The 72089-nt window shown below is 36.8% G+C and overlaps 1 protein-coding gene across 1 annotated transcript; it reads right to left on the bottom strand.

Moving 5' to 3' along the window:
- Positions 1–29062: 29062 nt before the first annotated feature.
- LOC139139507 (bacterial leucyl aminopeptidase-like) lies at positions 29063–69765 on the bottom strand. The gene is made up of 4 exons (XM_070708419.1): positions 69694–69765; positions 33216–33459; positions 31531–31703; positions 29063–29341 (listed from the first exon to the last, which is right to left on the bottom strand). Exons 1-4 carry the CDS (start codon positions 69763–69765, stop codon positions 29063–29065), a joined length of 768 nt encoding a protein of 255 aa, XP_070564520.1.
- Between the last annotated feature and the right edge of the window lie 2324 nt (positions 69766–72089).

Below are 72089 nucleotides of genomic sequence, written 5' to 3'. Positions count from 1 at the left end.
TGATTTAACAATATTGAAAGTAACTACGCATTTTTATTTCAGCCAATTCCTAATTTGGCTATTTAATAAACTTTCCTAATTAGGATTATATATCTTAATTGTCTTGACCAAAATTGACGAAACCTGCTATGTACATGAATGATAGCGTGATACGACATTATTGAAAGTCATTTAACTAACTTTCCAAGTGGGGATATAAGACTGGAAGGACTTTTAAAAAGTATATGAAGCTTGCTATGTATAAGGATGAGACAATTAAATTGTATAGGTGAAAGATATTTTGCATTTCGTGTCAGCTAACTTATAATTTGTATATCTAATGAGCTTTCACATTTTGGAATATATAGCTTGAAGGACTTTACCAAAGGCAGTTACACTTGCTATATAAACTGGTGATACAATGACGGCAGTCAAGACATTAGCATTTTTATTTTAGCTACTTACAATTTATATACTTTAATGACTTTTGGAATTAATATGTGGTGAATATTGTTCATGATCTTGGTCATAACTGTTACACTTTCAATGAAGTAGCAAATATGTGGCAAAAGTTTAAATTCACAGACAAAAGCAATATATACTGAAACACGTGAGCATTTTCAGTTCATATCTGGTTAATAGTAAGGGTATGTCATAGAAGCTGCAAAGTTAATTCCAAAGCTGCTGGAAATTGGTATAGAGAAACTTTAAGCGATGTTTTACCAAAAATGAGAAAAAAAACTCAAGAAGTTTGCATAAGCAAATATCATCTCAATTCGAACAAAACTGAATGACGTTATCCCTGGAAACATAAAGACCAAATGTGATGCTATTTGACAAATGATTTCAGAGAAGATATTCGAAAAATTGAGACAAGAAATGGAAAAAATCCTCAAAAATGAAAAATTGTAGATTTCATCACAATTTGGATAAATCTCAACCAGGTGACCCTAGGAACATGTACATCAAATATCAAAGCTTTCTAGCTGATTGGTAAGAGAAATATCTTTACGAACCAGATGCGAACTGAATGTGCTCACATGGTTTACAACACGTTCATTACACAGCAGTACGCTTCACAGAAAATTACATCTAGGTTATTATCCTCATCAAAATTTATGATGATCGCACCTGTCACAGCCCTTATCGCTTCTATTCTGGTATCATAAACAAATAAGTCATACTTCCCCTTGGTTCTTACTTACTACATTTGAAAACAAATGAGCCGTGTTTTATACCCTGATGAAAACACTCATTGGAGTGTTGAATGCTGAAAGGGTGAGTTTTTTGGTTCATTGTCAGGTATTAGACCTATCTTTTGTTAGATTGCAAATAATGGTTAAACTGACTAATACAGACAATGTAACTGCAAAACTGTTTCCCCTGTTGAAGTACCTTTTTGCGCCCAATTATTTGTATGTGCTGATACTCAGAACGGTGTGTTTTAGATGCAGATCAAACCAAAGTAACTTCAGCTGTGATTTTGCAGTTGAATCCATCTATGAGAATTATATACGTTCTGTCAGTGCTGTCGTAGTATATTATGCAGGGAATGTCGGGAACTGCAAGGGCTCTGTTTGCTGCACTAGCCACTACATATAGTAACTCTTCTACGTTGCGGGGAAGATATAGGGTAGGAATTTTCCTGCATCTAGTTTCAACTGAAATCAAAAGGAGTGGCACTATTGCTTGCCATGGTTGCCGTCATGCTGGCTGAGTGTACATCTTTCAGCTCACCAAGGTTTGCTGGCAGATATTCATGCTACTGTACTTCAGCTGTGTTTAAGACGAACTATTTTCAGTCTGATTATATCATAATATGTAATCCTTTCTATTGTTGCCGCTAATCTTTGTGCCTTGATTACTTTTTACGTCGTAAGCTGCTCCAAGTCCAAAATCGCTTTCCACCTTTATATATTTTTACGCGTGTGTTTACGGTTGATATTTCGTATTTACATGTCTGTCCGAATGCATGAATAACATTCAAATGGTAGGTCTCTCAGATCATTTGTCAAATTATGAGTCTGGGTATATTATAAATCAGTCATTACCCTCTTCTACCACCCGTTCCTTGTTTCAAATCAGCATTCATATCATTTGGTCAATATCAGACACTGATTGTCATTTCGTCTTTGTTTTATACCAATTCATATTTCGAACCCTCAAAAATCCATAAAAAGTATATATAAGCAGATACCCTTTGTATTGCTTAATTATGTCTGTACCATATCTCAATATTTTTCGACAGGGCCGACGTGGAAGTTACTGAGATGTAGTTTTTGTGGTGGCTAAACCTGGCTGGTTGTTGGTTTAGGTTGACATAATGATGAAGTTATCACGTTAATATTTTGTCATAAATGATGAATTAGCGACGTGTTTATAATCTGTTATGCACGTATTTGTCAGAAGGAGTTCGACATTACATTGAAATACACAAAAAAGTCGGGCAACACTCGACTGAGCAGTAGTTAAAACATCTATGTAGTAACAGTGTGTCAAAGTCAAAACAGTTTTGTTTAGGTTAATTCACAGTACATCAAAGAATGTTCTATGTACATATGAATGCCATTTATGACTTAGCTTTACTTCTTTTGTTCCGCCTATAATATACAAATTACGGTTCAATGCTCGCTGGTACTTGGGTGTCAAGTGTATCATTTTGTGTGAATTAAATTGGTACACACATAAGAACCATGCGAACCTCTCGGTTTCAAATTCCAAGTAAACTTTATTGACACTTTTTACCATATGAGCTCTTTTCTGACTATGTTATCACCGTTTCTTTTCATATGACTATTTGGGTGCATAAAGCTGAGCAGGCTATCACCTTACAAAGTAGAAATAACGTAACAATATTTCAAATGGTCTAGTATTGTGTTGAATCCGCCGAATATAATGTGAAAGGCGAAGAGAAAGGAGATACTATAAAATATCTAACTCAAAAACATTGCTATTGAAAAAGAAGTCAAAGAATACAAATGCTTTCCTGGTTATTTTTGAAGAGTTAATATCGATAAAGCTAGGCAGGCTATACCACCTGAGAAAGTGGTAATACCAAGCCTGTGTCTCAAATGGTCTAGTATTTCATAAAATGCATCCACCTAGTATAATGTGCAAGACGAAGAATATAAGAGCAGATAAAAATCGATCGACATCCTCATATTATTGATACAAATTCTGATTCGCTGACAAAACAGTATAATATCTAGTACTGATACTATTAAACAGGCATAATAAAGCTTATAGGCATAGAAGCTACAGGAAAGTAGATGATCGAAACGTATAGACCAATCACGTAGCAAAGGTTGTCACCATTCGATGTGCCGTAATTACTGTGAAATTCGTCAATGATGAAAACCATGATGGCGACCATTACTAAATACGGTAATCCACTGTGTGGTTGGATGGTGGAGGCTACACCTGAAAGAATTGAATTACGATAACAATAATTAGTTTCATTTAAAAAAATAAAAGATTAAAGTTTAACCATTAAGATATTTCCATTATAGGGATCACTTCATTTTGATTGGCCTTCTTTGTGGCTACGGTGAATTTTATGTCAGATATTGTTCCGTAGAAGCTTAAACATAATGATGTTTGACTGAAAGTAAAGCTAGATTATTTACCCGACGCTAAAATCAGACGCTAATGGTACCATAAAGGTCTCATTGTGATGCAATGTGTGCGACTAATAGGTGAAACATAAATGAAAGAATTTCGAGATTTTACACTTCTGGTCATCTATGTATAAATTTAACCCATTTGATGCAGTAAACATTCTGTCTGTACAATAATAAAACTGACCCTATAATAGTTAAATTTTCCCTGCCAATGAATGATCGGGCATTAAACAAGGTATAGAGTGGACTTTTGAGAGCCTATGATTTCAGAGCCCTCCGAGATCAGATATTAGAGGGGCTTTGAGACAGATTCCCTCCGAGCTCAAAGCAGGCATCCTCAAAACCGCTGATATAAATCCCATTTCCATACAAGTTAATGTGGCTGACACTAAAATGATTGATTTCAATTAACCGAGAGGGGCGATAGTACAGATCTTACATGGAAAACATGATCGTATCTTTTACAGGGGCTTTCGTTTTCATCGTCAGTGAGTGCTGTGTTGGTACTGCTGAAATTACGTAGATAAAACAAATTCAATCAAAAATCACTTAAAAAACAAACATCAAGTACTCGTCTATTTGGTTTTGAGCTAAAAATATCACACTTATGTCTATACATATCAGGTATATGTGTCTGTCTGTGTGTCTTTCTTTTGGCGGGATATCTCAAGATCACTTCATCGAAATAGGATCAAATTAATATATATATATATATATATATATATATATATATTATATATATATATATATATATATATAATATATATTATTTATATATATATATATATATTTTTTGGAAATGGTAAGAACCGCGTACTTTTTGATTGATATGGCTGACAGAAAGAATACTACTTTGCATAATAATTTGCTAAAAATTCGGATATTTTTAGACTAACAGTACTACATCGTATATATCTTGTAACAGATTTTCATCAAAGAATCATCCGGCAGATATTAAATCAATAGAAGTAACATGACGATGGCACTGTACATTGACACATTTAATACAGTTTTTCTAATTACACATAAATAAATGGATTGGCTTGACGAACGCTGACGAACCTTCAAACAGAATTTCCGACTCCATTAGCTGCAATAATTGTAGCCATGGTTGGCAGTGGCGCTCGGGTTTCTGTCGTGCGGCTCGCGCCTTACTCCAATCAAGCAAGACAGAAGCCCAATCCCCACGGCCATCAAAGGCTACAATTATTGCAGCTACGACTTCATCAACTTGGCTAAATCAAAACATCAACAAATATGAAAGTATAACATTTCATGAACGTCTATTACATATTGGGCTTAATGATCATTTTATGTCTCACATGCTACCTCGGGTTTTCTTGGTGTCAATCAACAGAGTGGGGCTATAGTACAGAGCTTACATGGATAACATGATCGTACATTTTAAGGGGGCTTTCGTTTTCATCGTTGCTACTACTGAAATTACATGGATGAAACAGATTCAATTTAAACACATAAAAATAAACATGAATCGTAATAGTGTACTCGAGTGTTTAGATTTGAGCTAAAATAGCATACCTATGTCTATACGTATATAGGTATGTGCGTCTGTCTCTGTATCTTTCTTTTGGGGAATATCTCAAGATCACCTCATCGAATTTCGATCAAATCTAGTACATACATTTTGTTGAATGGCAAGAATCGCGTTCTTTTTGGTTGTTATGGTTTACATAATGTTTACTACTTTGCACAATTATTTGCTAAGAAATCAGACATTTTTCAGAATTACTCTATTATATCGTATATATCTTGTAAGAGATTTTCATCAAGGAATCATCTGGCAGATTTCAAAATCAAATAGAAGTTACATGACGATGACACTTTTCATTGACACCTTTAATGCAGTTTTCTAAGTACAGATAAATGCATTGATTGGCTTGACCGACGCTGACGAACCTTGCAATGAATATTGAAGATACTTGCTTACTGCCTGAACGGAGGGTACCAAATTTGCATATTTTATCGTGTTGGTGAGCCTCGTTTTCGCTACCTCGCTGAGTGTGGAAGTGTGTGTGTGAGTGAGACCAGCGTACGATCTCAAACAGAAACTTATCCTTCTTTTAACTATACCGATTTTGATTGTAAATAAACCATTTATTAAGATTTTTCAAAGTATTTGACTAGAGAGTGGAAAATTTTTTTACGATGGCACAATTTCCGTGCCAAGGCGGACGATCGAACGGCGTATTGGAATCCAACTTTTGCCGAAAAACCTAACTTAGAGGGTCTTGTAGAGCTTGAGCCAAACTAAAACTGAAATTCAGAAATTGTTCCTTATAGTATCGATAGTAAGTGGTCCAAATTTCAGGGCCGTACGATATATTGCATGTATTTGCGGCATGATTAAGTGACGCCGTGTAGAGACCGGTGTGCGTATTGAATTGAGGCGTAGGTGTCCAAGCTGATGAGTACAGTAAACGGACAACGCAAGTATAATATATGGAACAAATAGCTGTGTTTTACGCTGTTGTTCATGGGTTTCCATCACGTGTACAGAAATAAGACACGCTACACTCAGTGTGACAATTTCGGACGACCTCAGTTTTCGGACATTTAATGACATGCTGTTCGTTGTACTTACTTCGCTCTGTATTGATCGCGTTTTACAAGTCATAGTACTGCATATTAAGTCAGGTGACGCTGCTGTCCCATTTTGGATAGATTTTTTTCGGTAGAAGCTATTTCGGACGCTACAAACTTGGTGAAGTTAGCCACACCGTACGATACAAGGCGTCGAAAGCAACACACAGAGACAATCCATATCCGATATGTAAGCGCCATACACGTCGAAATATAGTTGCGTCGTCCATGGATTAAACGTAACTAATTTATCACGAAATATTTACATACAGTTTTCTAAACACACCTAAATTGAAAATCGATCGGGGTTTGAAGTTTCAAAATATCAATATTTGGCCACTACAATCATATTCCAAATACGACGTCCGATTACTGCGATAGCTATGGAAAGCCGTTGGGGACCCCTCGGCGAAAATGATCAACGATACTACACAAAATTGGCAACAGATGACACAAAAAATACAATAAAAGACATACACAATCTCATAACAGAAATGTACAACGAAAAACACATTGACCATCACACATATGAATATCTGAATCCAGTCAATAGAAAAATAAGAACACCACTTTGGTACCTTCTACCGAAAATACACAAAGTGCCGCCACCAGGAGCTATATTCGTAGGACGGCCAATCATACAAGTAGATGCTCCAGTCCAACATTTCACATATCAGCGTTCATTGACCATTTTTCAAGAAACAACCAACATACATCAAAGACACAACGGACTTTATACGGAAAATCGAGACAATCAAAGTTCCGGCCAATGCGACACTAGTAACACTGGATGTAAATTCAATGTACACGAATACACCACATGATGAGGCAATTGAATCAGTCGGCAGAGCATTAAATCAGGAAACATCATCAAACAATTACATAATCAAGCAACCAAATACGAAACACATGATCGCTCTGCTAGAAATAATCTTAAAAAACAACACCTTCGAATTCAACGATGAATCTTACCGGTAAATCTTGAGGTGTTCAATGGGTTCGCCATCTTCGCCAGAAGTGGTGGACATCACATTCCACGATACAGAAATGAGAATAATACAGAAACACAAACAACAAATATCGACCTGGCTTAGGTTCGGGAACGATGTTTTTCTGATTTTCATCGGAACACAACACGAACTCAATGAATTCATATCAATTATAAACAAAATGCATCCCACTTTCAAATTTTCGTCTCAAGAAATCACATACTTAGACCTGACTATCAACAAAAGTCGTCGATTCAACAAAGAGAATATTCTCGACATCAAGACACACACAAAGCAAACAGATACATTCAAATTCTTACAAAGAAACTCATGCCATCCGGCAGCAACATTCAATGGTTTGATCAAAGGTGAAAAATTACGATACATCAGAACATGTAACAACGAACCCGATTTACACAGAAAAAAAAAGTCACACAATTTAGTGAAAAATTACAAGACCGACAATATAAAAAAAATGAAATAGAACGCATTATCAGAGAGACAGATCATAAAAACAGAAAAAGACTGCTTGAACAACAAAAAGAAAAAATAACGCCACCAACAATACAATAGTCTTCATAACAACATACAGCCCGTACATAGAAACGACAAAAATCAAGCAAGCCCTGACAGAAAACTGGCGTGAACATGAAGAACATGAAAAGACGAAACACTAAAAAAACTGTTCCAAAACAAACCAATAATCGCATATAGAAGGAACAGAAATATAGGCGACACACTTATAAGCGCCAGACTTCACAAAAACTACAATAGCTCAAACTCAGGTTCACAAGAACCTATACAAACACAACGAGATCAAAGAGTAGATATTTTAGCTTCCTTATTTGAACAACAAACTCAAGTGGAACAACATATTACAAAATAAAAACAATCAACCATTCAACACGTCTCACCGAACAAAAATGAATTTTAAGCGACTGATGAAGAAAACTCTGTTTTCGAAACGTAGCGCCAAAGGATCGTAGTGTCACAGTAGTCTCTCCGCTCCAACTCGGATTGACACAAGACACGTAGATTACGGGTACGTCTCGCCATGGCTAAACAACAATTTACATAAAACAGCCAAACATGATATACACTTATATTATACACAATATCATACATAAAACGCAAACAACCCAAATATGAACGATGTGTGGAGTTGCTTTCCCTTTATTACCTAAGCAACAATTTACATAAAACAGCCAAATATGATATACACTTATATTATACACAATATCATACATAAAACGCAAACAACCCAAATATGAACGATGTGTGGAGTTGCTTTCCCTTTACTACCTACAAAAGACGATAAAATTTCGCGATGGCAGTTCAATGCGGAATCGTTATCATAGAGTTTCTGCGTCCTTATGTTGATTATGAGCAGCTAGAGATTTCGCGTCCGCACGAGCTTTTGTTTTTTCCGCACTCGCGGTTAGGCATTCGCCGCCAGCGTTATCATTCGACATCTCATTAAGTGCCTCATAGATTTGTTACCACTGCGGCCAGTTTTCATCCAAGGTCAAGTTATATAGTGTTAGCAATGTTGACGCTGACTGATATTTTGTGGTCGCAACATAATGTGGTTGAGTTGTTGTTGTCGCACTTGAAGTTGACGGCGCCGCTAAAGTTACGTTGTTGCCAGGTGGTATTTTTTTGTATATTTCGACGGAAAACTTTTTGTTTTCTACCTATGTATTTTCAATGGGGAAAGAGTTTTGGCCGAGGGGTCCCCAACGGCTTTCCATAATAAACACAATAAAGTTTCGAAAGGTATGTAATAACATTTTGTTGTGCTTGTCATTTATGAAACGGCTTTGGGCGAAATTCACCATCCTGTCCGAAAACTGTCACACTGAGTGTAGCACTTTGTTTAGAACGCTAACACAAGCACAACACATACACACACACGTACTCAGTACGTCCAAAGTGAGGCCGCCATGATGGAAACGTCGATTCATGAGTCAAGTTTAAATGTCTGTAAGTTTGTATCCAGACCTTGAGCCAAACTGAAATTACGTCTGAACATTTCTAAAACCACGAAAAATCGATTGCAGGACTTCTTTTGGGCGTAAATATCATTGCATGTATTTGCGGCATCGCTAAACTTGGGCCTACAGTCGATCCCCAAAAACCCATCATATCGTTAAAATGACAGTTTCACAGCATAGAAATTCTAACAAAATTACATGCGAATACTTTCCAACAGTATCATTCAATATCACCACAAAGTAGATACGATTGACCAACGATGACGGTAAAATTCAGTGATGAAAATCTCCGTGAAAAATTACTAACGGTCAGTCTGCGACTAGAGGGCGCTGTCTGAATTCAAACGTAATCCTCATAAATATATGCTAATTAGGTACCCTCCGTTCAGGCTACTTAGGATTTTTAAATAAGCTCATAACTAATTTGCATGTGTAACAAACTTTCCCAATTTATATGTGAGGATTGACTGACCAATGTTGACGACAGTTTCTGTCTACATTAAACATACTTAGATCTTATTTAGATCTTTGATATAAAATGCATGAAAGTCGCTTAGCATTTTTACATTAGCCAATACTGATTTGCATATTAACTAATTTTCCCTCTTTGGCACATTAAAATTGAAATGACCCAACCAAAACTACTATGTATATTGATGAGACTGTGACATAGTAGTAGTGACAGACACTTAAGTTTGCATAATAATCGCAATCATACCAATCCATAATCCAATGACAGTAGGTCAGAATTCGCAACACAATAGTTGTAAACATAGACACAAAACAGCACAGAACAGACAGTAAATAGACGCTACACAAACAAAGTCATAATTATGAAGAAAGATATATGGACCTCTGGCCAGAAGACCAAGAAGTGATGTCAGGTGTTTCGAAAATAGTAAGCGCATCCTGCCCCACATGTGGCACCCGCCATGTATCAATCTATAAGTCAGATAGTGGTCACTAACTAAGACCCAATGTCACCGATGCCATCAGCGATCATTTGTCGAAGAGAGATATTGTATTTATCTACCAACTATACCTGCCAAAAAAGCGTTTGAATGTAGAGACAAGTCTTGCTCTGGTGTAACCTTGATTTAATAGTTTGTAAGAGAGATGGCCATGTCTCTCTACAAAATCATCATATGAACTGCATGCATCTTCACATAAGTTAAATCCAGATGTGCATATTTCCCACTTTGGGAACTTTAACTAAAAGCACAAGACAAAGTTGATAAAACTTGCCAGGTATATTGACATGACAATGATATAATAGAAGTGAAAGACATTTGACATTTTGGTAAGCTGGTTACTAATTTGCATATTTAATGAACTTTCCCAATTACTGATATTTAACTGGAAGGACGACCAAAGTTGATGGAAGTGCTAGCGATTAGACAATTGTCCAGATATTTATTTGTAATTAGAAAACTGCATTAAAAGTGTCAATGAAAAGAATTTTATTTGAGAAGATTTGTAATGTGCATATTTGGTGAGCTTTCACAATCTGGCATATGAAAGTTGAAGGACTTGACCAAAGCCAATAAAACTTGCCATATAAAATGATAATACAATGATATGACTGGGTGAAAGAAGTTTAGCATTTCGGCTTATTTCTAATTTGTATATTAAGCGAAAATACAATTAAAGGTATACACGCTGAATATTGCTCGTAATGTTGACTACAACATTTGTAATTAGTTGCAAACTTGTAGTAAATATGATATTTTGTGTTAATTTACACTCTGCTTCTTAGAACATATACTGAACATGGGGGCCTTTTCATATGTAGTTATTTACAGCGCTTCCACATTTGTTGCTTTCCAACCACTACTTGAATCACCAAGCACAACGGCTCTTGGAAGATCATTTGGCCTCGTCATCGTATGATAGAAAATCATAGCTGCGTAGCGAACCAGGGGCTCTTAAAGAGTCTTAAAATGAGTAAGTCTTGAGGAACAAAGTAGGTTAAGGTTGTTAGATAACACAGCTTGTCAAAAATATGCTAATTTCTTTTCCGAGTGCTGAAGACCTACTTCCTTGCTTTACAGGACATTTCGACATCAAGCTACTTAAGCTTATGGAAAGCGCAGAAATATGCTTTTTGCAGCTCAGACGGGCATGCAAGATGCCAGGTGTCTCTCGATACTTACCTACAGGGCAATCTGTCGCACTGTTATCGCCCAGTTCAATCAACATGTTTGCCGCCGCTCTGGTTGTTCTCGCGAGAAACATCAAATTCTCGTCGGTGATCATGCTGTTGTCGTCACATGATTCGTGAAAACAGTTTACCATGGGAATGCGAAAGTTTGCTGGCAAAACGAAGTAATTGTAAATTAATTTCATAATTAATTAGTAAATTCTTGATGAGATTCGAACTCATAAAGGTATGTGTTCTACTCTCCAGAGATTATATCACATTCAAATAAACATTTCTTCGACAAGTCGATGACAGGAGAAATTTGAAGGAATATCGAAACACTCCATTGACATAGATTATGTAAATCCAAATTAAAATAGTGCCATTCCTACTCAGCTATCACAAAGACGAAGGGTATAAACATCTGCCTTTAACAGCTGTAAATTACGCGTACATGATGGCAAGTTTCTCCAACTCATTTTGTTTATCTTGAATATCGAGACTTACCCGTGTCCGTAATGAAAAGAGCCTCAAGGTATGGCGATTCTTTCTGCCAAAAGCGAATGTGAGCACTGGCAGCAAAATAACCATAGTCCGTCATATCTTCCTGCGTCGGAACACCTACGATGAATTAATTTATTCATTAATCGACAGTGGTTCAAAGAATGCGTTAAAATCGTATATATTTTTAATCTCCAGTTGAGCATGTCCTATAGTCATCGTTACTGCATACTAAAATCAATTCTGTCGAAACAAGTCATTGAGAAAATGAAACCAAAGTAATTAAAATGTACATGTAGGATGTTCTTATCCGTATTAAATGGGTCAGTTGTCGCTCAGAGAATCAATGAATTAACGAATGGGCAAACTGCAGGTTTATAAAAGAAACAAACAAGCCTGCCATCAGTTACTCAATAAGTAACGCGCACAATCTCTTGAGATTGGGCCAACTCGCTAATAAGCGAGCCAATGGTTACTCCGTTCAGTCTGCCGTCGATCAATCAATCAATCGGTCAGTCAACTAACCAGCACCTTGCAATTTCTGGTGGTAAGTTATCGGTATTCTTTCTGATGAACTACGGAAACGAAAAGATAAACATTACCGTCGACCGGGAGCTCAAACACTTCGGTGTAGGTGTCCGCAACCTTAACTTCCGAGAGATGAGAAGTAAATTTCGCAGAAAATTCAGCATCATTACGTCTGCCGATTACTGTGACAAAATCACCTCGATAGTTTCGATTGATAAGGTGTCCCTTAACTTCAGGGAAATACTAAAAAATAATAATCATCATCATCATCATCATCATCATAGTGGTGGTTGTGGTGGTGTTGGAATGATGTTGATGACGATGACGACGATAGTTGTAGCGATGATGCTTGTAATGATAATTCTGACGATGCTGCAGCTACTGCTGCTTATTATTGTTATTGTTGTTGTTTTTGTTGTTGTTGACGTTGTTGTTGTTATTGTTATTAGAAAGACCGCTAGTATTATTGATATTATCATCTTCATCTTCACCAAGTAATTATTGTTATTGTCATTATATTCATTGAAATCTAAATTGTAGAACACGGTATAATTTGTATCAGAACTCATAGCAAAACTTAAAAAAAATCATGCGATAAAAATAAGCAAAACTAGATACATATACAATTTCATACATTTGAGAATAAGAAAGATTGATACATCTTGAATTGCACGGAGAATGACATTAGGGTAAAGGAAATCTACAAACTTAGAGAAGTGCTATAGTTTAATGCGGTGAAAACTGCGTAAAGGATTTTGAATTATGCCTGCGATTATTCAAATACAGAGGTTTAGTATGACTTACTGTGAGAAGATCGTCGGATAACTTTGGGTGTTGATGAGGTTGTTGTAATTCATAATTGTGTCCATTATCAAAGCTCCCTGAAACTGACTTCTTGAATTACTATCTCCGTTCAAAAAATCCTGAAGCCATTTGTCCACAAAGTGTTTGCTTCCCAGAAAACCGCTTTCGAAATCTGTGTATAGATAGTTTACATGCAAAATTGTTTGTCGATGTACGCACACGTTACTTTTTCTGTAGGATGTAGACTATCATCGTGATGTCTTTCTGTTTATCTAACATGTCTTTCCTTTGCTGTTGTTTGTCTCTTTCTGACACGGATCTTCAAATAAAGATTAAATGATAATTATTATTATAGCAATTGCCATCATTGATGATATCAGAGATGATCAAAACACATCATGCAAATTACGTTTGCATGTCAATGGGAAATAAATATTTCGCTTGGTCTAAAAGAACACTGTGGTGATGAGAAGGGCTCAAGCCCGTGTCTGTTATTACGATATATAGAGACTGGCGCACTTACCTCCTTCATCTTCCATCTCCTCCACGTCAAATGCAACAAACAATATAGTGTTCTTCGGGTTACAGGCCCCACTTGTCACCATACGAGCAGCTTCTAGTAAGGCGGAGATCCCCGATCCGTTGTCGTCAACGCCGGAGTGTTTTTCGTTGTGTCATAGTGCGCCCCCATGAGAGCAATCTTGTCATTTACGGTCCCTCTCCTCTCCCCGGCTAATATACCAATAATGTTTTCTCCTGTGTAATACTGGCAAAATATGAATATTGTGTTATCGCAGACAATCTTTGAAACTCGATTTTACTTTGAATACGGAATCTTCCTCTTCATTGTGATTTGAAATTTGATTCTTTCATATTCAAGGCTGATGTGATTTATAAAACGCACGTTTCGTGGACCAAATGCTGTAATTGTTCTATCACACACGTATCCAAAGACTACCCTTCTAATACGGGCGTCCATCACAAGTTCAGAACTTAGATAAGATTTTTATTGTCAACTGTTATTGACAGAGTGTTTCTGATACTGATCTACTGAACCGCTGGTATTCAGTCCCACACATTGCTAGCCAGTGAAGTGGCCGTTTGACACGATAAACAGTTTATAAGCTCGATATAGTTGCTTATACGTTCCTGTCGGTAAATTGGTATTTAAGACTACGAAATTAACTGCAATCGCGTTAAGGAAAACCCATGAAGAAAACCCGACAAAACAACCTGGTGTAGTGATACATTTCCTTCAGGTGCACCCTGTAGCCCTTGTTGCGATTAAAATACCGTATGTCTTATTGTTTCACTGTCCCAAGCTTGTTGTTATTGTTGTTGTTACAGCATTTTGACGCACACAAAACGAATTTGGGTCCGAACACCCCCCCCCCCCTAAACAAAGACATTGCGTTTCTATAGTGCGTCAGCTTTTATGATCGACGATGACGTAATGGGGAAGGAATGTAAAAGATAAATGCCGAAAATTAATCAAATAAAGCCTGAATGACTCTGGTATAAAAACATTGCAAAGTAAAAAAAAAACAATAAATCTTAAAGGTATACAGTCACCTGTAATCTAAATATGCCCATATATGGTCAAAGGGGCGTTCCTTGGTATTCAAAATGCCCATGTGAGGGCGCTGTTTTTTTAAAAAGCGGCCACCCGCTTAAAATCTGTGATTGGTTAGATTTTCTCTTTCCATGGTAACTGTGGCAAAATTGGAACAGGTGACAGTATACCTTTAATGACTAAGTTTACCTTCAGTTAACTACAAAGAATAGAAAGATTATTGTAACTTGCCACGGAAAAATGGTCACTTCATTTGATAATAACTTGACAGAAGGCGACCGTTAAATGCGAGCTTTAATTTGAGCTAATTCAAGGCCAAAAATATGTCGAGATCGCATGTGTACCATATAAGGGGTTCAAAATGTGAGCTGTGAAAAGAAATTCCTGGCGGAAAATTTATGCTTAAAAATGCCAGTCGGCCGCATGTCACTGTAAAGATCACGCAATTATCCGCATTGATTAACACATGCAACTTGAGGAATTGGTTTTCAAACTGTTTTATGTTCCATATACAAGGCTTTATTCAGAAGAAATGCAGGTTTTGTAGATAAGACTGCCATTAAAAAAGATACTGGAAAATTAGGACATCAACAAAGCGGAATTCATCACTGTGATTACATAGTATATTGTCCAGAACTGAACTTTGCACATCGAGAACTATTCTCAACCTCAGTTGAACTGACACACACAGTAACACAACTGACAAGTCGTGACTCATAAGATTTTACCTTCTAAAAACCTTTAAATTTTCATACGAAAAACACCTGCGTTTACGAAAAACTAATAACAGTAAAGTTCGACTGAACTGCCAGGCACAGGTTTGTGTGTGCAAAGTTCAGTTCTAGACAGTATGTTCTTTTTATTGGTACCCATAACTGCAGTGTTTTTATTTCTTATCTACGAAACATGTGTGCCTTAGCTACAAAACCTTTACATATCGAAAGTAAAACATGAACATATTGAAAAGCACTATCGAACAGTGATTATTGTTCCTTTATCCAGACCAAGCTATTATATGTAGGTCTATATCACATGACATCAACACGGGAAACGAAAGAGTTTGCTAACTGCATTTTAAATGTGTAGAATATACTGAGAGGACAATGTTTATGTTTTCTTGTACTGTGACAGTGTTTTCTCTGCATGTTCACTGAAGGTGCAATTTCTGCCCCATTCATCAACATATAGGGGCAGACTTGACATTTTAGGGGGCAGAAACAACAGCAAAGTCACAGGTCACTACACTATGCGCTTTGGTCACCATCATATGGGCGTATTTGCTTGCTATGTTTTGTGCGCGATTTTCGCGCTGTCAGTAACTTTTAAAGGGCAGAAAATGGCTCGAAATGCGCAATTTGCGTAATTGCGAAGTCGAGAGAAAACCCTGCTGTGATTTTGATAAGCCTAAGGTAAACGTGTTCACGAAAAAAGGAAACTTCCATCGAAGTGAGAGCAAAGCAATGTTTCTATAAGACAGTTATTGACGAATATTTGCTGTGTATCCACCGCAATTTTTGAATCGCAAAGTTTCCAGTGCCGTATGTCTCTGCCAATCAATAGCGACAAATGGCTTTGAAAAGCACATATAAATTAAGAAAATCTAAAAGACGTGGCATGTCTTATACATTTCATGAAAAAATGAGTTTCTTACGGTCCCAAGGTATCCAGGAAAATAATCGATTTTGACCTCAAGTTTGTATTTGTAAACGCGTCGGTGATGTACCTCCTGACTTTGAGCTTGTTTCTTTCGTTGTCTCGGTGTCTATTTCACTGAAAGCTCGTTGAGGTGTTGACGTAGACCAGTGCTGATCTTCTGAAGTTCTTCAGTATTGGCATCAATAGACCAGATTTGAGTCAAGGCAATAACTGTGGTAGAAAAAGAAGGTGGAGATGTTGCATTTGTTCGTGAATGGAAATCAGAATAAAATGCGCACTTTTAGACAATTACAGTTACTGAACAAAAAGCATTTGCTAAATGTGCAAAAACCTATATGAGTCAGACTGACATTGTATGTGCTTTGAAATTTTAAGCTTTTGCTAAAATTTACTCCGAGGAAACATTATACTGTTCTCTTTCATAATTAAGAATCCAGGGGTCACCTTGCAAAGTTTGGAAATACAGGCAACAAATTACCCTATGTTTAGCGATATTTAAATTCAAAACGATCGCGTTGTTTTCTTTTTTCGTTATGGGTAAATATTGAATGTTCAAATTTTACTGTGAAAACGTCATTAACTCCCCAGGATTCAAATAGTATCAATATGAGCAGAATATCAAAAAGCTATAGTAAACGTTTGAATGGCTGTAAACCTGTCCCTGTGTCGCATTTCATCTTGAAGCGAACTTTAAACGAACGTTAACGTTGCTGGCAATCGAAGGCGAAGTGCAAATTTCATAATAAAATGTACTTCCTTTTTCCATTTCAAAGTCAATGTTCATTTCATTCAAAACATCAAGCAATATCCAACCCAATTACAGGTTGAGCTACACTTGCTCCTATGGAGCAATGAGGAGTAAAGTGCCTTGCTCAATGTCTAAACACCGTGCGGGAGTCTCAGACTCACAATCCTCAGACAGTGCGTCAGTTACTCTGGACCTAGTCCCTGGTCTCGAACTCATCATCCTCCTTTGAGAGTTAGCACGATACTCTTCTGGTACATCTTGAACTATCAAAAGTTACGCATTACTGACGGTCAAAATTTTGTTCACTATTTTCATTTATAAGAAGAAAAAATGAGAACACCTGTACCTACCAATGTACAGACACAAACATAAATCCCGCGTAGTCTTCATGACGTAGGAAACATTCAAAATAGGGAACAGTAATGATATATTAAAATTTCATGAACAGTTACTCACTGTGGAATAAATCGTAAAAGTAAGCAGGAAACGTAGGCCTCAGGATTTTATCAAATCGAAGCCTCAGATCCAGTTCTGGCCGGTATTTGCTGGCTGTAACGCGTTAGTATTTTAGCGTCATGAAATAATTATAATATTATACCGGTAGATTGATAGCGCAAATACTGCGATCTGATTGGTCAAGACGTGAATAGAACCTTTTGCAATACAGCACGGTTGGCATACGCTCGAGCTCTCTGCAAGAGCGAAATCCCTTTTTGACGTTTACTAACCAGAATTTCAATACACTGTTATGATATAATTGCGATGAACCACATCCAGCGACAGTAAACCATTCGGTTTTGACCACTTCACTTCACGTATGCACTCGCTATCGCTCGTGCGCGCATATATGTTATGAACTTGTCAAAGTTCCATGGCAAACCGTCAAGGGTGCGGTTTATTGCTTAATTCTTACTTTTCTGATTGGAAGGAATATTCACATAAATCACAAAGGTGTGATTTTAAAGGATTCTATGATTTACAGTTCGTCAAAATGATAAACTATAGAAATCAAATACGTAAGATATCACGTTCAAATCACGTGGACAAAAGAGAAGTGAAACATAGCTAGAGAAATCCAGAGTTTTCACAATGTTTATAGGCCGAGATAGTTCCTTTCGTCTGAAAACCATAAAAGTTGACGACAGCGAAATAGGGCACGATATATATTTGATGGCGCTTTCAGGAAAGGAATGTAGTTATTTGCAAACCTGCACTGTAACTAGTCTGAAATTGTACCTAAAATTTAAGGTTTCTCATTACTCGTCCATGTAACATTCAACATGGTATATTGCAATTCGCAGAAGCAATTTTGATTCATTTTATCCGAAACACAAAACTGAAACCACTACTTCCATAGATATACTGGGCTTAGGAAGTGTTTTGGAGTGAGCAATAACTAAGTTTCTGTCTCGTACCTATTGTTTGAACTATGTTGCTCACTTTCGACATTAGACAGTTTGCCAGGCACGTTTTCTACTCAATTATGCAATTAGACACAAAGAAGCTGTATGCTGTTGGTAAACCAATACAAAAGAAGTGTTCACAGCTTGTTAACCAACACAATGGAGGTCATTTTAATATTCAGTATTTGCAATCTTTTACAGGCTGAGTCAGGCCAGTTCGTCAAAAAATCATAAAAGTTAACGACAACGAAAGAGTACATGATGACCTTTACTTGACTATTTCTACGGATAGGGAATGTAGTAAGTTTTGTCTACACTCTCATTCACTCAATAAACAAGTGACTCACAATCTATATCAGGGAAGGTGGCTTGCAAGCTTTATTCCCGCCTCCAGTTTACTTAATTTGTAGCAAACAATCATACACTGGCCGCCACAGGCCCGAAAACGGCTACATCTGCCGCTGCCGACAAAACATATTTTAACGCTTTACTGCAAACCACTATAAAATTATTATGCTCTGTACTGTAACCAGGCTGAAAACCTAGCTATGATGTGATAGTTCTCATAAATCAGCGTAAGATCACATCATGTTCCTGTAGATATTGTCAACGACAATGCTAAATCAATTATTGCATCGGGTTCAATTTACATGTTTTACTTGAAATACATAATTAATACATGATTAAAAATACTTAAATAAATGTGATTGAGTTAGGGGTGCTTCGGAGTGGATTCATATCGAAGATAGTGAAGTGAATAAAGTTTCAATCGTTTTGTTTTTGTGAAAATCAAATCTTTTACGGTTTTCTTCGGCAAACTATGAACAAAAGATTAAAGCTTTCTGTTTCGAGATGCGTATTTTTCATGGTGACCGTACGTCGCAAACTTGATGACAGGTGCTGATCCTGGCTTACAATCGGCTGCTGGAAGTCTAGGATGAATTCAGTAATTTTTGTATCAGATTCAAATTCGCAACCTAGGGTATCTGCTCATCCAGCAAAGAAGTCAGGATCAAAACTGCTCTGATAATCGGATCGCAACCTCTGAAATGGTGGTTCAATGACGGAGTTAAAGTATTGCAATTTCGACTGGACCTCCTCTACACAGCTTGAGTTCAATGAAAATGAATCTCTCTCTCTCTCTCTCTCTCTCTCTCTCTCTCTCTCTCTCTCTCTCTCTCAGGCTATAACGTACCGTACACTAACAAGCTCAAAGATATGGGTCCATTGCTATACAAACTGGTCTTCAGATAGCCTGAGAGACAAGATAGACATACAGTGACTAATTAAATGCTTGCTGTTTTCATTTTCATCAAATGACATCGGTGGACGATGCATTAGCCATGGACACTTCTGTAGTTCTCTGCCTGAAGGTAGAATGTATCTAGGGGACGAATGTTTGAACTCTCAATTTTTTACAATTATTTTCTTATCTTTCACTTGTGGAGTTCATTTTAAAGCTTTCTGAGTAAAAATTCACTGTTTCATTTTTCTCGAAAGTCAAATGTTTTATTTTTCCTCACAGAGTTAATAGTACGGTTGTGTCCATTTCGAATTTGTTTCTTCAGGTAGTACGCGCCTCGAAAGTGAAAGACTTAAATTTTTTCTCAAACTTTCCTCAATTAAACTTTCAACCCTTCTCGTGCCAAATCAAGAATAAAAATTAGGGGCCAGAGTAGGGAACGCTGTAGCTCTCTCAAATGCATATCAAAGATGTTATCTTTTCCATTTTCAGAACATGTTTCGTATTTTCAGAACATGCTAGGCATTACACCCACGTAGTTCGGCACTGAGATTGTTATCTTAGGCATTTTCGATAAAATCCTCGACATTCAATGAATCATGTTTCGGCATTTCGAACAATATTATTTACTTATGATATTTGTGTTTTCTTCATTTAGGATCTCAGGAAAGTAGAGGGTTTCTGTTAGAATGATGCTTTAGGGTAGTAATATTGATGTCAAGAGTTTGTCAATCTTGTGTTCAAATGGCGGACAATTTTTTTTCCTTTGCCAATAATGGTCGGGGCCTATCAGTACTGATTGTGTGTCTGAAATACCATTCCCCACTGTTCATCCACATTTACAACTGGTTATTTGTATATGCTAATACCCTCAAAGGTATGATTTTAGAAGAAGTTGAATTCCGAGTAACTTCAGCCTTGACCTTAGCAGTAGAATCCGACTACACAACTTATACTTCCTCTCATTGGTGTCACAACAAAATACAAAATACGAAAATGAACTCGAACGTTTCCAGACAGGGTGGATTTTCCACCACTTGACAGTGAAATACACTATTTTAGAAAAGTTACCACGAGAACCTTATGGATTTTTCGAAATAACGGATATTGTTTTATTCGATTCGATTAAAATCAGACAAACAAAAAATAGTAAGATATACACTTTAATTGCTACTGATGAACAATCAAATGTTATGCCATGTTGGCAGGTACGCAAACATTGTATAGCAATGCAATGTGGTCGCCAACACTGTGAATGTTAATTTATGCGTATCCATTGTAAAGTTCCTCCATCATCACTTGCTTATCTATTTACATCTTTACGATCGACGCAAATTTAAGAGAAAATGTCGGCAAATTAGTGAACTTACGATTGCCTAATAAAATCAGAATGTTCTGATCAAACTGTTTAGAAGAATATAGACTACTGCTACTTAACAAAATACTAACCATTCTTAAGCAATACTTTACTACAGGAACACACATTATTTTTTTTTACTCGATAAGAGAAGTTAACCTTGTAGGATTGACCAGGAAGCATATCGTATTGATTAAATTCGATGGGAGACACATGCTTGCAAACTTGAATTGGATTTGTATACACGTAGGGACAATATGTGAATCTATCTTTATTTAGTTTGGGTCAACAAGTTAACTTTTCCCCAGAAGTGAATAAGATTTTTTCTGCAGTGACCACATCTGTCACCACGTCTTCGAATATGATTCTGTACCTAGGATCAACGACTAATTAACGGGAAATGCAAGCAAAGTTTGTCATCAGACTGTAGGCGCAGGATGTACTGTGATTTCCCTATCTGAAAAGCCCTGCAATTGGCGAAAATACCAAAGGATACAAATGCTTTACTGAGTACTTTTGAAGAGTTAGTATCAATAACACTGGTTAGACTACCACATTACAAAGTGGATATATTATTTAAAAAATCTCAAATGGTCTAGTATTGTATATAATTCTCAGACTATAACGTGCAAGACGGAGCAATGCTATACCACATTTACAAACAAACCTTGATCAATGACTTCGTATAATTGATGTAAAAATCTTCTTTTCATATAAAAATATCACATTTAATGATAGTCATTCTTGAAAATCGAACATATTAGTAGATAATCGAAACAAGGAAGCACGTCACACTGCCTATGATGTCACCGTCACATGTTCAATGAGAAATTCGATCGATGATGATATAAATGATGGCGGCAATTACTAAATACGGTAATCCACTGTATGGTTGGATGGTGGAGGCTACACCTGAAAGAATTGAATGATCATAACAGTAATTAGTCCAATTAACTAATGAAAAATTAACGATTATTCATTACAGTATTTCTGTAATTGTATCCAATGAATTTTGGCCTGTGTGGTAAATTGGAATCAAAGTAAAGCTAGATGTTTTATTTATGATAAATCAAATCCAACATATCATAAGGGGTTTGAAGTATGAAGGGGTACGATACCAATACACGAAGCAATATAATGAAAACATATGAATGCAAGAATTTCGAGGTTATATTACAAGATATGGTGACGCAAAATGTATGTCTAAACAGTCAACGTAAATGTCAGAATAGCTAGCTCTGCTTGCCAAAAATGATCCACTCTATTGTCTCGAGTGTTGTACGTCTGCATGCTTTATCTGAGCATTCTTGAACCATATGTCACCAGAAGTGCACATTACAGGACATTTCGACTTCATGTTACTTCAGCTTATGGAAAGAGCAAAATATAGGCTTTTGGCAGCTCACGCGTGGATGCACGATACCAGGTGTCTCTCGATACTTACCGACAGGGCAATCTGTCGCACTGTTATCGCCGAGCTCAATTAACATGTTTGCCGCAGCTTTGGTTGTTCTCGCAAGAAACATCAAGTTCTCGTCGGTGATCATGCTCTTGTCGTCGCATGGTTTATGGAAACAGTTTACCATCGGAATGCGAAAGTTTGCTGTCAAAAGTAACGTTGTGAGTAACTGTAAATTAGTTTTGTAATTAAAGTCAGTTAATTGTCGATCCGATTCGAACTCAAAACATACGGCACCTAGTTAGCTAGCGAAGACATCACAGCCAAATTTGATTAAGTTTATAAAAGGAAAAATAAAGGAATATCAAAATACCAGCGTAACATCAATATGTACATCCAAATATAAATCGCTGCCATTCCCAGATCAGCTATCACGACGATGAAGAGTGTCAATTATTTTCTTACTTTTAGAGCTGTAAATTACGATTACATGACAAAGTTAGTGCTCAGTGTAAATTTCTGTAACTCTCATGTTACTCTTCTTGAATGTCGAGACTTACCAGTGTCCGTTATAAAAAGAGCCTTAAGGTATGGTGACTCTCTCTGCCAAAAGCGAATGTGAGCACTGGCAGCAAAATAGTCATATTCCGTCATTTCTTCCTCCGTCGGAACACCTAAAAGATCAGTTTATTTCATTCATCGAAAGTGGTTCACAGAATGCATTGACCCTTTTATATAATCTTGAGTAAGCATAATATAGAGCATAGATGGTCATCGTTACTGCACTATATTAAGTCAAACGGAAATGAAACCAATGTAATTGAAATTATATCATACCAGTATATTTATGGTGCAAATACTGCGATCTGATTGGTCGAGACATGAAAAGAAGCGTGGGTGTAATCGCGGTACACCACGGTTGGCACACACGCGAGCACTGGCAAGAGCAAAAAACCCCTTTTCACTTTCCATGCCATTTCAATATACTGTTATGATATAATAACAATAAATCAAACCAAATGAAACTCCCTATCGCTCTTTCATGTAAGTCGTGAACTTGTCAAAATCTAGCGGTATACCGTCGCTGGATGTGCTTTATTGCTTAAATATAAGATGTTCCTGTGGGTATTGAATAAGTCAGTTTTTGCTAAGAGAATCAGTGAATTTACGAATTGGCCAGTTGCACAATTTAAAAAGGAAAAAAGCTGGCATCAGTGACTCAACACGTGACACATACAATCCCTTGGAATCAGGTCAAACCACTGACAAAGGCAAAAGTTACTCTTAGACTCTTCAGTCCGCCGTGGAACGTTAGTCAGTCGGTCAATCAAACTATAGGCTTTGTTGCGATGTCTGAATCAATGGGGATGTTTTTCATTTTTTTCTATGTTAGTCTGTATTCGGTAATCTTTCTCGCAATGGGGTAATAAAAAAAATTAATAATAAGGAAATAAAAAAACAATCACCGTCGACGGGGAGCTCAAATATTTCTGTGTAGGTGTCCGCTACCTTAACTTCCGAGAGATGAGCAGTAAATTTCGCAGAAAATTCAGCATCAGTACGTCTGCCGATTACTGTGACAAAATCACCTCGATAGTCTCGGTTGATAAGGTGTCCCTTAACTTCTGGGAAATACTGACAAATAATAATAATAATAATAGTAATAATAATAATAATAATAATGTTAATCATCATCATAATCGTTATCATCATCATCATCATGCTGCAGCTGCTGCTGATAATGATGGTGATGATTGACGTTGGTGCTGTTTTGGTTTATTGTAATAAGGCTACTACTATTAGCATTTTCGTTATCATCATTAGCATGTAATTATTGCTCTTGAAATTGTTTCATATAAGTCAGAATTACAGGAATATTACAGTTCGAATCGGAGCTCATAGGATAATTCAAAATCATTGGATACAAACTTTAAAAAAATAATCGCAATCATACCAATCCATAATCCAATAACACTAGGTCAGAATTCGTAAGACACTAGTTGTAAACATAGACACAAAACAGCACAGAACAGACAGTAAATAGACGGTACACAAACAAAGTCAAATTCATGAAAGAAAGATATATGGACCTCTGGCCAAAAGACCAAGAAGTGATGTCAGGTGTTTCGAAAATAGTAAGCGCATCCTGCCCCACATGTGGCACCCGCCATATATCAATCTGTAAGTCAGATAGGTAGTGGTCACTAACTAAGGCCCAATGTCACCGATGCCATCAGCGATCATTTGTCGAAGAGAGATATTGTATTTATCTACCAGCTTGCGATACCTGCAAAAAAAGCGTTTGAATGTAGAGACAAGTCTTGCTCTGGTGTAACCTTGATTTAACAGTTTGTAAGAGAGATGGCCATGTCTCTCTACAAAATCACCATATGAACTGAATGCTCTTGCGTATCGAATAAGCTGGGAAATGTATACCCCATAAGCTGGTGAGAATGGAATATTACTGATGAGGTGTGGAAAATTGATTATACTATAGTTGAAATCATCTCGCTTTCATATAGCCCAGTAGAAAGGTGACCATTAGAGCCAAATTCAAGTAAACGATGTGATTACGATGTGACAATGTAAGACAAGATCGATATAACTCAAATTCGACGGAAAATGAAACCCTAGGAAAGGAATCTACAAATCAAGCTAAGAGCTTCGATTGTTACATTTCACTTGGTGAATATTTTTTTCCAAAGTGTGTCTCTTTATCAGAACTATGATAATAAACTAGCTGTACAATACTGATAAATACTGATAAATACACATTACATATTCTATGTTTGCAAGAGAAAATCACAAAACTTCAATGAAATCCCCTAGAACTGAATATTTTTTATTCATCTGAGAAATTATTAGCTCCTCTTTGAGAAACCGGTACATAGGATTTGCACCAATTATTTTTGTTTTATAAATTGTAAAAGCTGCAATAAGAAGTAACATGTTTACACCTTCAAACTTGTGATAATAAATACAGTATCCGTGTATGATATGTTTCCAATGTAGCTGGATATTTTCATACTTTTGTTTATGGAATGGTTTATATGTTCCCAGAAATGTCTTACAAAATTGCATGTAAAGATAAAATGCTCGCAGGAATCTACCTGACCACAAAATTAGAATTAGCTGTATCTATTAATCTCCATTCACAAATGTTGTAATGATGAGGTACGTAAGAGGAGATAATTAAACTGTGCCACCTTCTTGATATAAAGATATTTCACTTAAAAATCCAGGTCTTGCTCCAGCTTGTATTGTTAATATTTAATTCACTCTAAATTAAAGGTGCATATGATTTGTCGGGTTCTCTCCTTACAATGGCCCAATAGAAATCCTTATATGAAAATAAAATAGATCTTTTGTTTTACCATCATGACTGTATCCGAAATTTTTTCTTTTTCTCTGGACAATTATTCTTCCATGAACATCTTTCATGAGTGACATCCATTCTCTGGGAATTGTCTTTTTCAATATCAATACCTGCACAATCCAATCCCTGCTGGGTTTTAGGATGTCTTTAAAAAGGATTGACCATTAAAAATACATCAGTAAGAAAAACTATACCACTGTCGATCCATCTTTAAAAAATGAAGGCCTGTTTTTACATTGGATTAATTGGTTGCCCTATATTATTTGTTCTGCAACGTCATTCGCTGTAACAGCTTTTCGTACTTCATAACCCTTAACTTCATGCCTTGAAAGAAAGACCTCTTTATAGAGAGCTGGGAGGTGACTTTTACAAATTTAACCCTTTTTTGTCTATATATCCTCCATACATACTGAATTGAAACTGTGGTATTACCATCCATGTATTTTCTCAATTTTGATAGAACGTGAAACCCACTTGCATTTCATGGCTTTTATCATAGCATCAACATCTATCATTTCTAAACCCCCATTCTCAAATTTATTGCTGATAATTGAACGCTTGATTTTATCTCGTTTATAACCCCACAGGAAATCATGCAAAAATTTGTCAAACCCCGCGAGAAATCTTCAGGAGTTTCAATCATTGATGCTGTGTATGCCAACTAGGAAAAGTTAAGCATTTCAGTATCGTGATCTTTCCAAATAGGGATAGGTGTCTTCTTTGCCATATTTCTAACTTTGTCTGAATCTTCTCTAGCTTATCATTCCAGTTCAATTTTCTAAGTCTCCTTTATTGTGACCAAAGAAAACACCTTAAGCTTTATTGGGGTATTAGGCCGCGATATGTACCCAAGGTCAACTTTATTCGTCCATGTTCCAAGTTTTAACCCTTCTGTCTTATTTCTATTAAATCTTAACTCATCATACTTCCCATTCGTCGATAAGGTTAAGTACTCCGCACAGACACTTTACTTTACTAATATAGATTTGCGTGTCATCGGCCATTTGCGTGATTTTAACTGCTTTGAACCGTTCCCATTGTTTATAACAAATCCCTCTAATTCGGGATCATTTCTCATAATCTCTGCCAGAATCTCTATAACCAATAATAATAATAAAGCCGACGAAAGGCAACCCTGCCGGACCCCTCTTTGTATTTCAAATAATCTTGATATCCACTGTTACTAATAATAGCACTGTAACAGTCTTGTAGATTACTTTTATTCAGTTAATGGAATTTCCAACCCAAATTTAGTAAGAAGAGCAAAAAGAAACTTATGTTCAATCGTATCAAAGGCCTTGAAGAAATCTAAAAATAAAATCGCACCTATTTTCCATTTTCTTTCTGCAAATTCGATTAAATCCTCAATAACACGCACATTTTGTCCAATAAAACGCCCCTTTATATATCTCACCTGATTACCATTAATCACATCTGAAAGAATTTGTTTCAATCTGTGACCTAATACAGACGATAGAATTTTATAATCATGATTCAAAAGCGAAATAGGCCGCCAATTTTGAATATCTAGCCTAGTGTCTTTTTGGGAATTAAAGTTATCAATCCCTTGTACTGTGATGGAGCTAACTGCCCTTCTGAGAAACCCTCATTCAACGAATTCAAGATCAAATCTTGTAACTCTTTCCAGAAAACTCTATAGAATTCTACTCGAATTCCGTCCAACCCTGGCGTTTTGTTAGTTATCATCTTCCATACGGCCACTTTACATTCTTCCTTAGTTATTAATCCTTCACATCGTATACGCCCACTCTCACTCAATTTCTGAGCTATGTTCATATTATTTAAATAATTATGAATTTCATCACATTGTACTCCCCACGTCTGTGGCAGCTCCAAGAATTTCACACTGGTTAGTTAATGTTTTCCATCTACCTCAGCTTGTTCATATGTTTTGTTCTTTAACGTTTTTTTCCAAACCCAAAAATTAACCTGTATTTCTCTCTCCTTCCTCGTACCATTTTACCTAGCCCTTGTTTGGACACCCTCACTCTATCAATATAAAACTTATCATACTGCTTCTTCTTCTCCAAATATTCTGCTTCTATGTCTTTGTCTCTCCCCTCTAGGTTATTCAATGATTTTCTAATTGTTATAAGTTCTCTGTCAATATATCTTGTTTCTTTTTTGTCCCCTTTTTAAATTTTTGCATATTTAATGGGAGCTTCTTTAATTCGTACTTTGACCATCTCCAGAGTACTTCTATTACCATCAATATCTTTGCAATCAAAAATCGTACTATTGATGACTTTACGAATTAAATCTTTGTAATTCTCATCGAATAACAAACTCGTATTTAATTTTCAGTAGCCAGCCCCTCTGGTGTTTTGATTCCAGTTAAATTTAAGAGAAACTGCGTTGTGGTCAGCTCTGACTGCAGGTCGGATATCTACTGACTGCACGCATGACAGTAAATCTTTCGCAATCAGCCAACAATCAAGTCTTCATGCAAAGCCCAAGGAAACTTGCCTCCAAGTAAACTGTGGTTTATTTGCATTCAATTCCGTCCATACCTCGCGAAGCTTCAAACTGTTCACAACTCTACACAAAGAATTTGGCTTTTCTGTGTGGCATTTTGTACCACGTTTATCAATGGTAGGATCCATCCCACAATTAAAGTCTCCCCCAATGACAGTGCTTCCTTCTTCATGCGCATGTTTTTAAATCCACTTTGAATCCAACTTTTAAACTTACGAAATATCCATCTCTCTCTTTCTTCTGATTTGGCGCATACACATTGACCAAGGTAAATATTTCGTTATTGTGATTTAAAATAACTGAACAATCAATTTTCGACCATCACAACTTGTCTTTACACCCACAAATTCCCACAAAATTGTTATCAATCAAAATTGAAACTCCCCTGCTATGGAATGATCCAAAAGAGCTGAATATTTTTCCTTTCCATTCTTTCTCAATATTTTGTTGTATTTGTTCGTCCCAATAAGCTTCTTGCACAAAAAGGATATGAGCCTTTTGTTCTCTACTCCACTGAAAATTTGATTTCTTTCATCTCTACTGCATGAACCTCTACAGTTTAGAGAAAGGAAATGCATAGATCAGTAAGCAAAAAGAAACAATCTAGCAATGTCTATCTAATGTCAATTTGCGCCTTTGTTTTCATCTTCTTTTTTCACTTCTTCTGGTTTTTCCCAACCTCTCGACCGTTCGGACTCTGAACAGGACAGCTCATTGTCAGACATTTGCGTAGCGATAGAAGTAGACATTTCCGTTGATGGGCTGATGTGTTTCCTCTTCGCATCTGTCCCGGTATAGCCGTTGTCTGCTTACGATGTAAAGCTGCAGCATAGTCGTTGATCTTCCGTTGGACTTTCTGTGCAGTTACAGCAGATGCCACATCGTCGGCCAACGCCTCTCGATCTCCTTCGCCGCCCTCGCTTTCTGTTTCTGACTGCGCAGTCACATGGCGAATATTGTGTAAGAGAGTTTAAATTGTTTCTGCGGACTTGTGAAAAAGTAATCTTGCACACCTTTTCTTTAGCAACGTGGCATTTTTAGCTCATGTGTTCACACACGTGAGCTAATGTCTGTCTGTGTCAGTCTGTCTGTCCTGCTTACACGATAACTGAAAATGAAATGCTTATGTAAAGAACCAATAAATTTTGGTAAGTATGGTTTGCATATTTTATGCTCATTTACATATTTAATGATTTTAGAAAAAACACAAATACAATGAGAACGGCACCACAAAATTGGATGAGATTTGCTACAAATGTTGATCACTCAAGGATTATCCCCATGAAATACATAAAGGAACGACGTGAAAGTAAAGTACTAATTTTCATATTCGATGAACTGCCCTAATTAAGGATATATATCTGGATTGAATGAATTAAAATAGACGAAAATTGGTACGTATATTGTACGTAAATTTTACTTCAGCCGATTCCTTATTTGTATATTTAATAGACTTTCCTAATTAGGGTTATATATCTTGCATGACTTGACCAAATTGACGAAACTTGCTATGTACATGGAAGATACTACGATACAATCGAATTTAAAGTCATTAAGCATTTTTACTCAAGCCATTCCATATTTGTATAATTAATTAACTTTCTAATTAGGGTTATATATCTTGAATGACTTGACTAAAGTTGACGACACTTGCTATGTACATTGATGATACCATGATATAACATATTGACAGTCATTAAGCATTAATACTTTAGCCAATTTCTAACTTGCATATTGCATGAACTTTCCTAATAGGGGTTTTATATTTTGATTTACTTGACCAAAGTTGACGAAACTTGCTCTGTACATTCAAGATACCACGATACATTATTACTGGAAGTCATTAAGCATTTTACTTCAGCTAATTCCTAATTTGCATATTTAACGAACTTCCTTATTAGGGATATATATCTGGATTGACTCGATCAAAATTGACGAAACTTGCTCTGTACATTGAAGAAACTATAATGACCAAAAGTCGGTTTAGATTTTTTAGAACATCTTATTACTAATTTGCCTTTTCAACGAACTTTCCTCATAAGAGATCTGGATCGCCTCAATCAAAGTAGACAAAACGTGCTATGTACATTGAAAATACTACAATATAGCATTATTGAAGTCATTAGCATTTTAGTTTAACTAATCACTAATTTGAGTAAGTAACGAACCTTCCTAATTAGGGATGTATATCTGGATCGACTAGACCAATGTTCACAAACTTTAATTTACATTGTAGATTCTATGCTATAATATTACAAACAGTCAGTTTTGATTTTATTAAAGATCTTATTGCTCATTTACATACAAAGAATTTTTCTAATTAGGGATATATCTTGACTGACTCCATCAAAGTCGATGAAACCATATATGCACATTGAAGAAATATGATAAAATATTAATTAAAGTTGTTTAACACTTTTACACTAGCAAGTTTATTTGAATATTTAACTATCTTTCAATGTTAGGGATGTAAGACTGGAAGGGCTCTAAAAAAGTTTATGAATCCTGCTACATATATTGATGAGACAAGTGTGTAGTATAAGTGAAAGGTATTTTGCATTTTCATGTCAGCTAATTTATAATTTGGATATCTTATGAGTTCAGAGTTTGGTATATATAGCTTGAAGGACTTGACCAAAGGCAATTACACTTTCTACAAAAAGTTGTGATACAATGACAACAGTCAAAGAAATTAAGTATTTTAGTTTAGCAAATTACATATTTATATACTTTAATGACATTTGGAATTAATCCGTGAATATTGTTCATGATGTAGATCATAACACTTTCAATGAAGTGGCAATTATGTGGCAAAAGTTTAAATTCACAGACAAATGCAATATACCCTGAAACACGTGAGCATTTTCTGTTCATATATGGTTAGATTTAGCTGGTGGCTGAATATATTTGCTAGGGTGTAACAACACAGGAATTCCAGTAAGTTTAATGGTAAAAAAATCTCAAAATAATCATCTAAGGTTACAGTTGGCTTCAATAGAATTAAAAAAAACTAAATAGTACCAACATCCGCATGGCAGCCAATATTAAAACAAAATTCTCCGATATACCACCTATATAATATGAATACATTATACTCTTCAGCTATAGGTGAGTACGACTTACTGTGAGAATTTCATCGGGATATTTTTGGGTATTGATAACCTTGTTGTAATTCATAATTGTGTCCATTATCAAAGCTCCCTGGAACTGACTTCGTGAATTACTATCTCCGTTCAAAAACTCCTGAAGCCATTCGTCCACAAAGTGTTTGCTTCCAAGAAAACCACTTTCGAACTCTGTGTGTAAAAGCAAAACAATATAGACAATTGTTGTTTTAAACATATACAACCATTTTCAGTAATAGAGCGCGAAGCCACTGCTGTGAACTGCAATAAAACTGCTTACACTAATTAGTTTCAGCTGTAGCCGTGGCCACTTTGGTGTTGAACAAGGCTACTTGATACAGACAAAAAGTCTGCTTGTACAAAGGCAAAACTAGCTCTGTCTGAGGCTCGGGTTGTAAATGAGAGTTTACGATTGGTACCCTGTGTTCAAGATACATGTAACATTACCATGCACTGGTCCATGTACAAATCTTTTTTATTTCAACTTCCCCAGACAAACTGTCTGCATGGGACATACAATGCTGTCGACTTTTCCAGCTGGCTACAGCTGAAACTAATTAGTGTGAGCAGTTTTATTGCAGTTCACTGCAGTGGCTTCGCGCTCTAGTACTGAAAATTGTAGAATGTGGCTTAAATTATCCGTAATTTTGGTCATGATTTCAGTCAGTTCATCCAGTGTCTTTTCTTTCCGGTTATTTTTCACGTGGATCTCCAAATAAATATGCACAATATCAGGACAGAACTGCACAAGTCATACGAACGTAGTTAGGCCAGAAAGAAAAAATAAATTGTTCATGGGAATCGCCGCTTTTAGTTTACTTTACTTTACATAATTTGGAATTTTAGTGATTTCGGCAAATCATATGTATCATTTGAAGCTTGCTGTTTCCATTGTGGAGGACAAAAGAACCTTCTCAACGATGACTACAGAACTTCAGTCAGATCAAATATAAAGCGTTGTTAGGCCATTGTGTAAAACGTGTCGGGACAGCGGTAAAGAGGCCAAAAGGTGGGGCCAATGTAAATTGAAAAAAAAACTCGGATGCTAGGTTCTAGCAGGAGTATATTAAAGGACAATACTGCATTGTTGAAGTTCAGTGATTTGCTGTACGTATCAGTTTTATTCTGAGAGCATGTTGAAATATTCAGAATATTTGTACAAACACCGACTGTATATGTAATTCCCTATGTTATTGTTGAGAAATGTAGTGTTGAATTCAATATCAGTATCAGTGTATCTTTCCTGAGATATTTCTGGTTAGCCTAAAAGGGGAAAGATTACTTTGCCTTGTCTTCATCTCGGTTACAAACTCCGAGGGCCGCGGTTACCTTTGGTCTAAAAAAATTTTAAAAATCGCTCGCCGCTCCTGAATATTGTTCAAAAAAATTCGATGAAAAAGATTTTTTTCTCCGGCCTTAGGCATGTTTAAGGTAAAAGGCTGACTATCAATATCTTCTTGAAGCAGATAAAAAGACCAGATCAACGAATACAGAATAAATGGCGCTGTCTTTGTAAAGCAATGGTATATGAATATGTTATGTTATGTTATGTTATGTTATGTTATGTATGTTATGTTATGTTATGTTATGTTATGATATGTTAAATCTTTGTTTAAAGAATACTGTAATGGTGAGATACGCTCAGTCTAAATATCTCTAGACAATAACGCATAGCGCACTGACCATTTTCATCTTCCATTTCCTCCAAGTCAAATGCAACAAATAGTATGGTGTTCTTTGGTTTACAGGCCCGGCTTGTTACCATACGAGCAGCTTCTAAAAGGGCGGAGACCCCTGATCCATTATCGTCGACGCCAGGGGTGTCTGAGGTGGTATCGTAGTGCGCCCCCATGAGGACAACCTTGTCATTTACGGTCCCTGTCCTCTCTCCGGCGAGTATACCAACAATGTTTTCTCCCGTATAATCCTGGTAACATATGAACATCATCATTTAGCTGAAAATCTTTATTTCCCATATTGTAAACTAAATTTAATGAAACATTTTCCTCTTCATTGCCAACAAAAACTTCAATCCTTCCTGTTTTTGGTTGCTACAGCCTTAAGGCAGTACGCGCTTCGAAAGTGAAAGACTTAAAAGTTTGCGCCAACATTTTTCAATGAAACTTTCGACAAATGTCTTGGCAAATCAAGATAATAACAGGGTTCACAGCGCAAAATTTGGCACGAGTTTTTTTTTCTGGAATGGTGATAGCACACTTTTTTGTTAGATATACATTTTGTCAAAGGTTAGCAGCTGTGGTTGATGTGTATACCTATAGGTAATATATTCTCTGGGAATTCTTTCCTAATAGTAAAATCAATGACAGCCAGATGCTGAGAAACGCCATAACTACCCAAAATGACAACTCGTTCTTCCAAACCATCACATTCCGTTTTTTCTACCTACTCATCTTACTTTGTTTGCTCTGCCAAGTAATGTTCGCTGTTCTACCTGCACCCACTCCAAAGAGAAAGCTGGTTCTGGACGCCCACTCCACACTTAAGGCAGGCCATTGTGCCAAGTGCACCCCTTCCGGAGCCTAGTGCGGTGAATCCTGCAAAACTCTTCTATGCAGCTCCAGAAGTACAGCTGCCAAGGGTCTAACAACAGCTACTTTCACACAATTTCACCCTTCATCGTATCACATATGACCTTTCACAAATGCATATCTAACAGTAAAATATACTATTAGTATTTCAGAAAAACTCTGAAATGGTCGAAGTAGTTATAAAAAGGAAAATATGGTTATGAGAATGGTTTGTGAGCTGAAACGAGTCTTTTACTAACTCTTGCAGGTGTTTTGACTCAATGTACGGAGGTTGTAAGTCTCTTCCAATCTTTAGCATTCCATGTCTTTGAAAGAAAATATTACCAAAATATAAAACAATGTAGATATCGTCTATGTTTGATATGATCATAAACAAATATTACTTACAGTCCAAGGGTATCCATCAAAATAATCGATTTGACCTCAAGTTTGTAATTACTTAGAGTTTCGGTGATATACTTCCTAACTTTGACCTTGTTGCTTTCGTTTTCTCGGTGTCTATTTTCACTGAAAGCATCGTTAAGGTGTTGGCGTAGACTAGTGCTGATCCTTTGAAGTTCTTCAGTATCGGCATCAATACACAAGATCTGAGTCAAGGCGATAGCTGTCGGGAAAACAGTACGTGGAGCTTTATATGGCAAATCGTTCATCACGGAAATCAAAATGAAATGTCATACGTTGTAAACAGTATCAATTTGCCATCGCTGTGAACATGCGCACGTTTAGAAGAGGTTTCCCTTATATCAATTTACCAATAACGTTGTTTCATTTGCTAGATAAAATAAACGTACTTTTAATTTCATACAGTTAGAACTTAAGATGTATCTTTTGTCCATAGTTCGCTGAATTATCTCTGACATCAGATATTGACGGTTCCAAATTACATGTCTGTAAATATTAAAGCATCCTGCTAAGTTTCAAAATGTTCAATCAAGGTTACTCTAGATAAGGCGCCGTAAAATAAATTCTTTGTTTGCCGTCCGCGTGCGGGTAGGTTTTTGAAAGAAATCTGAAAGACAAACACTGATTGTCTGCTCGGAAGTACGGCGCGTTGTGCCCTTCCTTTGTCCGCAATAAAACATTCAGAGTGCCATCACGCATCAGTTTACTTAAACGTGAATGTCGTAAAATCATTTCAATACAAATCAGACTATCTGTCGTAAAGGGGTACATCAGTCGCTGTAAGTAAAGTGTACATATGTACCTCCTATAGTAGTGGACTGCGTGAAATTGTTTTGGTCCATATAAGACTGATCGAAAACAGTTCTTGACTGCTTTAGCTTCGAATGCGGAACGGAACAGAATTTCCATCAGCTTTTCCGCGATTCACGATTGATCACGATATTGGATCTGCACCGGGGCAAGCAGGTACGCTGGTGAATGAAATGTTCGTTGTTAAATGCTCCAAATAGTTCGTACGCAGTTGAAGTTTCTCTTACTGAACCTTTTTTTTTTGCTACAAAACGATTGGATCATTTTATAAGTCCGGATCAAAAAATAGCAATTGCCATTACATGGAAGGCGGTTGGGGACCCCTCGGCAAAAACTCTTTAGAAATGCATAGGTAGAAAACAAAAACGTTTTCCTTCGAAATATAAGTGAAAAATACCACCCGGCACATAACTTTTAGCGGCTCCGTCAACTTCAAATGCCTCAAGAACAACTCAAACCATGTTTCTATGCGACCACAAAATATCAGCCAGCGTCAACATTGCTAACATTATGCAATTTGACCTTTGGATTAAAACCGCTCGCAGTGGTAACAATCTATGAGGAACTTCGTGAGATGTTTAACTCTAACGTTGGGGGCAAATGCCTAACTGTGAGTACGGAACAAGCAAAAGCTCGTGCGTGCGCGAAATCTCTAGCTGCTCATAATCAACATACGGACGCAGAAACTCTGTTATAACGATTCCGCACTGAACTGCTATGGCGAAATCTTATCGCGGTAGAAATGTCATTCTGTTCAAATTAACGTATCAGTGTAAAACATGTGCAAATAAGGTAAACAATGGAAAATCCTGCAAATTCAAAAAATTATGTAACCTCACACCAGATTTGGTTGAAACTTGGTATGCAGGTTCTTTTAGGCGACTTTAGTTAGATTTGTTAAAATTATGGTGAATTTTTTGCTCAAAAAGGGAAAATTGCCTCAAAAATACAAGTTAGATTAGTTAAAATTATGGTGAATTTTTCATACATGTATTCTTGAGGCAATTTTCCCTTTTTGGCCAAAAAGTCTACTTCTCTGAAGCTGCTCGTTCCATTGCTTTGAAACTTGGAGGATCCTAGGGTTGGTCTCTGTCAGATTCCTTCAAAGAGTGGTGAATTTTCATATTTGTATTTCGGGGCACTTTTTCCCACGTTTGGTCAAAAAATCGTTTTCTCTGAATTCACGATTCTGAATGCTTTGAAACTTGGTATGCTTGTACCTAGGGGCAACCTTAGTTGAGTGCCTTTAAATTGTGGTGACATTTTCATACATGTATTTATATTTTAGAGGCAATAGTTGGTCAAAAATCCAATTTTTGGACAACAAATCATTTTTGCTGAAATCACGTGCTTTTAAACTTGGTGAGTATGTTTCCAGGGATAAACTGAGTTGAGTTTGATTATACCATGACAAACGTAATATTGTATTTTTGTTACAATTTTTGCTGTTTTTGGTCCAAAAAATGCCAGATAGCCCATTCTAGAATTCTCTGGTCGAATTGCTCAACCATTGAACTTCTGCTCATTACTCCTTTGTATTTGACGTGTAGGTGCATGTTAAACGCAAATGAGAATTTGTTTGAATGAAGTTATCATTGGCAAAAGGTTTGCTAGATAAAAATACAGAGCGGCAAAAGTGTAAACTTTGTGAAAATGTCAGTATCTGTGAGTCGTAATTTTACATGTTGGTGATATTTTTACAGAAGCAAAACAAAAGACCACAAAACCAATAAGTTGTTTTCTTAAATATTACTGCTTGATAAATAACAAAATACTGTTTACATTAATTCTATGCAATACAATATCACAAGATGACATTCTTACTTTGTTATAATAGATTGTATCACAAGTTGTGATGTACCAGGCTGCATGGTGTTGTATATGTGTGTCAATGGCAATAGTTGCCAACAATTACATACCTCGCCTTAGTATTTGATGGACTGTGGTTCAAAATGTGTCAAATGCACTTGTCATTATGTTATTAAATGTCGTATGTACACTCATTCTGGCGTGCCACATCGAACCAAATGAGGGCCAATTGTCATTGACCCTATGTTTTAGTTAGCATAGCATAGCATACACCGTAACAGGGGACACAAGCGAGTAAAATACGTGTTCATGGTAAAGTAATATAAATACCCTTTTTACTTGGCTTGCTCCAAATCTGTGGGCATATAAATATCAAGAACAATAGCAATATGCAAATGAAGATTCAGTTCTGGTGCAGAAAAAACGATATGCAAATGAATTGTCAACACTGCCAGGTATTACTATCATCTAAAGGCAATCAACCCTGCGAATCTTGAAACATTTGTCTGGCCAGATGTCGTCAAAACAACAACACCTGATCAGCACGAACGACGCTTGCGAATGATGCGTTTGGGACATTTAGCGGGATGTTTGTTGTTGCTTTGAATATTCATGACCTCCTTCAAGACAATCTTTCAATTTTCGCCGAGTTCATTTCTTTGTTGTTGAATGATATAACCACCTAGACGATAATTACGCCTGACAATGTTTTGCAACTTTTCAATATAGGGGATGTGGATAATTAAAACATGCGAAAAATCCATCCAAGCCAACTCGTCAACGACGAAACCAATAGAATGAAATGAATAGCAACAGTGTATCTAAAATGATCGTTACGTTACTTTACACGTGCACTGAACCACATGTATGTCAAAAGAATGCTGGTGCAGGGCTGGTCTGGTATACGTCAAACAATATAGCGTGATATTTTGCGATACGAGATGTTGCGGTATAAAAACATGTCGTGCGATTTTTGCGCACGGTAATCGAAATTCAGCCAAACCACCTCCCCAAAAAAGCAGAAGTTGCGTTTACCGTGCGCGTGTTTTAATTATCCATGGCCATTTAGACAGTGTGCCTACTTCCCGTATTACCGACGGTTCAATGCAATAATCACCTGACCGTAGGAGTTAATTTTGGGCCTTTGACTTTGCAGACATTTTCTTTACAGAACATACAGTAAGAAACACTCTGTTTGGAACCTCTAAAACTTCCAAAACAGAACACTTACGTTCCCTAACGGCTCAAAAAAATACTTGAGATACGTGATGTAAACCCCCGTAAAAATCGAGAAAATTTCTAATTTCTCATATTTTAATCGAATTTTACAATGCTGTAAAATTGTTGTATTGCGATGGTAAGTTACTTGGCAAAACGTGAGAATACGTGATTTCTTTGCAATCGCCACTTCTCAAAGGGATCTTTTTTAATTATGAACTGAGAGTGTAAGATCGACATTACGTATACAAACCAATGAATCGCATTTGTAAATTGCGCGTCATATCATAAATGGTGCTTTTCTTTTCATTATTTTAATTATACTGTAACCATTACTGTGCCCTGGCTCTTGGATAGATGGGTTTGTAATGAGCATGGAACTTTGCATGGCTGAACAAAAGTGAAATTATAGAAATACAGTGCACTTTCATGTCTACATAAGTACGCATTTAGATTTTTGGCTGCTAACTGCTATAAAGCCGAAAGTTTGAGCATAATTATATTAGCTATCTATTGAATAGACAATTATACGAAATAGAATAGTGTGTTTATTTTAATGTGCTTCGGCAGAATCGATAAATAAGCTTTCTGCACCTTGACAGTAATGTTTCACAATCAACCTCTTTATGGTGTACACATTTCCCAGCTCATTTGTTATGCGAGGGCAAGTAGTTCAAACGGTGATTTTGTGAAAAGACACGGCTATCTCTTTCGAAAGCTTGTATATCAAGGTTACTCAGGGAAAAGGCTTGTCTCTACATTCAAACGCTTTTTGGCAGATGTCATGAACTGATACATAAGTATGATCACTTAAATTATCACAGAAAGCATCGGTGACATTTGGCTGTAGATCAATACCACTTCCTGTTTTTACTACAGATTGATATATGGAGGGTGCCATCAGTGGTGCTTACCATTTTCGAAACACTTTACTCACTTCTCGGCTGTCTAAATCGGAGGTCCGTGCATTTTTCTACCGATTTTTCTTTGTTGTGTGTACTGGCAATTTTGTTATGGTTTTTTCATGTCGAGAGCCATAACTCTGGCAAGTCTCAACTGATTTTATTCAAAGTTGGTACATTGATGTTGACTTATGTCATACATATACGTGTTGATTTTTAAAACAGAAGATCAAATATCGCTGCGTGGCAGCGATTTTGTTATGATTTTCTCATGTACAGAGCCATAAATCAGACATATTTCCACCAGTATCATTCAAAGTCGGTACAAGGACATTGACCTATTTCATACATATTTACGTCAATTTGTTTCACGTCATGTAGCAGTATCATGTCAATTATTGAAGTTTCGTAATTAGGCTGATATGTCAAGAAATTAATTTGTAATTGCATATGTAATGAACTTTCCTAATTAGAGTGATATATCCACAAATACAGCGTCAAATTTGATGAAACTTGATACAGATGTTGATCTCATAGTAAATACTGCATCAAACTGTATGAAATATGGTACCGGTGATAATCTGTTAGTGTTAGGATAGTATGCAAAAATGTTTTGCAACATCCTGTCGATTAATTCCTAGTTGACTCATTTAATGACCTTTAGGATGGTGGCCTACATTGGTTTATGTTTTCATCACCATGGAACTCATTCTTGGCCATTGAGCGCCATCTGTACCAAAGTATTTTTATCACAGACCTAATTAATGAAGAGGACTCTATCCTCTCTGAGGACTTGTAATCAAAATACCCATTAACAATTGGGGACTGTGTCATCAACGATGACTTGATGTGTTTGTTTGTTTCACATAAAGTTTGTCACTATGGAACTTATGACTGTGATGCAGATTATGACTTGGTAGCATTGTTTTGATTTCATAATGCTGTAAAGTTGTTGATTTACGATAATTCAAAAAGTAAACATGTTATTTTTATAAAGATCATTTTATTAGAACTGACACTTCTCACTTTTTTTTCCAATTATCAGGCAGATTGTTCCAAGTTTTCAGTCCTGAGTGAGAGAAAGACCGACGTCGGAGACAGAGATGGCGTATAAGAAACACAAGGGAGTGTACTTCGTAGAGCTGTGGCTTATTGAGCTGAATTAGGGATTCTTTGCCGGGGATAATTGACATCTCCTGAGCTCATGCAAACAATTAGCAGAAATACATTACATAGGTATCTAGACGCTGCATTTATTCAGACATATAATAATCATACATTTGCAGGAATCTATTTGGGCAAATAACTGGATTTGTTTTGCCAAAGTAGACTAAAATTAGACTGACACAAACTCTTCACTTTTGGAAGCCATGGCGCAAAGCGCCAAAGGTGTCCTATGTCGCCCCAATTTATGTTTGTGTGTCCGTCTGCCTGGCGGTCCGTCCGTCCGTCGACGGATTTTGATGCGGGTTTGGCTTTATTAATTCTCATTTTCATATTGTTACGTGACAGAAAACGAACAAAAGGTGAACTCAGCCTTTTCTGTACAAAACGAAATTTATTACAAAAAATAAATCAAATTGCTAAGTCAAGGGATAGAATACAAACAGTAAAAGTGTACAGGCTACTTATCTCAGCTGGGACGGCAAAGCTTCAGTCTTTTGGCTCGCAGAGTTGTAACAGTCAGTCCTTTGGCTCGCAGGCTTGAAGTTGCACTAAGTCCACAGTATAAACCCAGCGTGGCAGTGAAGGTCTTGAAAAGTCTTGAAATTAAAACTGCTGGAGTTTAAAAAGACTTGAAATAACACGCAAGAGACACGATCCCAAAATGTCTGACTGCAAGCTGTGCCGCCCCTATTTATACTCATGTGCTTACATAAGAGCATATAAAAACAATCTAGATCTTTTATTGACATGCTAATTACTGCTCTAAAATTATCTCTCTTACACAACTAATTAAAGTTCCATAACATTCCAAACATGACTAATTGAATTCAAGGTTGTGTGGTCGTGAAGGACAGTGAAGGACATTCTATACTAATTAAACTAAGGTCATGATGAGTGTGGGGGAAAATGACATACATAACAATATTTAATGGATTTGTGTAATTCAAGAAATTCTCAAACAGATTTACAGTTAGAACGGCTGCATAGCATTTGGTGAGATTTGCTACAAATGATAATCACACAAGCACGAGCCAAAATGTTTGAGTAACGGTTGTCACTGCAGGTAAAATTGTCAAAGTTAAAAAGCAAACTATGGTCTCAGACCAAAATTGATATTTAACAGAAAGGTGTGGTTTGCAAATACTATATTATTTATAGTTTTGATAAACGATCTTCATTGACTACAGAATATATGACGTTTGAACCACGGGAAAAATAGAGAAGTGAAATATGGTAAATGCAATTCAAAGTATTTAAAATGTTTTACAAGCGCTGTTGAAACCAACTCCTAAATCGTAAAAGCTGTTATCAACTAAAGAGCGCAGGACCTTACTGGCCTTTATAGACAGACACAAACTCTTCACTTTTGGACACCATGGCGCAAAGCGCCAATTGTGTCCTATGTCGCCCCAATGTATGTTTGTGTGTCCGTCTGTCTGGCGGTCCGTCCGTCGACGGATTTTGTGTGCGGGTTTGGCTTTATTAATTCTCATTTTCATATTTAATGAATGTTTTTAATTGACCTATAGTCAAGAATTTCTCTAACAGATATACATTGAGAACGGCTACACAGCATTGGGTGAGATTTGCTACAAATGATGATCACACAAGGAAATGAAGGTGTGACATGAAAGTAAATTGCTAATTTGCATATTTAATGAACTTTCCTAATTAGGCATATATATCTTGATTTCCTTGACCAATGTTGAGGAAATGTGCTATGTACGCGGAAGAAACTATGATACAACATTATTGAAAGTCAGTAAGCACTTTTACTACAGCTAATTTCTAATTTGCATATTAAACGAACTTTCCTAATTAGGGACTTATATCTTAATTGAGATTATCAAAGTTGACAAAACTTCCTATGTACATGGAAGGTACTATGATATAAAATTACCAAAAGTCAAAAGTGTAACCTGGTATTCAGTTTAGTTAAGCCTTGCCTGCACATTAATCACTAATGTAAATTTGTCATAATTAGGCCATTTCATGGCTTGAGACCTTGATATTTGCAATGTAGCAACTTGGCCATATGGTCTACAAAGATAATGTACAGAATTTTCATTGATCAATTTTTTATTTAAATTAGGTCAGTTTTAAGGTTAAATTCCTAGATGGCCACAAGGGAATTGGTCTAAATAATATTGATGTGGACTGGGACACGTAGGGGGAGGGTCACTGTTTGTCGCGCATGAAAATAGGGGGAGGTTACCAACACTTCTGAAGGGTCACTATTTTACGCACAGCGTCATTTTGAAAAATGCTGGCCCTCTGTTCCTTCAATTTCTCCCTTTTCCCTTGCTCAATACGGGCGCTGTTATAACAGAACAATGGGGAGCGAGTGGCGCGAGTAATACATCGAATCGACGGTCTGTTTTGCTATTTGTTGGATTTATCTTATTCTATAAATTTCATTTTCTTTATTTCTTTATTAATGTATGAATTTATTTTTCAGTGTCTATATCCCTTCATTTCCAATTTCCCATTTCGCCTTTTTGCGATTTCGTCTATTATAAAAAGCCCACAACAAAAGCATTTGAAATCTGTTGCCATCCATCCAACTGAATCATGGAATATATTATACACTGTGGAGATACTTTTATCATTTTCGCCTCAGCCACACTAAAGCATTCTGAATGTCAGAGCAGGTCAATACCTGTTCCCTATCATCGCGACTCCCAATCAAGTGACAAAGTCCGCCAATCACAGCTGTTTTATTAGTTCCTTATAATAGCAGAGGGACATAGCAACGAATGGAGACAGTTTCTTGGAATGCAGAGTTAAGTTTTATATGTACCACTTCGTTTTATGGCCAATAAAATGTTTGTGGCCCACTTTTCTTGGTTCTTTGACCGTAATTTTTGAAACTTTTGAAACGTTCTTTCTCTTTGAGAACTTCAAATACGCTGGTATCGGGGAAGATATGATTGCTATGTCAACTATTATTTAGCGATATTGGGAAGAAGCAGATTATGCCGCCGATATGATGCCATGAGTACATTGTTTGCTTAATTACTTTAAATGTAATTTAATTTGTTGCTTAAAATACTTTCTTTCCATTCGTTCATGTCCTACGTTAATTCGTTCGGACGCTTAAAAACACCCTTTAACATCCAATTGATTTCTAATATTTACATCTACCATCGTATCATTCACTGTTCATTCACTTGGACGTCAACTTTGCTATTATTACACAATACCTACACTCGTTACCTTTTGCAAGTGGTATAAGTCAAGAAATCATTAACAAAACCATAAAATGATAATGATAGTAGTGTGAGAGAGTTTGATCACGCGTGATATCCAAATGTACAGAGAATGATAGTGAGTTTACATTTTCATTGTATGTAAATGACGACTGTATGTAGGTCTCTTTACGAACACAGGTATTTGACAGAAGGGAGCAGACGGAAGGTATAAGGAATAAGGAACAACACTTGGCAATATGTGACAATCATATATGATAAATAAACGTTGATATTATTGAAGATTTCGAGCCACTTCACAGTTTCTGTATCCAGGCGCCATATAGCTAGCTATTCCTTACAGGGAGACGGTGAGAAGTAAAACGTGAACGTGACGAACAAAAATTTTAGACTGTAAAATCCTTATGAAAATGTAGTATGACAGATACTCTTATGGTACATTTTGAACTTCCTAACATGAAAAAATACACATCACAGATGGTCAAAGCATTGCTAAATACTTTAAAGCCACAATAGCTGCGAAGGTGTAATAAACCGATCTCAAAATATCTTCAGTTTTCAAAGAGTTTTCGTTGAATAAGACTCATTAAAGACTGAAAAAGTGTATAACACTGTATAATAGTGCCAAAAGTGGCATGCACATTCACACGTTTTAACATCAGTTTAGCTTTCCCGACATTTTCAAAAACTTATCACGTGACAGAGAAAATAAAGATTACAACAACAAAATGTTAGCCATCATGTGTTTTGCATTCAATTAAATGGCATAATGCTCGTTTTTTGTTTGATTACGATGTGTATGTGCAGGAAATACTGCACTTTTGTTCTCTTCCTCGGGGCGCCATTTTATAAGTTTAGCTCTTATTCATTATTTAACCTGTTAAAAACGTATAGGCATGGTCCAGATTAGCGTGTTGTGGTACTTCTATACATGTCCTTCAGTTAGCATATTTACACGAACCAACTTTGGTTTGAAAATAAAATCATGCAAAATATGCATCAAATTCGCAGCTCTCGTGGTTTTAACTTTACACTAAATAATTAACACATTCAACTACCAATGCACAAATTAAAACAAAAATCTGGCGTAGTCTTTGTATGGCGTATGAAAGAAAGTAATGTCCTACTGGAACGCGCTAAGCACGAGCCAAAATGTTTGAGTAACGGTTGTCACTGCAGGTTAAATTGTCAAAGTTAAAAAGTAAACTATGGTCTTAGACCAAAATTAATATTTAACAGAAAGGTGTAGTTTACGAATACTCTATTATTTATAGTTGTGATAAACAATCTTCATTGACTACAGAATATACGACGTTTTCACCACGGGAAAAAAGAGAAGTGAAATATGGTAAATGCAATTCAAAGTATTTACAATGTTTTACAAGCGCTGTTGAAACCAACTCCTAAATCGTAAAAGTTGTTATCAACGAAAGAGCGCAGGACTTGTATTGGCCTTTCTTTCAGGTAGAGGATTTAGAGGATTTATGTAATGACCTGCAGGGCGATTAGGCTGAAATCCTGTGTATGTTTTACGAGGTATCATTACTCAGAAGAACTGTTTCTGATAGATGTTGAATACTCGTATAACAGTTCTAACTCAATTATAGATCCATTAGTTCAAGTTTTGGTACTTGAAATACCTATACAAATGAAAACCCCAATCCCATAAAGATATTTGGTTTGGGAAGCTTTTTGAGTTAGAAGAGATTTGAAACGATTGATATCATTCTCCAATTATAGTAAGTATTTGCATGATCCTGTTACAGATTTTATCACGCCACCCCCCGTGGCAACGGCGATATCAGTACGAGAAGTATGATGCCTTTCTGGTCTTCTGCTTTTATGGCCTCCCATTTAAGCTTGTGATGTAACTTAACTTTCTATCGCCTCATTTTGGAGAAATCGAAAAATGAATTTTCCCATACAGTTGACGCAAGATATAGCAGCAATTGTGAATTTCAAACATTGTTGAACTTCACCTTAAGGTAATTATTCTGTGCTACACTAACCCTGCATGGTAACCCCTGATTTTGATTCATGATTATGAAAGATATGGTGAATTTTTTTCTTAACAAAGTGTGAACAAAAGATTAACTCTTTTGGTTCCGATATGCTTACATTTAGATTGTAAAATTCATAATAGTTGCTGACTCAGTCTAATAAATCATGTTTTATCAATGACATCATGGACGAAAGGAGTACTTTTAGTAGCAGTGTCGAACTCGCAACCTGCGTGACCTTGTAACCCAACAGAGCAAGCAATATATCCCTAAACTGGGCTCAGAAAAAATTCAGCATTCAAAATGTCTTGAGGCGATTCAAAGGTTGTCGAGAGCTCCGAAGAGCTAGTTTTTAATCTGATGAACTCGTTCAGATTTAGTTGAGTGATCAGGAAATAAACAGATATTCATAGAATTTTTTGTCAAAAATTTCTCATAAACAACTAGTGCTACATGCACAGGAATTACCTCATATAGGTTCAAAGTATACATACATACAGATGAAATTACATTAAAAACTTGTTGGGTTAATTTTGTTCTTCAAAACTTTTTGGGGTAAATTTTGTTCTTCAAGACACTTTTCTCTGAATCCATAGGTCTAATAGTGGTAAGAGTGCATTTGCTGTCTTGTACTGACACCTTCATTCTGATGATCACAATTGTATCATTTTATTTGTGGTCAAATATTGTCTTCTTTGACACAAGTACTATGATGGCATTTGTATCTACGTTTTAGATATTGTCGATTTCTTGACACTGACATGAACGCAGGATCATGATGAAATTTATTTTGAGCTACATTTTGTCGTTTTAAGTCACACTTTTTCTGCTTTGAAACGTCTTGTCGAAACTTTCTAGGTTGATTCGTGGTTACCTAGGTATGACCTTTGTTTAAATGAGAGCAACATTGAGTTGACTCTTCTATTTTTGGTCGAAACGCCTTTTTCGTAACCTACCCAACGAATAATTCTCAATATAGCTTTTGAAGATTCTTAGGAATGGCAATATAAGCTATTTACGAAATGATTGGTCACCTCTTACCAGGCAGTTTTCAGACGGCAAAGTATTTTCTCCGTCCCCTAGGGCTCGTGGCATCATGCGTTCAGCTCATTCTTTAAGCAAAGTTGATCATGAAACCATGGCGGCCACATTGAAATCCTTTTCAGTCATCATATAAAGGCAGATGCCTTTATAGCACAATAGTTCATTAGTGGACCGACAGATATAATCTTTCAAGGGTGTTCCACTATCCCTGACGCCCCCAAATGTTTGTTTGTTTAAATTAGTTTCATGGCATGTTACATTCTCAAAAACCCAAAGTTGCTATGAATATGCAGTACGATAGGCAAGTTCGTGTGTGCATGATCTAGCTACGCATAAACATGGTGTAATTTATTCATAGTCGAGTACCTTGATATACCAAATATGAAATAACGCAGTCAATTTAGAGCATCATGGTCTATCATGGTTTTGAATGGATTTTTCAGTACGATAGAGAGCATAAGAGAAACTGTAACAATGACCTTTGGGAGGAAAAGGAGAATAGAAGAAAATCCTCGAAATGCTCACATCATATAAATGGACTGTAGGTTTCCTTAAAATAGCTCTATCAAAATCGTTTAGTTGCATTAAGTTTCTGATGCATGTTACCGTAGAAAGCGCAAAATCTTGTTTTCATGATCTTTTGTTGTGGAAAGAATAAGGCACTTTACCCAGTGGACGGTAGAAACGAACAGCTTTACTTTTCCAATCGAAATCCTAATTTGCTCAAAATACCTTAGACTAATATACCAATATTTCTGTGAAAGCACACAGCTGTTTAATCAGAACAGTGGTACTAAGCCAAAGACTAATATACCCGTATTTCTATGAAAACACACACCTGTTGAATCATTACAACGGTTCTTAGCCAAAATCTACATCATAGTCAAATGTTCTACAAACTCAATATGACAAACACAAACACCACAGTCGGGATAGACAACAAAGAAGTACTGGTACACACAACAAAGGCAAACCTGCATTAGAAAATATAAGGACCTCCGGTAAAAATAATCGAGAAGTAATGTCAGTTGCTTCGAAAATGGTGAGTGCATTCTGCCCCACATGTGGCACTCGCCATATATCAATCTGTATGTCAAAATAGGAAGTGGTCTTAGTCTACGGATGATACGGTGTTTTCAATCGGGTTCAAAATCACAACCTACGGTATCCAGTCACCTAGCAGGGAAGCACCAGACAGAACCGCTCGGTCAAATCACCACTCTTAAAAAAAGAGTGGTTCAATAACCGGCTAAGTTGTTACATTTTTCTGACCGAGACCCCTCCACTCGTTGTAGAGTTCAAAAACACTCACGCTCATACACTCGCTATCACACATCGCAAACAAAATTTATCGAAGCAACTAATACATCGCTAAAACTGGGCGAAAGACAGCTTCGGGGACAATTCTGGCGACCAGCAGAGCTATCAACCCAGGGTAGATAATATGCAATCAGGTTCGAACCCACAACCTACGGTATCCAGTTACCTGGCGGAGAAGCAACAGGTGGAACAAAAAAGCAAAGTCCTCACTCTCAAGAAGAGTGGTTCAATAATCAAACAGCAATTAGCTCATCAATAGAAATTCTAGATTGTTTTTATATTCTCTAGATAGAATCATTTTAATATAAATTCAGGGCGATACAGATTTTAAGACAGACTGTCAGGGATCACGTCACAGCGTTTACAGCAAAACCTTCACACTAGATTTGCTCTGTGAACTGCACGGCTCGGACCAACCTCAAGTCTCCAGGCCAAAGGACTTCCTCATTCATCAGTGCCTGTCCAAAATTCAACTCCCTGGAGACTAATGTAGGAGCTTTGTGCCGTCCCAGCTGAGATAAATAATTTTGCTCTGCATTGCAATTTATATATAATATACACCCTTAATTTAGTCGTTAGTTTTGATAAATTTATTTCAGAGACAATCACTGACTTCATCGTGAGGTCGGACGATTTAACAGTAGTATCATATTTAAACACACTGGGCCTCTCTTTAATTCAGAGCAGTTCACATGGCAGGCAGGTGCTTATTTATAGCAGATGCCCTGTACAGAAGATGATCTTTCGCTACAGAGTGGAAATTAAAGCGTCAGGTAAAGTGGTCACTCTCCGAGGTGTTGGACAGGCTAAACAACACTCATCTGCAGATGTACAAGTATTGTTCCCTGTTCCAGATCAAGAAGCAGAGGCAGTGGATGCCTTCTCAATCCCCTGCGTCGACTTCAAACCAAGATAAGAGAGCAGGAGCGGGTAATCATTGTAAATGTAGAGACAAGACCTGTCTTCTTGAGTAACCCTGATAAGGTGTAATAGAGATGACTGTGTCTCTCCACAAAATCACCATGTGAACAACAATCTCCAGCATAACGAATAAACAGGGGAATTTATATCCAATTTCATAATTGGCTTGTTGGTTTTGGCTTCTACTGATAGTCAGTAAGGTGTTGGAAGTAAATCAGAAGACATTCGGCTGGTATTTCAAATACACATGTTCATTCTCATTTGCTTGAATTTACAGATTATTTTAAAATCGTAAATTCCTAATAAAAAGACGCGAAGACCGCAGTCGACTGAGATACTTGGCTACGTTGACATGTACTATAACACTTTGACCTACCCTAGAGCACAAATGGGTGTCTTGTGCTTTGGTTATCAAGTAAAATAAACAATAAAATAACTGATGAATTAGTCTGTCACTAGGGGTTTTTTGTTTGATCATTAAGATACAGGTATCTACGGAAATGAATTGGAGGGAGAAATTACCAGCCTGATAATTCACAATTGTGTATTGAAGCAAGATGCTGGCGACGCAAAGATTTGTTGTTGAAAGGCTGATTAGGGCAACCGAAACCAACAAAATCTATAAATGTAGCTTTTGTATCCAATACTTACTTCTTGTAAACCAAGAGCATAAATCCACAAACGATATTTGTCAGCGGCAATAAGTCATGAAGTCCAAATACCTATCATGATGAATGATAAGACATTAACATGCTACACAGCTGCTTTAATCATAGGCAGTAGAGCATAGACAATTTGTGAGTCTCGCTTCCACTGTCTATGCTTTCATGTGCTAGCAACTAAAACTGCTCAAATTCCGAACAGGTTCAAAGTAATCAAAATTGTTTTCTTCTTTCTATTAATTTATACCTTACATTACTTTGTTCCATCGCCGTTTTCTTCCCTTGTGGTTTACGGTATTCACATGTACCGTCATATCATTTAGTGCGCAAGACAAATAAAATTACAGACTGTAAAATACTCATGAAAACGAAGCCTGATACTGTTATGATGCATTTTATATCAAGAATTACGCTTCACAGACTGGTATTTACATTTAGTATCTAAAAGTAGAAAGGAGAGAACATTTGCAACTACCAATGAACAGATAAAAACAAACATTCCACGTAGTCTTCATGGCTGCGGGAAAGGTCAACCTGAAGAAAAGAGACGCAACAAAGGAACGCAGCAGGAGCCAAGTAACAGAACAGTTACCACTGCAGACAAAATTGTCAATGGTAAAGACAAACTAGGGTTTTGGTTTCTTTAACGATAGGAAGTCTAAGAACCGGTACTTACCGGTTTTTGCCAGGAATCGTAAGTCTTATACTGTAGTTGAAACCGCCATTCTCATAAATCAGAAAGGTGTGGCGTCGATGACACTATGATTGATAGTTACTCAAAAAGGTAAATGATATGAACTGACCACATAACATACGACGTTTGAACCAAGGGGGAAACAAGAGATGTGAAATATTATATGCAATTCAAAGTATTGATAATGTTTTACAAGCCTGTGTTTACTAGCTCCATTCGTCAGTAAATCATAAATAGTTGACAAAGAAAGAGTACAGGACCTCTACTTGACTCTTCTTTGAGAGATGTAATTTAGATAAAAATGATTGGGACTGAGACATATATTCATTGAAGAGAAATAGAATTTAGATAGGTAATTACTGACCTGCATACTGATAAGAACGTGACTTATGGAGTTATCATTACTCTGCAAAAGAAGTAGCCACGTTCACTATTGATACGGTACGACAATTACAAAGACATACAATTTAAACGCTTTCAAAAATAAATACAAATGTACTCGGTTTAGGAAACTTTTGGAGTAAGAAGAGAATTGAAACGCTTAAGATCAATCTCCATTCGCAGGAAGGATTTACACCACCCTTAAACTTGCTACAGATTTTATCTCGCAATCGCTGTAGCACGTCGTACATTTCTTTTTTTTCTTGTCTTCTGCTGCCGGGACTCACATGAAAGCCGGTGATGTAAATGAATTTTTCCGTCGTCTTGTTTTTGGAAAATAGAAAATGAATTTCTCTATACAAGATAAAGCACCAATTGTTGATTTCCATCGTGATTTTTTTACTCATTACGAAAGAAAGTTTGCTTCAGCAAAGTACGATAAAAGACTATTTCTTCAGGTTCTAAAATTGATGACAGTTGCTGACTCTAACAAAACATATGCTTACACTTTAGGATGAATTCGGTATTTTTGTAACATATTCAAACTCGCAACCAACGGTATTCGCATCCCAGCCTCTGGAAAGGTAGTTAAATGACGTCGTTATTGCAATGACCCCTACGCAGCTTGAGTTCAGCGAGAGAGAGAGAGAGAGAGAGAGAGAGAGAGAGGGGGGGGGGCTAGAAGGAAATACGTTACCGATTTGGGTTTATAAAACAGCTGAATGATGAGTTGAGTTGTTTCCCAACCTTTCAAAACTTTCAATAAATGACAACATTTATTACAATGACGTTTATAGCACTATGCTGATCAATGACATCGGTTGACGCGGTAACGAACCAAGGATTATAGTTCTCCGTCATAATGCATTGGACAGTTTGTCAATAATACAACTTACAACTATACCTAAAAAGTTCTTTAAAGGTTTCATCTTGAGGTTTGACCACAGAAGGTTTCTGTCCGACTATTATAATCTATTTTAAAGAGCAGTTTTTAATCGAAATTAAAAATTAACAATCTCGACGGAGACGCTGCGAACTTCGGTTTCTTGAAAAGGTTTGCGATTGCGACTACATATACGAATTTTTGGAATCAAAATATTTACAGTTGTTGTACCCAACAAATTCATTTTGATGCGATTTTAATGTCTATGTGTAATTTAGTCTTATGAGGTTTGTGGACGGTACATGTGTGCAGGGTCACACTTGCTGACGTGTTGACAGAGTGACACACAACTGTTCGACACCAAGACAGAATACGGCGCGATGAATTATTTCAAAAACGACATCCGTATTCCCATGACATGTGCAACGACAACATTTTTGGCAACACTCCTCTTTCACAACTGACAATATTTTTGACATGGATCTACGATAATATACGAAAAAAATTTTGATGAACATGAAATTTGTTTGCTCCCAAAACCAAAGTATCATGGCGAGTGCGCCCCTTCTCAAAAAGGGATCAAACTGCCTAGAGTAGTTGCCTACTAGTCGCGATCTGATGTTACACGCTTCCTGATAGCATTGCGCTGAATCAACCCTTTCTTGCTAGGCTAGGAGATGGCGGTCATGTAACGGATTCTGTAAACGTTCTAAAAATAATGATGGCTATGTATGGATGTCACGCATCCTCGAGCTGCTGCATATTGGATAAACGAAACGACCCGGACTGTAAAGGTACCGGCTTACCGTAAATTCCCCGTGTGACGAGAAACGGGGATCGGTGACCGTTAAGAGATCATTCGGCTCGACTACACGGTTAAATCTGTCGGTGTTTGACATTTCCTTGCAATGGCAACCGATGTCCACAGATATGAAGAAGTCAGTAATGCAATCCATTAAGATGGGGACGGTGTAGGAGGAGGAAAGCTGAAGAGACTGTGATGGCTTTACGGTCCTGTTTAGCTTGAAAATTCAATTTGGTTGGTCACGATAAGTATTAAAATGATGAATTTATAAACGATGAGATGAAAGAGAATACAAAATTTGGTATGGTATTCCTATGGTATCGGGGACAAGTACAGGAGGATGTTCGGAAGAGGTTCACGCTATGATGTAAGAATTGACAGAACGTAAGAACGTAAGAACCTCTCCGTCACATAGAATGACGTAAATTATCCTATACTTTTTCCAACGTTGCTCATTCGATAACTGACGTCTACCGGATTAATATTTAGCAAGACACATCGCCAAATCTTTGCAAGATGTGGGTAGTGACGCCATCAATGAGTGAGACAGAACAGCGATACTACTCTTCCTTTCTTTTTTTAAGATCACTGTGCTTTTTCGCTAAAACCTGTCTATCTACCTTTTACCTGCATGTCTATCGGTAGTTGTCCTTTGATCTGTCGGTCAGTCTGATTGTCAGAACAGCCCTTTGCCCGCGAGTGCTCTCTCTCTCTCTCTCTCTCTCTCTCTCTCAGATAAGTCACGGGTGGTGGATGTATTTTATAAATCTTTATTTTACATGAACGATTTCCAGACGATCCATGCATAGTGATTTTTGAGACAGAACAGAGTTTTCAAATGACTTCTGCTTCAACGCGCAGAAAGCAATCCAAGTTGAACGGTGCATTTAGTATTATATCAGTGATTGCAAATGAGCTTTACCTTTTGGGACGAGGAATTATGAGAAACAAGCAAAGGTTTCACGGCGTGCGGGCATATTCGCGTGAGGAAGTTGTCCGCCTTTCCTTTAGCCAGTCTATTATAGAATCGTGACTAAACGGTCGAGCGCATGCTGAACGTAAGCTAGTTCGCCATCGAGCTTTCGGCAATTTTTAAGACCCGTCACGCGGTTTCAACTATTATTATTAATATCAATAAATACAGAGAATTCAGATACGTTGTAAGTATTACGCCAAGCGTGAGTATATACGTAAAACTACTCTATCGGAGCGAACATTTTATAAAATACTGGCCTGTGTCGTTTGTGTATGTACATAATACATACATACATACATACATACATACATACATACATACATACATACATACATACATACATACATACATGCACACACAAACAAACAAACAAACAGACAAACAATCAGTAATTGGCGCACTATCAACTTGAATATCCCGTTGCACTGTAAAGCTGAAGTGAAACCTTTGTGGCACCTAGGAGGATGTAGCTCGGTACGTCGTCATGACAGAAATCTCAAGTACGCCATGGGTCTTTTCTGTCTTGTAGACCGAAAGTTTCAGATTATATTTTTTCTCTTGTACGCTTAATCTGTAGGGCGTATCGCTCTTGAGTCAGTGGACTTCATATGACCCGAAGGACTATGGGACTAATTTTCTATTACGAGTGAAACGCCTTCGTTAAGTTTGCGCACTGTCGACTGCAATATTTCTAGACACTTGCTCCTAAAATTATCCATTATAAAGGACAAATATTGCTCGGACCGTAAACTATGGAGACGCTATTGCCTACGTGCAACTAGTGTATGACGCCTGGACTCGAATAAGGTGATATCTATTTCAAATACACGAAAACTAAAATTTATGTGGAATTTTGTTCACGGTTGTACTTTGCACGGCTGACCCGGATGAATTTGTGATTTAGGTGAGTGACTGTTCAAGCGACTGATCAATTGCTTCATTGTCGCTCTGTGAGCCCTTCTGAGAGTAGGATCCGTTAAATGACAACAATCTGTGTAAAGTAGAAGCACAGACTGTAAAACTGACATATGCCCCCTCCCCAAATCACCTGAGAACTGTTTGTCGGCGCTGTTAGACGTCCAAGCTGTCAACAAACCGCCTCGGCCCTGAAATACCGGAGTGTCAATATTTGACTATGACGATATTTATTAATCGTGTTTGCGCATATTTATCGAAGGCAACGGTTTACCAGGAATGAATACTTATATACGTCCAACAATCATTTCAGTCAGTTGTAAGATACTGCACAGAGAAAGATTTGTTTTTAAAACATTTTTGCCGAAGCTCGCCTTAACATGTGCGCAAGGAACTCCACAGTCCGAGAAATGTACCATCCAAAGTGAGGCCAACGCCAGAGATAAATTAGACCAAGTTCTTGGGTTTCATCAAGAATGGCAGTGAACACGAATGCGATTTGAACTAATTTGGGATAATTGGATGGTGACGTAATGTCGAGTTAATTTGCAAATGTAATCTCATCTGCTCTTCTTTTTTAAGTTACACATTTGTTTTTTATGAGTAATTTGTAGTATTGCAACATTCAGCTAAAGGGCACCTAACACCTTTGCGAAATTTGAAAAATATGAAGATCCAGTTATCCCAATTAGTTCACATTGGGTTAGTGAAAAGTATCACTGAGGTCTCTTCCGATTAAATAAATTCTCATGACACAATTGAAGTACATGTACATAGAAAGTTTGACACTTTCAACCGATTCATTGCCATGCTTGTTCATTTGATTCCCTGATCAGTTTTACACGTTCAGCCATTGTCTGGGCGTGTTTGTTCAGCATATGAACGTTATATCTTTATCAGTCTACAATACGGACCACGGCTGGACTTCTACTCGAAGTGTGCAACTGTTCTTCACATTAGAACCATGTCTGCTTACGTGAAACCCTATTGCTTGTATGTTTCGAAAAAAAACCGAACAAATCAACTATTCTCTCCACTCCTGTCTTAGTTTGGCGTATTATTTTGATTATTCTGAAATCACAAGGAAACAAAAGTCACGTACACTGAACATCTTGTAAGACAGCTTGCAGTGTAAACAAGAACACAACCTTCACGTGGATTGAAGATCTCCCATTTTAGCTGTGTAGCGAATGTTAACAGAACCAGCAAGATGCAGGCATGCTTTAGAAGCAGCTGCATGTCTTACCCTCGTCAGATGATTTCTGGAACTGTTCTAAAACAACATAACATAATGATTGTAGATATGATTTTCAAAACCTTAAGACCACAATGCATCACGTTTCCGGCGCTGGTCATTACGCTGGCAAGGGTTCGTCTCAAACAGTCGATGAAGTCGAAAAAATTTAAAAATAGTCCACGGGGAAAATAATTCCGATGAAATGACTTAAGTTTGACTCCGATTAGCGACTGAAGCTACTTGATCACCATGTATGGTATAAGGCCATGTTTACATAACTTATGATGTCAACAGCACCGTAAAGTTCGGCAGCGCAATTTTGAATGGCCCACCCAGTGAAAACAAACGATTTGCTTCTAAAATCGTTCAACAATGACCAATTCAAATCTGTGAGTTGTTTATTCCTTGCATTGTTCACTTCGACAAACGTATTTTACGTGAACGTAGTTTCCAATTTATAACTGAAAAATTACTTTTAATTAACAACAACAGTATTACGTCGACTAACGTCTACCCCAGCCCAATCATTGATTGTAAAATTTTACTCACTCTAAAAAGTTTCGTAAAAGTCAATCCTACTTTTTTCCACCGTCCCCCTCTCCTTAAAGAATGCTCCCTCTGCATTCTCGTTTTTTGTTTATTCCCTTTCCTTTAATGCCGTTGTTGTTATTGTTGTTGTTGTTGCTGTTGCTGTTGTTGTTGATGATAAGTTGAGTTATATCTTATTTAACATTTGTTCATCATTATTCCCACCCTGTAAAACTTTAAGACAGGTCTTATTATGAAGTATGATTGATCTCCAACAGAGTCGCTTGAAAATACACCTAAATAGCCAGTACCTGTAACTTCTGATGATTTTTGTTTTGTGTGAAAACTGTAAGTTCTTGTTGTACTCCGCAAAGCGTTTTGCAACTCCCATTACTGAACTAGTCAACACGGCCTCAATACGTGTAAAATGCATTATTATTGTTTACCTTTGAATATCTAATCCGGGCCTTCGCGAATCAACAATAACAATGCAGTCTACCCAATGGATGTAAAGGCTAAGTTGACAAGCCGAATACTATGTTTTTCAACATGCTTTGGGGACTAGAACCAAGACACTGTAGCTTACATTAAAAACAAAAATTGTGAAAAAAAGTCATCAAAAGTTTCAGCTACTGGCCCTTTAATGACTCTTATATCAAGCAGTAGAAACCATGCGCCCACAGGCCTTTTTATGCAGCGATTTGTTTTGAAACTTTATTCATAAAATTAGCAGTTGATTCGATGACATCACGTCCACCATCAACATGTAAAGTCATTTTGACAACACTGCAGCAAACAAAGCAACCAAACGAAAGATACAGGAAAACTCAACTGATCAGTAAAATGGTAAATATCCGGTGTACAATATCTGTGTGATGATAAGAAAAACATATCGAAAAAAGTTTTACTGGAAGTTTCATGAAAAGAAGAGCAAGGTGCAGCCGTCCGTTATTCAGTACCTAAAAAATCAACATGTAATCACGCCATCAACGTTGAATGACAGTTGAGGAATAAACGTGACTCATTTCAGGAAACGAATTTAACCAGAAGAGGATACGTGACTCATTTCAGGAAACGAATTTAACCAGAAGAGGATAGTTTAGATTTAAGCATAGACCCTAGAGAAACAGTCTATGATTAAATAACGAATAAACGGCTTATCAAGTGCAGTAAAATTTCCGCGTGCAGAATTTACAAAATTGATTAAAGTCGATCCGTTGTGTTTATATATTTTACTGATACTAAGTAAAGCGACGTCTACTCAACATCGAAATCCCAGTCTACTATAGACAAATTCACTTTTGCCACTTTAAAAGCCAGGAAGATATATGGAAATTTCAATACTGCAAGAGTCCTTTAAGGAAAATTTTGTGCAGTCGGTATATTAATCATACAAAGCACTCCATACGCCAATGATGTGACACAAACAAATGAAAGCGACAAAACATAAGCAACGAGTGAGTTTCAGCATTAACTCTTTAAGAAACGTGTAGACATCAGGCGACAGACGATACTGTTTACTCAACGATATAAATCCACTTGATAACCATGGCAACGGCGATTAACAGGCAAAGTAATCCACTAAACGGCGAAGTTTGGAGGGCCGCTCCTGTTGCCAGAATAAAAGATAAGGATATATAATTTAATTGAACAATCAACAATGGCGGAACTTTGGATGTATATTGAAGATACTATGATTTAACATTACTGAAAGTCATGAAGCATTTTTACTTCAGCCAACTTCTAATTTGCATATTTAATGAACTTTCCTAATTGGGATATATATCTTGATTGTTTGTCAACTTTGATCGAACCAATCCAGATATACATCTCTAATTAGGAAAGCTCGTTGAAAATGCAAATTCGTAATTGGATGTTCTAAAAAATCTACAGCGAGTCTTGGTCATTATAGTTTTTTTAATGTACAGAGCAAAGTTTATCAATTTTGATCAAGTCAACAAGATATATATCCCTAATTAGGAAAGTTCGTTAATATACAAATTAGTAATTAGGTGAAGTAAAAATGCTAAATGATTTTCAATCACGTTTTAACTTAATGTCTTTAATGTTCATTGCAAGTTTGTAAACTTTGGTCTTGTCAATCCAGATATATATGCCCAAAAGGGGAAGTTTGTCAAATATGCAAATCGGTAATAATTATATCTAAAACTTCTAAAACAATTTTCATGATGGTTATATCAGTCTATCTCAAATAAATATAGTACGTTCCGTCAACTTTGATCATGTCAATCAAGATATATACCCCTAATTGGGAAAGTTCGTTCAATATGCAAATTAGTGATTAGCTGAAGTGAAAATGCCAAATGACTTTCAATATTATAGTATCATCAATGTACATAGCATGTTTCGCAAACTTTGATCAAGTTAATCCGGGTATATATCCCTAATTAGGAAAGTTCATTAAATATGAAATTTAGGAATTGCCTGAAGGAAAAACGCTAAACTTTCGATATTTTTAACCTTGTATCATCAGGATAAATAGCATGTTTCGCCATCTTTGATCAAGTTAATACATTATATATATATATATATATATATATATATATATATATATATATATATATATATATATATATATATATATATCCCTTATTAGAAAATGTCATTGAATATGCAAATTAGGATTTAGGTGAAGTAAAAATGCTTATGACTTTCAGTAATTTTTTAATCGTAGTACCTTTAATATAGATACCAAATTTTTGTCAATTTTGATTCAGTCAATTCAGACATAAATCCCTAATTAGGAAAGTTCGTCAAATATTGAAATTAGCGATTAACTTTCATGTCACTTTATGTCTATTGTGGCTGATAAATCCTCGTGGGATCGAAAAAATTGTAGCAAATCTCATCCATCTCGTTAAATGTAGCGAACTCGATCCCAGGGATCGAGTTTTTTCTAGTCTGTAAGAGGATTATTAAGGTGTCATAGTTTTTTGTTTTCCATTGAAATTGTCATCTAGTATGTAAATGACCTGGCAAGACAATCTAACGCCCGAATACCAAATACAAAGAAAATGTATAAAAGGAATGGAAATTAAAATTTTAATATACCCGGAGCAGAAAATAAAAATGTTGATCATCAGCAGTGAAAACCGTTTTATGAGAGTGAGCCAAGGTAAATACAATAAAACAGACCATGGCAAGTTTACTGAAAATGTTACGATCCGTTTGTCAACGCCGAAAAAGATGTCTGTCGCGAGTTAAAAAAGATATTTATGAAGAAAAAATCGCCGAATGCTGCTTACCAATAGAACAATCTGTCCCCTCTATAACTCCTAGTTCAATAAGCATGTTGGCTGCTGCTTTGGTTGTTCTCGCGAGAAAAAGTAGATTCTCGTCCGTGATCAACGTTTCGTCGTCACATCGTTGGTGGAAACACTCGTCCATTGGTATACGGTAGTCGCCTTGTAAGGAGAGACAAAATAATATTGTGTTAGCGATGTTTGTTTCGTGAGTATGCATGTATGCGTTTGTACCTCGCATAACACTCAATAATTAAGGTACAGGTAAGCAGGGTTCCTTAAAATATCCTTTTTTGCAGGAACCATAGGAAAAATCGTTCCTCTTTCTACATGGGGGAACTAATACAAATGTCATCATGTACGTCAGATATTCAGATTTTCCAGATTCTCAAAATCTTACAATTTTTCTTTTTTCGACAACTTATCTTCACCCATTTTGAAACTTGTCGAGATAATGGAGTTTTACTGTCTTTTTGTCTCAAAAATAAAAAATTTATTTTCTCCGGACAAGGGCAGATATTTTGAATTTCAAAAATTAGAAAACTGGCAGTATTTTACTCTTAAACATAGATATATTAACAGCTGCCTTGAAGTTCCTTTCGTGATTATGAAGACAGAATGGTCTGAAGTTAAAGTTTCCCATGGTGAACAAAAGTTAAAAACTCCATTTTCAAAGAGTGATTAACCAACATGTGATAGGACTAAGACAGACAAAGAATGCTTAGTTAAGTCACACCATGGAGGTAGTCTAGCGTAACCTTCATGGTCACATAAGGACATACCTCGATTTAGTATAATATCGCTGTGATACTTTCGCGTCACAATTCAGTTTGTTAGCAGACTTACACGAATCCGTGATAAACAAAGCGGATAAATATGGCGGTCCTTTCTCCCAAAATCGACTGTGGGCGCTGTGAAAGAAAAAATCAAAGCTTTCTTTTTCTTCTTGAGTTGGAACGCCTGTAACAAATTGAATCACACGATATTCTTAGTAGTCCATATGGTCACATATATTGCTAAGGTTTGACCGTTGTGTGTCAGCCAGCTTCTAGATCTGTCATTCAGCAGGTCACTTTTCAGCAAATCTGTGGCTCTATCTGTTACATCTGCTAGTAGGTAAATCAATTGGTCGGTCGATCAATATTTCAGCGCTATCGGTTTGGGCGATCAAGAGTGTACTCCATAGCACATAGCAACGAAGAGAATATATTAATCAGGTATTCAATCTTGACATTACGTTAATGGCTAGCGTCCGATTAATCTATCTCTGAGTGTTGGTCATCTATTCATTATATCTATGGTCAGTCCCTTAAGTTTAGCTGGCTCTCAATCTACCTCTGAGTCTTCAATGCTCATAGTCATAGTCATAATCAGTCTATTGGTGTCTGTCGAGTAGCTCCTATTTAGTGTCAACAAACTTTGGCTGACATCTACTTTGCAAATGGTCAACGATTCATATGCCTGTTCTTAGCTTGGCGGCCTGAAAGCTGGCTTGCTTATGTGTATGTGTACGACATGCATTCCTCCTTAAACCACCTACCATCGATGGAAGCTCCAAGAACTTCTGTGTAGGTGTCATCTACCTCAACTTCTGAGAGATGGGAATCAAAAGTGTCCAACAGTTCAGCATCAGTTTGTCTTCCGATCAATGTGAGAAAGTCGCCGCGATAACCTCGTTCTTCCAGTCTATCAAATACTTCAGGAAAGTGCTGGTCGTTTGGAATAAAAAAAAAGCAATACCACAAGTCTTAGCATCAGTACTATGCTTTTTCACTCCATCTTATAGTGAAATGAACATGCTCAAAGTCCACTGACACTGTCGTCATTAGTTTCAAAACAAAAATAACTTACCACAGCCCCTAAAAACATAGATGAAAATGTAAACACACATTTTTATACCGACAAACTTTCAGAAATACGAAAACATTGCTTAAGATTTGCTAGACACCATTCTGGTCTAGATTTAGTGTCAAACTATGCAAAACAACTTTTCTAATTCAGTTTGTTTCTTTTTTTAACGAAATCGAATGTTTCACTGTGTTTTACTATTTCATTATAATTGTGCGCATTAAGGTTATAATCAGCTCATCGAAAGACCGCCAGATCTACGTTTTGCATGGAGCAAAAACTTACATTTCTTTCGATACGTTTTGATCAAAGATACGGTATCACGACAATGCTACATGGTATTTCACGTGTGTACATGGACTTAGACTCTTTTTATTTCGAGGGTTTTTCCCATTTCTTGATGAATATGTGTGAGTATCATTCCTATGTAGCATTCTTTTCTTTTTCAAACTTTAGAGATAAAGTATTTAAATTTAAATAGGCAACTGAGGTAACTCACTTCAACTAGCTCTTCTGGAAACAACTGCGTATTCTGGATTGGGTTGTAATTCATAATTGTGTCCATAATCAAAGCTCCCTGAAATCCGCTTCTGTCGTTTTTGTTAACTTGTAAAAACGGTTCAAGCCAGTCTGTCACGAAATGGTAACTTCCTAGACAGATATCACTTTTCCACTACCTATGTGGGCAAAATATATGAATTATTTAAGCAATAAAGCACACCCAGCGACGGCAGGTATACCACGAGATTTTGGCCAGTCCACGACATATATGCACGAGCGATAACGAGTGTATATATGAAGTGAACTGATCAAAATCGAGTGATATGCCGTCGCTGGATGTAATTTATTGCTATGAGGCCTATATCATAAAGGTATATTGAAATTCTGGCGTGGAACGTCAAAAACGGATTTTTGCTCAAGCTGAGAGCTGGCGCGTATGCCAGCCGTAGTATATCGCCAATATACCACGGTTCTTTTCGCATCTCGATCAATATGATCGCTGTATTTGCGCGATCAATATAGGCCAACTGGATTGATATAATTAACGTTATTACATGCCGATAATACAAGATGGTCGACCTAGTGTCATAATCTCAATTACGGCCTCTGTAAATGTCAAATTCTACCTGACCAGCGCAATAATATCGACAACCCAATCTACTACCATCATTTTGTGTATTCGAGTAGAATATTCTAGCTTTGATCCTATTTCAAATGGAACTTCCTGCTTACATTTGTAATATTTCAATTTAACGTAGATTTATCAACGTTGATAATGTGCAGCTTTTTTGATATACAAAGATTACATCGCTTGCTTATGTTAGAGTAACTTGATGCTTTGTCAATGATCAAGGTATCAACGGGGGACAACACGGAGAAGGTCTACATCGGACTCACTGATAACACCTTCAAGACGCGCTACGCTAATCACATGCAATCGTTCCGTAACGAAAGATATTGTCACTGCACGGAGTTGTCCAAGTACATTTGGTCCTTAAGACAAAAGAACCAGGTCTTTGACATTTCGTGGTCAATCATTGACAAAGCATCAAGTTACTCTAACATAAGCAAGCGATGTAATCTTTGTATATCAGAAAAGCTACACATTATCAACGCTGATAAATCTACGCTATTAAACAAACGCTCGGAGTTGGTTTCAAAATGTCGCCACCAAAACAAATATTATTTATCAAATTTTAACACCACCTACAAATAGAATGGTACGTCCCGATAATACATATATAAGACTGTCGAGCTAAGAATCCTTTCACTTCTTCTGTCTGATGATTGCAGGATGCATGAAACTTAAGTAACAGATATAATTACTTTGTACTTGAAGTAATTTTGTGTTATTATTTATAACGCTCTGCTTTAGCATCGAGCACTGTAATTTCCCACGAGGACATCTGTATACTTCGATATATCTATCTATCTATCTATCTATCTATCTATCTATCTATCTATCTATCTATCTATCTATCTATCTATCTATCTTATATATATATATATATATATATATTATATATATATATATATATATATATATATATATATATCGGTTGCTGGCGAAATGATTGTAAAATATCATCTCTACAACGTTGTTTCGTGCGCCGCTGGACTCATTCGTCAGGAGACTTAACTGGTGTGAAAATACATCTACAAGGGGTACACATAGTTATTTAGGCAGGTGGGGGTATGTTTCTTGGGATTGACAGTTGTTGGATAACAATGTTTTGCTACATTTACGAATATTCATCTAGAAGGAGAGCGGTGATTTACCTAGCTGAATGTATTTTAAACCTAGTTATTACATAACAATGCCTTGCTTTTGTGTCGGCATGAGGACACACGTTCGTTTTTGTTGAGCGTAGAACATTCTGGATGGCGGATTATAATAAATTTCTCTGTTAAAACAAAGGTTGCGCCGCTTGTGTTTGGCAAGAATGTAGTCATCGGACAAAGATTCTTATCCCTAGTAAACAAATGCTTCCCGGCAGACAATCTCTGAAAACATTCACCAGAAACGCGGAAAAGGTTAGCTACAGCAACATGAACAACACGAAATAGATCATCGACAACCACAGCAAACGCTAAAGTGTTAGCTTACGCCAAGCCACTTAACCGAAAGATTTATTATAATTCGCCATCCAGAATATTCTACGCCTCAACAAAAGAAACGAACTTGTGTCCTCATGCCGACACTGAAGCAAAGCATAGGTATACAACAAAAACTTTAAAAACAGTCACTCCACGTGCTTAAAAAATACATTCCACCAGCTAAATCATTTCTCTCCTTGTAGTTGTTGAATATTCATGACAGTAGCAAAATATTGTTATGCAACAACTGTCAATCCCAACAAATATTGTGCCATTTGCGTAGATAGCTATGTGTACCCCTTGTAGATGTATATTCGCACCAGTATAGTCTCCTGACAACTTAGTCCAGCGGCTCATGAAACAACATTGTTGAGATGAAATTATAAAATTTCTCCAGCAACTCATTATATCCCGCTCTTATTTCGTATTGAGCACTTTGTATCGGACTCGTCGAACAACATACTTAGTCCGCACAGACAGACAGATTATATATATATATATATATATATATATATATATATATATATATATATATATATATATATATATATATATATATATTTATATATAATCTCCCAGTATTTCTCACTCATGTGACGTCATCGAAGACGAGGGTTTCCCCCAACATAGCGGCAGTATCCCTCCGAGCCGGTAGGCGAGGGATACAGCTATGTTGGGGAAACCCGAGTCTTCGATGACGTCACATGAGTGAGAAATACTGGGAGATTATATATTTATCACATGCATAGACCCACTTTTTTATTTTCACTTTCCGCGCGATGTAATTTGGACTTCTATTATGTCGGCGTGGCGGATGAAGTGGTACGGCTCCAGCTGATTCCGTTCACATTCCGACGGACGCACGTTCCTCACGATGCGTCAGAGTAGTCTCTTGCTGTCGGATTTTCCGCGCAAAACTTGAATGGATATAGCCGTTATCAGCGAGGACAAGGGAAAGGAGGATGATATAGTATCTTCAGATGTATTATTTTGTTTGAAGGTAAAGTAATAATGTAAATAATGCATCGAAATTTAACCTTGTCTTGCTGTTCATAGCGGTGCTTATACGTTGTTTACACTGTACGATTCGAACGAACACGCTGTGCAATGCTGCAGTCGTCATTTTTACTGCTGTCAGTTCCTGACTTCGGTCATAATATATGAATAAAACCACAATTGAACACATCGTTCTTGTTGGTCATTTATGCAACCACACTGTACCTAGGAAAGTTATATTGCTCGAAACTGGCGAGGACTGGAGGAGTACTATGCCGTATGAAGATCGTACGTTCGCAAATATTCTGAACGCCTTGGACGTTGTTTAAAATTGAGAGGAAAAGTGTCGTTCGTTGTAATTATGAATGAAACTAAAATCATAAACAATCACAGTAAACAAGGGCAAAAAGAAACTTTTAACATTTGGCATGTAATGTTCATTCGATCTCGATTTTACTAGTGTCTTATGAAAACACTTCATTGCGGCCGCGGCTCCTATCGAGCTGTCGACGAAGTGGCACAAGCTTCTGAAAACCTCGTTTTCACACTATAGGGATAACTGGGTCTATGTATGTGATAAATAATAATATATATATATATATATATATATATATATATATATATATATATAAATGATAGGCTTACTATCCACAGTGTGTCTTTCCTCCAAGTCAAAGGCAACGAACAAAATTGTGTTCTTTGGTTTGCAGGTTCCACCAGCAACCATAGCAACTACTTCCAAGAGAAGTGCTAATCCTGATCCATCGTCATCAACGCCCGGAGTCGTTCGCGTTGTGTCGTAGTGCGCCCCCAATAGTACTACATTGTCATCTTTAGTTCCATTCGTTGTCCCTCCAGAATACCAATTATGTTGACTCCTCGGTACTGAGCAAATAACGGTAGCAAAAGTTAATCGAGTATTGATAGCAAGGGCAATCCCGAGGATATGAACACAATGACAACCTCGTTCTTAGTACTATTTAATATGAATAAATTATTAGCATGGTTGCAATATTATAGTCAAGCATTTTTTTAGAAGTCAGTTCTTGTTACAGAAAGTATAATCATAAGTAAATTTTGAGATTGATAATTTCAGAATCCAATTTATAATGACCTATTCGTAAAATAGGAAAATCACACTCATAACCAACATCATACGTATCCCGGAGATGTTACCACTGAAGCTGTAACCTTTGATTTGATAATGAAAATGATATAACTGTCCCATAAAATATACCATCAATGCTATAAAACGTTAATTATCAATATTGTACAAGTGGACCCCGCAGTGTGTGATTGTATAGATGACAAGAAAATAATTGAATACCTTTACATGCTCTACTTACTGTTTCATATATGCCAGAAAAATGATTGAACCTGACTTCCAAGTTGTACTTGTTCAGTGTATCCACAATATAGTTCCTTGCATTGCCCTTGCTTATGTCGTCTACTTCATGATGTCTATTTCTACTGAAATAACCTTCGAGATGGTAACGTAATCGACTGCTTATTTCCTCTAGGTTTTCGTCCTTGGTGTCAACAGACCAGATTTGTGTCAAAACAAAAACTGCATAAAAAGAGAGCACTCGGTTTAGTGACTTTACAAAGCGATCACCTTCAAGGGTTTCCTTTCAAGAGATCGGCCCTTGATGAAGCAAATTGTATCGTAACTGCAGCTGCCTTAAATCATTCTGTCGATTAAGTTGAAGACGCATGATTAATTAGAGAGATTTTGTTTAGATCTTGGATGCATTTCGTGGAGATGAAACATGGTGGTTTTACTTTATTTAAAAAAAATACTCTTTATAATATACAAAATCGTCGGTCAAAATGGGCCTAATCATGACATTTCATGGTTGTAATTGCTCGCGCATCAGGCCGCAAAAGGCGGCCTTTGAAGTGGCTCAATGATACGCATACGTTGGTGAAGTACGATAATCAAAGTAAAACTTAAGTTGCCCACGCGGCAATAGTTGAAAAATTGAATGTTAAATGCAAGATATTGGTTTGAATAACAAAATGTGTCATTAGAAATACTCATTAATAAAAAGGGACCTATGGTATAAAACTTTAAGGAAAACACTTAGCAGAAATTCATGTGCGTTTAATAGTATGTCATAATATGTTAATGTTTTTGGCATTGCAAGTGTTATGTTGTTTAAATTCATATTTACTTTTAAGGATTTGTCATAAAAGGTCTTCAGAAAATAATGTGAAGAGAAAAAGGGAAACTACTAGTTGTGTTTTAGATGATATTATAGAATTATTTGTATTATAATATATATTATTATTATCATATACTATAGAATTATCTACATGTAAACACGAACAATTAAATTGCAAACACACAGAAAAGGTTTCCCTGAACAATCTGGATCTCTCTTTTACATTTATGTACCATCATTGAGGTATCTACAGGGCGTCATCAACAGATTCTCTATCATTTGAACTGCAATTATGTTCAGAATGAAGAGTTGCAGACAAAAAATAGTTTAGTAACCTTTTTCACTCATTAAATTAGGTGTTTAGACTGACTGACGTTAGTTTGATTCATGTACGTACAGCGTGTACGCTTTCGATAAGTCATTTACTTGTCTCGTAGTCATACCTATATTAGCCCATAAAAGTCAATGTGTTTTCAAATTTGGATCACGATATTTTGACAAGCAAACCACATATTATCGGTCATTAATGGAAAGAAACCAAAAAGTATTGAGGAAAAAAGTTTCATGTCCGGTTTATATCTGTTAAAAATGCGTGAGGCGCTGGATAGGATACTTGGGCAGAAAGATAAGGTAATGAGTTTAACCAAAACTCACTGTACACGTACATGAAGTGAAGAGCCCCATCTAGTGACCGGACCGACCACAGTAATTTAGACTGATCCATTAGCTCAGTTGGTAGAGCATCCGAAATGTTTTCAGGGGATGTGGGTTCGAGTCCCGCATGGGCCACTTTTTATTTCATTTGCAACAAAGTAAACAAGTCGTCGTTGATGGCACAGTCCCCACTTGTTTAATGGGTACTTTGATTACAAGTCCTTGAGAGGATAGAGTCCTATACATTAATTGGGTCTGTGATTAAGGATGAGTTGCATGGTTGTGAAAACGTTAAAACAATGTGGGCTTCCACCCCAATTACATAAGGCCATTAAATAAGTCAATAATAATAAATCGATTGGATATTGCCAAACACTTTTGCATTCTTAACATGACACTGAATGATAATCACGTGTACCACCACATTTCATACACAATACGGCAAAGTGCCAATGAGTTGTATTACGGCACATTGAGATCAATATCTGTACAAAGTTTCATCAAATTGATGAGGTGTTTCTGGACATATCACTCTAATTAGGAAAATTCAGTTTATATTTAAATTAGCAATTAACATGACACTGCACAGCATGTGCAAATCAGTAATTAATTGACATGATACTACTACATATCATTGCATGCCATATCACTACTGGAAGATCTATATCTGTACCAAGTTTTATCAACTTTGATACTGCATTTCTAGACATATCATACTAATTATAAGAGTTATTGAACCGATCTTTTGAGATTGGGGATTTGGCCGAGCCGTTTTGTCTGTGGCTTCTCTGCTAGGTGACTTGGTACCATCCGTTGTGAGTTCGAACCCCAGTGAAACCACCATATTGATCAAATATGCAAATAAGCAATCAATTGAAATGATACTGCTTAATGTCTTCACACAGTATTACAGTACTGAAAGATCAAAATCTGTACCAAGTTTCACCGAATTTGATTAAGTATTTCTGGACATAGTCCACTAATTAGGAAATTTCATTAAATATGCAAATTAGCAATCAATTAACATGATATGCTTAATGTCTTCACACTGCATTACAGTACTGTGAGATCAACATCTGTACCATGTTTCATCAATTTGATGCAGTGGTTATGGAGATAGCCCACTAATTAGGAACTTTCATTAATATGCAAATTAGCAATTATGTTGCATGACACTGCTAAGTGTCTCTGTACACTATTATGAGACAGTGTGCTAAAGATCTGTACAACGTTTCATCAAATTTGCTGCAGTATTTCTGGACATATCGCGCTAATTGCTGAAATTATCAAATATGCAAATTAGCAATTAATTGACGTAATACTGACTGTGTGCTATCAGAGTTTATCTTTACAAAGTTTCATCAAATTTAGTGTAGTCGCTCTACAAATAGAGCTCTTTTTCAAACAGTCATTGTCAATGACATAGTCCCCACTTTTTTAATAAAATGGCCGTCATACGGCTATTTTGGATCTGTTCACAAACAAATCGACGTGCATATGCATAAAATAAAGAGTAATCCCTGTTCTTAGTTTGAACGAAATCGCTCCGGGCATCTTTGAGATATCTGCGTGAACAAATTGACGCACAGACATAAAGACGGACGCACGGACATGACCAAACCTATGAGTCCCCCCGGACGGTGGCCATGGGGGCTAATAAAATTCGTATAGTGAGGAGAGTCGCGATTTCAAACCAAAAAAATTACACTTCTCTGGCTTTGCATCATTCGTATGACTGGTCCTCATTACCAAAAAAAATCAATTCCTGGGTTTGTGACTTCTGTGCGAGTCCCTGTTGAATCTATAGGATCCTTAGACAGAAAGATTAGGTAATGAGTTTAACCAAACTCACTCTACAGGCACATGAAATGAAGAGGCCCATTTAAGTGACAGGACCGACCACAGTAATTCCGACTGGTCCATTAGCTCAGTTGGTTGAGCATCCGAAATGTATTCGGGGGTGTGGGTTCGAGTCCCGCATCGGTCACTTTTCATTTAATTTGCAACAAAATAAAAAAATTCGTATAGTGAGGTGAGTCAAACCCCAAACAAGTACATTTGAAAACAAACTGAGTCAACTGTCATGGCGGCGCGTCTCTCACGGGCCTGACTCGGAAGTCACCTATATCAACAGTTACATTGGCTTATCGGTTGTAAGTCGCTTTAAAATCAGCAAAATACACTTCAATTTAACTACAATCTTACAATGTCTTCATCTTGCACGTTGTTGGCTATGAAAACCTGAACAAGGGGCTCAATGTCGTGCAATGCCGCCATTTTACTCCACCAACTGTCTTATTTAGCTTAACGCATGCTCCACTGCTACGTTCAAAATTTACAATAATGATCAACTTGGTCAACAAATCGTTCCGTTTTTCACTAAAATATTCTCAAAAATGTTACAATCTACCGTTTCTATCACTCAGAGGGCAATACAAGAAAAAACTTTCAAACCGTCTCTCGTTCAGTGCACACGCACTGCTGTAGTTGACAGCTCTTTTATGGAGCCTTCAGTAATTACGGGGGGGTGAGCCGGGGGAATTCCGTGCTCACCTGTACTGTAAAATGTGACCCTCCCCTATCCTTGTGTCTAAAATGTGACCCTCCCCCTTGTCCGGCATTCTAAAACTTGACCCTCCCAAATCACTGCAGTATTCTCCCAAGGAATAACTCAGACACAAAATCAGCTAATTTACATAACAATATTTAATTGTTATGTAAGTTAAAGACAGAAATTACAGGGGGAGGGCTGGTATTTTGGGAGGGAGGGTTGCAATTTATCACGCAAACATTTTGAAGGGCATGCATTTGCGGGAGGGTCACCATATTTTGCACAACTATAAGGAGACAAGATGTGGCTGATATAGTGCTTCACCCAAAAATATCCGATCATAATACACTGGAGTCTATCAGGCAAACTATTGACCTTTCCCCCTCTCAACTAGCCATATCTTTACATTTATATATGTTTGATAATATATGTAAATTTACTTTGCTTTAAGTGGGAAGTAAAACGTGCATGTGTGTACAAGAAATTAGATTGTGGAATTTCATTGAAAATGTTTATTACTATTGTAGTCTATGAGGAAACTATGAATAAGTTTTCCAGTACAAAACCCGTAAATCTGTGTATTTATGTATGCCTGATTATTGATATTAATGTATTTGATTGGACTAGGGTAGTTACAAGTGGATATGTGTGCAAGAAATTGGATTTTAGGATTTCATTGAAAATGTTGATTAATGTGACCCTACCCCTATCCTTGTGTCTAAAATGTGACCCTCCCCTTGTTCGGCATTCTGAAACTCGACCTCCCCCAATCACTGCAGTATTCTCTCAAGGAATAACTCAGGCACAAAATCATGTTAATACATGGTAGTCTACGAGGAAACTATGAATGATTTTGTCCAGTACAAAAACCTGGTGAATCTGTGTATTTATGTACGCTTGATTATTGATATTCATGTACTTGATTAGTCTAGAGTGGTTAAAAAATGGATGTGTGGGGAAAACATTGGATTTTGGAATTTCACTGAAATGTTGATTCACTATACATGGTAGTCTATGCGAGAACTATGATAAATTTTTACTAATATAAACATAAAACTACAATATCTGACAGTGTGCATTTATCGCCATTTGATAATTGATATATACTTTGCCGTCTTTCCCATATGTCTTTGTCTCTTGTCTTTCATCAGTTTTAACTGTTCAGGGTGTTTAAAGGGACATTATCGCTATCTTTTGACCCTTTTTTCACCAATTTTGTTGCAAACGAGCAGTTGCTGATGTTGTTCGATTTATTGAAAGATGTCTAAAAAATGGTCGACCATAGACAACTTCCATCCAATTTTGCCTTTACTGTGTAGATAAACCTCGGGTCAGGGGTTAACAGTAGCCCACCTAAAACCTCTGACCTGAGGTTTTCTACACAGAGTAGGCAAAATTGGATGGAAGTTGTCTATGGTCAACCATTTTTAGACATCTTTCAATAAGTTGAACGACATCATAAACTGTTTGTTTGCAACAAAATTGGTGAAAAAAGGGTCGAAAGATAGCGATAATGTCCCTTTAATGTTGAATACTACTGCATCTTCTTTTCTCGTGAAGCTTGTCGATAATGTGTATGTATTTAAAAGAATCAATGTATTTCGTCGGCGATTTCATATGCAGGAAATATTAAATAGATATTTAAAGGTTTGGCCGTAAAATCATCTTCTGTTAAAAGTGACCCTCCCCTTAAGATAGGTTTATAAAAAGTGACCCCTCTTGGAATTTTTTCAAAAGAATGACCCTCCCATGTTATTACTAAAGGCTCCCTTAGTGTAGTAGAAAGGGAAGGCAAGACACGCTCTCCCCTCAAGTGAATGTTATTAGATGTGAAAAACATTCAAACTCCTTATCATGATCAAATATTTAAATGATGTCGATCGATGGCTATAGTACCCTGACATTTAATGAACGACTTTGGTACCTGTAAACAGGAATAAGCACCATATCTGGGCCCCAAAATATCTTTCTGTTCATCGCGCCGGCCATTTTGAAATCTTGGTTTAAACCCGCAGTTCAGTGCTCGCCCCAGTCTTGGTTACAAAGACTG

This window comes from Ptychodera flava, chromosome 8, assembly GCF_041260155.1.
Source record: "Ptychodera flava strain L36383 chromosome 8, AS_Pfla_20210202, whole genome shotgun sequence".
NCBI classification, from domain to species: Eukaryota; Metazoa; Hemichordata; class Enteropneusta; family Ptychoderidae; genus Ptychodera; species Ptychodera flava.
This window is presented reverse-complemented; position numbering and strand designations above follow the sequence as displayed.

What these genes read in the sequence shown, in the direction of transcription:
- LOC139139507 (XM_070708419.1), bottom strand. Translation starts at nt 69,765, where the DNA reads ATGGCGGCATTGCACGACATTGAGCCCCTTGTTCAGGTTTTCATAGCC. An exon ending in GGAAATGGAAGATGAAAATG is followed by an intron (nt 31,704 to 33,215) that starts GTCAGTGCGCTA and finishes TTTTACACACAG; the next exon opens with AGTTCGAAAGTGGTTTTCTT. An exon ending in ATCCCGATGAAATTCTCACA is followed by an intron (nt 29,342 to 31,530) that starts GTAAGTCGTACT and finishes GTGACTGCGCAG; the next exon opens with TCAGAAACAGAAAGCGAGGG.